The sequence below is a fragment of the Peromyscus eremicus genome, chromosome 2 (assembly GCF_949786415.1).
Source record: "Peromyscus eremicus chromosome 2, PerEre_H2_v1, whole genome shotgun sequence".
In the NCBI taxonomy this organism is placed as follows: domain Eukaryota; kingdom Metazoa; phylum Chordata; class Mammalia; order Rodentia; family Cricetidae; genus Peromyscus; species Peromyscus eremicus.
The window spans coordinates 127,109,274-127,170,221 of NC_081417.1; the positions used below are offsets into that span (position 1 = coordinate 127,109,274).

General features: G+C 37.4%; 1 protein-coding gene across 1 annotated transcript; it reads left to right on the plus strand.

The window, feature by feature from the left end:
- Positions 1–33,062: 33,062 nt before the first annotated feature.
- LOC131904866 (putative selection and upkeep of intraepithelial T-cells protein 1 homolog) lies at positions 33,063–60,704 on the plus strand. The gene is made up of 9 exons (XM_059255865.1): positions 33,063–33,156; positions 38,467–38,550; positions 46,087–46,434; positions 47,073–47,354; positions 50,543–50,626; positions 52,829–52,858; positions 55,800–55,907; positions 59,525–59,647; positions 60,664–60,704. Exons 1-9 carry the CDS (start codon positions 33,063–33,065, stop codon positions 60,702–60,704), a joined length of 1,194 nt encoding a protein of 397 aa, XP_059111848.1.
- The last annotated feature ends 244 nt before the right edge of the window (positions 60,705–60,948 follow it).

The window sequence follows — 60,948 nt, forward strand, 5'->3', positions numbered from 1 at the left end:
GTTGTGGTTTCTATTGCTGTGAAGAGACACCATGACCACTGAAACTCATATAAAGAAAAACATTTCATTAAGCTGGCAGCTTACATTTCAGAGTTTGAGTCCATTGTCATCATGGTGGGGAGCATGGCAGCTTTCAAGGATTCATGGTGTTGGTTACATTTTGATCAGAAGACAATAGGAAATGTACTAAGACTAAGACACTGGGCATGACTTGAGCATATACGAGACCTCAAAGCCCACCCCCACTTTGACACACTTCCTCTAATAAGGCCATATCTACTCCAACAAAGCCACAACTCCAAATAGTGCCACTCCCTATGAGCTTATGGGGGCCAATTACATTCAAACTACCACAGAAACCTAGAGAGAAAGAAGAATGCAAGGAAAAAGCTTGGAGTGGCAATTAGAAGCAGATGGAGAAGCAGGTGGAAGAGGCAGGGCTGAGAAGCAGCAGGGACAGGTGGAGAAGGGAGGTGGGAAGTGAGAGGGAAGCAATATATCTGCTTCCATCAGTCCCTGTGCCCATAAAATTATGAAGATTGTCATTTTGTGTAGCTAGAAGATTTCCTGTGTCCCAACCTGCTGGTGGTCAGGACAAATCTCTCTCACCCACCAGTCTAGCAGCCACTCAGATCCAGGTAAACACATAGAGGTTTATATTAAAACTGTTCAGCCATTAGCTCAGGCCTACCACTGACTAGCTCTTACACTTAAATTAGCCCATGATTCTTATTTATGTTTAGACATGTGGCTTGGTACCTTTTCCCAGTTCTGCCTGCACATACTGTTTCTCATTGCCGACTGGCAGCGTCTCCTGATCCAGTCCTCCTGTTCCCAGCATTCTCCTTTCTCTTTGTCCCACCTATACTTCCTGCCTGGCTACTGCCAATCAGCACTTTATTTATTAACCAATCAGAACAACACATTTACACCATACAGAGTGATATCCACAATAATTTTGTTTGTTTTTTTAGGGAGTATACAGTCTGTTTAATACTTAGCATCATTAATACTAAGTGTGTGTTGGAGTTTTCATTTGGGGTGGAGGGAGAAGATTAACTTTGCTAGTACTGGCTGGGAGCCAGGGTCAAAAGCCAACTGTGTTCTCTGGGCTTTCAGTGGCTAAGGAGACCTCCAAGGGAGGGATCATCTCCCAAGCTCCATCACAAAGAGGGGGACACAGTGGGTCCAAGGAGAAAATAAGAACCTGTTGATAGGACTATGATTGTTGGACCTTGGTGTTTTGGCTCAAAAGTGAGTCAGTGGCCAAATATGGGAATAGCCCTTGAGGGCTAGTTTTATGAGTATAATCTAATGGTTTTTAGCAAAGGGGAGAAAGGTAAAAGGTAAAACCTGTTGGTGCCATATTTGGTATGCTCAGGCCTTTTAGATAGCCCTTCAGGTAGTCTGGATGTTGCTGGGGCCTCCAGAAAATGTTAATCCTATCATTGGAGAAAAAGATCACTACCACAATTTTGAGGCAAATATGAACCAAGCTTTATTTAATACTGACTGGCCAGGGTGATGGATTCTGGTCAAGTCCATTCCATGGCCACAAGTCACCTTTTGCAGAAGCTTATAAAGGCAAACCCATTATTCCACATATTTCTCACCAGGTCCAATCAGGGGCAAGCATATATACTTATGTACTCCCAGCCTACATACCTCCACCTTCATGTGATCAAGTACATCCAGTGTAGTTGGGTCAAACAAACTTATTTAGGGGAGAAAAATATGTAGCTTGTTATCTTATATAAAATAATATTTCCAGAATGTCATAAATTATCTATACTTAGGCAAGAGATGTAAAAGTTAGAGGCATTTATTTTTGTTTTATGGATCTCTTAAGCACAGTAATTAAAACTTAAAACATAACTTTGGCCCCCACAGTAACACTAGAATTTAGTGCTTTTTTCTTTGGAATGCCAAAAATCCCATTTCCAGACTGTTTGGAGAACTAGCTCTTTTTTTTCCTTTTTTTAATTTTAGGAAATTTTTTATTCATTTTACATACCAACCACAGATCCCACTCTCATCCCTCCTCCCACTCCTCCCCAAACTTTCCCCCCATCCAAACCTCCATCCCCTCCTCCAAAAGGGTAGAGGTTCCCATGGAGAGTCAGCAAAGCCTGGTACATTCAACTGAGCCATGACCAAGCCCCTCCTCCATGCATCAAGGCTGAGCAAGGCATCCCACTATAGGTAATGGGCTCCAGAAAGACAGCTCATACACTAGAAACAGATCCTGATCCAATGCAAGGTGCCCCTCAAACAGACCAAGCTACACAACTGTCTCCCGAATGCAGAGGGCCTAGTCCAGTCCCATGCAAGCACCACAGCTGTCAGCCTAAAGTTCATGAGTTTGTAGAAACTTAGTTCAGTTTTCTCTGTAATTCTCATCATGATCTTGACCCCCTTGCTCATATAATCCCTCTTCCCTCTCTTCTACTGGACTCCCAGAGCTTGGCCTGGTGCTTGGCTGTGGACCTCTGCATCTGCTTCCATTACTTACTGGATAAAGGCTCTATAAGGACAGTTAGGGCACCAATCTGATTACTGGAGTAGGCCGGTTCAGGCACCCTCTCCACTATTGCTAGTAGTCTAATATGGGTTCATCCTTGTGGATTCCTCAGAATTTCTCTAGCACCAGGTTTCTCCTTAACCCCATAATGTCTCCCTCTATCAAGATATCTCTTTCATTGTCCTCCTACTCCATTCATAACCCAGCTAGACCGTCCCATTCCCTCATGACCTCATTCCCCATTCCCTCCCATCTATTGCCCCCTTTGTCCCCAGTTTATTCATGGAGATCTCCTCTGTTTCCCCTTCCCAAGACCCTCTTAGGGTCCTCCTGGTTTCCTAGCTTCTGTGGAGCCATGGGTTGTAGTCTGTGTATTTAGCATTACCCAATGGTATTTTATATTATTTGTGGATATTGTAAAGGGTGATGTTTCTTTGATTTCATTCTCAGCCCATTTATCATTTGTATATAGGAAGGCTACTAATGGTTTTTAGTTAATCTTGTATCCTGCCACATTACTGAAGTTGTTTATCACCTGTAGGAGTTGCCTGGTAGTGTTTTGGGGGTCACTTATGTATATGATCATATCATCTACAAATAGGAAAAGTTTGATTTCTTCCTTTCTAATATGTGTCCCCTTGATCACCTTTTGTTGTCTAATTGCTCTAGCTAGAACTTCAAGTACTATATTGAATAAATATGAGGAGAACAGACAGCCTTGTCTTGTTCCTGATTTTAGTGGAATCGCTTTGAGTTTCTCTCCACTTAATTTGATGTCGTTTGTCGGTTTGCTGTAAATTGCCTTTATTATGTTTAGTTATGTTCCTTGTATTCCTGATCTCTCTAAGACCTTTATCATGAAGGGGTGTTGGCTTTGTCAAATGCTTTTTTAGGATCTAATGAGAAGATCATGTGTTTTTTTTTCTTTCAGTTTGTTTATATGGTGGATTACATTGACAGATTTTCATATGTGGAACCATCCTTGCGTTTCTGGGATGAAGCCTACTTAGTCATGGTGGATAATTTTTTTTGATGTATTATTGGATTCAGTCTGCCAGTATTTTATTGAGTGTTTTTCCATCAATGTTCATGAGGGAGATTGGTCTGTAATTCTCTTTCTTTGTTGCGTCTTTGTGTGGTTTGATTATAAGGGTAACTGTAGCCTCATAAAAAGAGTTTGGTAATATTATTTCTGTTTCTATTGTGTGGAACAACTTGAAGATTATTGGTATTAGCTCTTGTTTAAAAATCTGGTAGAATTTGGCACTGATGCCATTTTGTCCTGTTTTTTTTTTGTTTGTTTGTTTGGTTGGTTTTTTGTTTTGTTTTGTTTTTTTTGGGGGGGGGACTTTTAATGACTGTTTCTATTTCCATAGGATTTATGGGTCTATTTAAATTGTTTATCTGGTCTTAATTTAACTTTGGTATGTGATATCTATCCAGAAAATTGTTCATTGCTTTTAGATTTTCCAATTTTGTGGAGTACATGTTTTTGAAATATGACCTGATGATTCTCTGATTTCCTCATTGTCGGTTGTTATGTCTCCCTTTTTGTTTCTGATTTTGTTAATTTGGATGCTCTCTCTCTGCCTTTTGTTTACTTTGGCTAAGGGCTTGCCTATTTTGTTTATTTTCTCAAAGAACCAACTCTTTGTTTTGTTGATTCTTTGTATTCTTCTCTTTGTTTCTATTTTATTAATTTCAGCTCTCAATTTGTTTACTTCCTGGCCTCTATTCCTCTTGGGTAAGTTTGCTTCTTTTTCTCCTAGGGCTTTCAGGTGTGCTGTTAAGTCACTAATGTAAGATTTATCCAACTTCTTTATGTGGGCATTTAGTGCTATGAATTTTCCTCTTAGCACTGCTTCTATAGGGTCTCATAAGTTTGGGCGTGTTGTACATTATTTTTCACTGAATTCTAGGAAATCTTTAATTTCTTTCTTTATTTCTTCCTTGAACCAGTGGTGATTTAATTGAGTATTATTCAGTTTCCATGAGATTGTAGTTTTTTGTCACTTTTGTTGTTGAAATCTAGCTGTGGTGATATTTTATTTGTGCTGAAATGTGGTGATATTTTATTTGTGCTGAAATGTGGTGATGTTTTATTTGTATGTTAATAAAGTTTGCCTGGAGATCAGAAGAAATAGCAAGCCATTAAGTAAATACAAAAGTCAGGCAGTGATCACACATGCCCTTAATCCAATCACTTGGCAGGCAGGGTCTCTTTGTATTCAAGGTCACACTGGGGAATAGAATTGAGCTGAGTTTAAATATATGGCTACGCCGGGCGGTGGTGGCGCACGCCTTTAATCCCAGCACTCGGGAGGCAGAGCCAGGCGGATCTCTGTGAGTTCGAGGCCAGCTTGGGCTACCAAGTGAGTCCCAGGAAAGGCGCAAAGCTACACAGAGAAACCCTGTCTCGAAAAACCAAAAAAAAAAACAAAAACAAAAACAAAAAATAAATAAATAAATAAATAAATAAATAAATAAATAAATATATGGCTAAACAGTTTTAATTAATATAAGCTTCTGTGTGTTTCTTTGGGGGACGCGAGTAGGAGAGATTTGTCCCAAATGCAGGCCAGCTGGGACACAGGAAATTTTCCAGCTACATCTAGCTTTAAGCCATGGTGGTCCAATAGAATACAGGAGGTTATTTCAACTTTTTTGTATCTGTTGAGACTTGCTTTGTGGCTGAGTATATAGTCAATTTTAGAGAAGATTCCATGGGGTGCTAAGAAGAATGTATATTCTTTTGTGTTAGGGTGGAATGTTCTATAGATATCTATTAAGTACATTTGAGTCATAATATCTGTTAGTTCCCTTATTTCTCTGTTAAGTTTCTGTTTGGCAGACCTGTCCGTTGGTGAGAGTGGAGTATTAAAGTCTTCCACTATTAACATATGGGGTTTGATGTGCAGTTTAAGCTTTAGTAATATTTCTTTTACAAATGTAGGTACCCTTGTATTTGGGGCATAAATGTTCAGAATTGAGATTTCATCTTCATGGATTTTTCCTGTGCTGAATATGTAATGTCCTTCCCTATCTCTTTCAATTGATTTAAGTTTGAAATCTATTTTGTTAAATATTGGGATAACCACACCAGCTTGCTTCTTAAGTCCATTTGACTGCATAAACTTTTCCAAGCCCTTTAGTCTGAGGTAGTGTCTGTCTTTGAAGTTCAGGTGTGTTTCTTGTATGCAGCAGAAGGATGGATTCTGTTTTCATATCCATTTGGTTAGCCTGTGTCTTTTTAAAGGTGAATTGAGTCCATTAATATTAAGGAATATTAATGACCAGCGATTGTTAATTACTGTTATTTTTTGGTTGTTGTATTGCGTGTTTCCCTTCTTTGGTATTTTTTTTGGTGTGGCATTATCTATTGCCTGTGTCTTCATGGGTGCATCTAGCTTCCTTAGGTTATATTTTTCCTTCTAGTGCTTTCTATATGGCTGGATTTGTGGATAGGTATTGTTTAAATCTGGTTTTACCTTGAAATATTTTGTTTACTCTGCCTATGGTGATTGAGAGTTTTGTTGGGTACAGTAGTCTGGGTTGGCATCCATGGTTTCCTGGTGTCTGCATAATGTCTGTTCAGGATCTTCTGGCTCTCAGAGTCTCCCCTGAGAAATCAGTGTTATTCTACCTTTGTATGTTATTTGGCCTTTTTTTTTTTTGCAGTTCTTATTTTTTTTCTTTATTCTGTATGTTTAGTGGTTTGATTATTATATGGCAAGGGGACTTTTTTTTAAATCGAGTCTATTTGGTGTTCTGTAAGCTTTTTGTATCTTCATAGGCATTTCCTTCAGGTTGGTAAAGTTTTCTTCTATGATTTTGTTGACTATATTTTCTATGCCTTTAATCTGGTATTCTTCTCCTTCTTCTATCCCTATTATTCTTAAGTTTGGTCTTTTCATGGTGTTCCAGATTTCCTGGACGTTTTATGTTATGATTTTGTTGGCTTTAATGCTTTCTTTGACTGATGAATCTATTTCCTCTAGTATCTTCAACACCTGAGATTCTCTCTTCCATCTCTTTTATTCTGTTGGTTATGCTTGCATCTGTAGTTCCTATTTGTTTACTCAGATTTTCCATTTCCAGCATTCCCTAAGTTTGTGTCTTCTTTATTGTCTCTATTTCAGTTTTCAAATCTTGAACTGTTTCCTTCGCCTTTTTAATTGCTTTTTCTTGGTTTTCTTGACTTTCTTTAAGGGATTTATTGATTTTTTCCAATTTTTTTGTTTGTCTTTTCCTCTCCTTCTTTAAGGGAATTTTTCATTTCCTCTTTTAAGGCCTCTATCATCTTCTTAAAGTAATTTTTAAGGTCATTTTCTTCTGCTTCTTCTGCGTTGGGATGTTGGGATGTTCAGGTCTTGCTGATGTGGAACCACTAGGTTCTAGTGGTGCCATATTGGTCATTATGTTGATGACTGTATTTTTGCACTGCCATCTACCCACCTCTTCCTGCACTCAGTGCAAGTGGTGTCTGTCAGAGGGGGCCTTTCTTTGTCCAATCAACACTCTTGGTCCAATCAGAGCCCTTGGTACTCTTAGACCAATAAGCGCTGGCCAGCCCTGTCCCAGGGAGATGCTACAGTCTCAGAGTGTGGTTGGTTTGAGGGGTGGGGTGGGGGATGGTGGTAGTCTAGCCTGCCTGCAGGAGACCTGCCTGCTGTCCTGAGACTAAGTTATCAATGGATGGTGGTGTGGGGACATAGGGTTGTGCCCCTGGACTCAAAGCCTAGAGGCTGGGGTGAGCAGGTAGAAGAACAAAGACTCACTTCTTAGTCCAATTGGTGCTGGCAGGCTCTGTCTCAGGGAGAAGCTATCTTAAAGATATCTTGACTTCATTTATGTATAAGGATACATATCTTGGGAAAAGAGGTTCTGCTTTTGTTTCCATAGAAGATGAGAACCTATAGCTTGCTTCCATGCTAATATTGTTTGATCAAGGAAGACTCCCTGAGAAGTCTCCAGATGTTCCAACATCCATAACAGCTTCAAGGTAACTGGCTCAGACAATGCAGCCTCACAGACTACTACAGTCAGGACTTGACCATAATTCTTAATTTTCTTAGGATCCCGATAAGATTGCCAGTGCCCCTAACCAGTAGCAAATAGTATGAGATACTACATCCAAATTCCCAAAATATTGTTTATGAATTTTTATTTTTTAAAGAGGGTTGATTATAAATGTAAGCTTCTTCTAAAGAAAAGGGGATATAGATATGACAGGATAGAAGGGTAGATTACTGAATCTACTTTTAAACAGCAACAACTTGTTTGAAATGTTTTATGTTGCTGTGGATTGCAGTTTGTTGATACAAATTTAAAGTTAATTTTGTTATATTGTATGTATATTTCTACTCTTGTTTAAGATATTATGTTTTTGCAGCTCATTTGAAATTGTAATGTATAATTAAGAAATAGAGATTTATAATTGGTCATCCATGATAATTAAACTTATAGTCATGTTAGTTAAGTTTTGTAGGTACATAAAGATATATTTCAATTAGGTGAGTAATCTTCAAATACTTCAAAGATCTAAGAATGTGGTATTTAAAATGTCTTAATAAGTTCGACTTTTCTGAGCAGTAAGACATGTCTGCTTCTGGCAGCATCAATTACTTCCAAGAGGATGATGGGCATTGAAGAAACTCCATATGAAGTTTGCTTTCCTTATGGCAAAAGTTAGCCATTTGGGCAAGAAACTGTTCATGCCTGGAATGCTTGACAAAATGTTGTATAGACTGGATATGCAGGACCCATGGGAAAATGACCACTAAATTTTGCCAAAACAAGGTGTCCTTCAAGTTCCTGCTTCTCAGAGAAGACTGCCAGACATTCTGCATGACACTTGTTGAAGTGATTAAGAAACTCTAGGCCTAAAGGCTAAAAGATGGATGGCCCAACATTGCAGAGGAACTTTGGATGACTGTTCAGGCAGGCAGCTGTCTCTAACGTTCCTGATTTTTGGAAGTTGCTTACAATGCTCTTCCTGTTTACTTAGGTAATATTATATCCTTCTTGGGTCTTCGATGTAGTTGAAGACCAGATAGTTATAATTATAATTTTCCTTGGTTATGATAAAAGATAAATTAGATATGAAAATTTATATTCAGAGAAATAAGATACATGATAGAATATTTTCTTTAATTTTGCCAAATACAAATAGACTAAATATTATAACTGTAATTCCTGCTTGATAATTGTTCTATTATATGTAATTTTACTATGTTAAAGTTAAAACTTTCTTTTTGATTAGACAGAAAAGGGGAAATGCTTTGGGTTAATGCTCTTGTACACTGATTTGATAAAACACCAATTGGCCAGTAGCCAGGTAGGAAGTATAAGTGGGGCAAGCAGATTAGGAGAATGATAGGAAGAGAAAGGATGGAGTAAGGAGTCACCAGCTAGACACAGAAGAAGCAAGATGACAAGGCAGAACTGAGAAAAGGTACCAAGCTATGTGGCTAAATATAGATAAGAATTAGGGGTTAATTTAAATGTAAGAGCTAGTCAATAATAAGCCTGAGCTAATGGCCAAGCAGTTATAATTAATATAAGCTTCTGAGTGATAATTTTATAAGCAGCTTTGGGGCCATGGGACTGGGAAGAACAGGAGAAAACCTTCTGGCTACATTAGTGTCCTCATAACATCTCCAGAACATTCTGACTTTCAAAGTCTCCATTGAGAAGTTGGGTATTATTCTGATGGATCTGACTTTATATATTATTTGGCCTTTTTCCTTTGCAGCTTCTAATATTTTGTATTTATTGTGTATGTTTAGGGCTTGATTATTACATGATGAGGAGACTTTTTGGGGGGTTCAGGCTATTTGGTCTTCTATAAGCTTCTTGTATCTTCATAGCCATTTCCTTCTTTAGGGTGAGAAAATCTTCATCTATGACTTTGTTGAACATGTTTTCTGTGTCTTTGAGCTGATATTCTTCTCATTTTTTTATCTGTATTATTCTTAGGTTTGGTCTTTTCATGGTGTCCCAGATCTCCTGGATGTTTTATGTTATGACTTTGTTTGTTTTAATGTTTTCTTTGACTGATGAATCTATTTCTTCTATCATATCTTCAACAACAGAGATTCTTTCTTCCATCTCTTGTATTCTGTTGGCTATGTTTGCATCTGTAGTTCCTGTTTGTTTGCTTAGATTTTTCTACTTCCAGCATTCCCTCAATTTGTGTCTTCTTTATTGACTCTATTTCAGTTTTCAAGTTTTGAACTGTTTCCTTCACCTGTTTGATTGCTTTTTCTTGGTTTTCTTGACTTTCTTTAAGGGATTTATTGATTTCTTCCAATTTTTTGTTTGTCTTTTTCTCTATTTCTTTAAGGGCATTTTTTCATTTCCTCTTTGAAGGCCCCTATCATCTTCATAAACACATTTTTAAGGTCATTTTATTATTTTTTCTACATTGGGAAGTTCAGGTCTTGCTGTTGTAGAACCAGTAGGTTCTGGTGGTGTCATATTGTTCTTTATGTTGTTGAATGTATTCTTGCACTAGCATCTACTCATCTCTTCATCCAGCTATTGTAGAATGAGTACGTTCTGGTGGTGTCACATTGCTCTTTATTTGTTGAATGTATTCTTGCACTGGCATCTACTCATCTCTTCATCCAATCAGTGCAAGTGGTGTCTGTGTCTCAGGAAGCCACTCTTGGTCAAATCAGCACTGTAGAAGTCTCTGTCTCAGGAAGTCACTGAGATCTCAGGAGAGGAGTAGGTTTGGGGGATGGAGTGGGGCTTGTAGACTACAGGGTCCAATGGAGGCAGTGGGCAGGCCTGCCTGAAGGAGTCTTGCCTGCTTACCTGAAACTGGGACTGTAATAGGTGAGGGTAGGGGATACTTGTGCCCTTGGGCCTAGGGAATAGAGGCTGGGGTGACTGGCTGGGAGAATAGCCACTCACCTCCTGGTCCAATTGGAGCTGGCAAAGTTTGTGTCTCAGGGAGGAGCTGAGGTCTCAGGGAATCAGTGGGTTTGGGGGATGACAGAGTGGGGCTTGTAGATTACAGGGTCTGATGGAGGGGTGGTCAGGCATGCCTGCAGGAGTCTTGCCTGCTGCCCTACAACTGGGGCTGCAATGGGTGGCATGGGGGACACAGGTTGAACTAACTCTTAAGATCTCCCTCACCCACTACCTTCTGGTATGCCTCTAGCTACTAGTTTTACTAGATCAAAACCAGAGTATTAGTCTCAATTTTTTTCAACCATAGCTTTAATATATCCCTGTGAGCTGACTCATTATGGATAGTCCTTATTTGTGTTCTTCTATATCCTTTAGCAGGGAATAAGCTGGCATTGCATTTTTATTGAATTTTTGTTAGATTCATGCCAGGATCAGGAATATTCCTTGTGTTCCATGTTAAGCTCAAATTTAGCCCTCTCTGCCTAAAACCAAGTGTGAAACTGTCTTAATCATATTGGTTTTATGCTTTGAGTGATGCCTCTAACACTCTAATCACAGTTTGTTTTGTTGTTGTTATTGTTGACTTACTTTAAGAAGAATTCTTACTTATTTGTATCTAACAGTAATTCTTCATTTGGTTACTGAAGTAATAATGTCCACTTCTTTCTCCCACTATAGTAATAGTTGCCTCATAAGGGAAAGATCTTCCAGTTGTTTTGCCTCTCTTACAAAGGAGATTTCTGTCCATTTCCATAGAACATTTTTTGAAGTTTTCCACCCTGTCTCTACCATTTTAATGGATTCTCAGTGTGAGTCACAATAAAATTTCTGCAAGTGAATGTAAGCTTTCTTTGTATATTCTAGGGATTTATTCAATAAGATAACCCACACTTGGTTTTATCTAGCTGAATGAGTTTAGAGAGATGGGTCAGAAGTTAAGTGCACTGACTGATCTTCCAGAGGACCTGAGTTCTATTTCTAGCACCCACATCTAGCTCACAACCATTTGTAACTCCAGAATCATGGGATTCAACACTCTCTTCTAGCATCTGAGCGAACTGTGCACATGTGGTGCCTAAATGGGTATGCAGACCAAATATCTATGTACAAAATAAAATAAAACATTTAAATTTTAGCTGAAGTCTTCATACAAGTTTGTGTGGTGACTCTTATTCTTTTTTATTTATTTATTTATTTATTTATTTTTATTTTGCAATACAATTCAGTTCTACATATCAGCCATGGATTCCCTTGTTCTCCCCCCTCCCACTCTCCTCACCTTCCCCCAGCCCACCCCCATTCCCACCTCTTCCAGAGCAAAGCCTTCCCTGCGGACTGAGATCAACCTGGTAGACTCAGTCCAGGTAGGTCCAGTCCCCTCCTCCAAGGCCGGGCCAAGCGACCCTGCATAGGCCCAAGGTTTCAAACAGCCAACTCATGCAATGAGCACAGGACCCGGTCCCACTGCCTGGATGCCTCCCAAACAGATCAAGCCAATCAACTGTCTCACCCATTCAGAGGGCCTGATCCAGTTGGTTTATAGTTCATGTGTTTCCATTCGTTTGGCTATTTGTCCCTGTGCTTTATCCAACCTTGGTCTCAACAATTCTCGCTCATATAAATCCTCCTCATTCTCGCTAATTGGACTCCCAGAGATCCACCTGGCCAAACACCCTAATTGTCATGCTAGAAACCTCATCCAACTACTGAGGGATCTGGATGCAGAGATCCATGACTCTTACTCTTTGAATGCTCTGCCCCAGAGAATGCCATGATTTTGTCTCAACTATTTAGAATTTTCAGTCTGTTTCCCTAAAAAGTCACAAAAATCAAGAAAAATTATGATTTTGTTGAATATCCAGCTTCTACTTGTTCTTAATTTTGGGATGACAGTTCAGACTTTATGAAAAAAAATCAATAATCTTTAACATTGTCTAGGGATGGATGTGTATTTAAGGTTTGTATAAGATTCTGTCTTTTAAAAATCAATTAGGATTATTCTTTAGTGACCTATAGACTTTCAAAGTGATATGATCATTTGCACTCTAATTGGAACAGAATTTTCTTATCTCTGATTCTAATTAGAATCTGACTGATTATCAGAATAATAAGAAACTCAGTCAAAGTATTCTTATTAGTCTATTCAACACATAGGGATAACAAGACATGAAGCTACCTCTTGTTTGCAACATTAAGGAAGTTTTTCACCAAACAGAAGTCTCACATACACAAATACAGAACAAGAAAAATCATGTAGCTTTAGATCTAGTAAATTTATATTTGATTCCTAACATTCAAATTAGTAAAGATATCATTATTATGCATTTTTTATTATTCTTCCTACTAAAAAATATCTCAAAATTTTCAAGACAAATTATCTATAAATGGATCACTCTCAATCTAAGTTGCACAATACAATGCCCTAGAGGTCTTTTACAAATTAAGATGGCACACCCTATGCCACTGTAGTTCTCAAGTTCTCCAGATGAATTTTAAAAGAGGAGGGCCACTAATAAAGTCAGATATATAACCATGCCAAAAGAACAAGATTAACTGGTCAGGTTAGGAAAGAAATATGAGGCATAAACATTTCATAAGAAAAGCAGTCTTAATCATTTTGAAACCTTTTTGTTATTTTCTTAGAGACAATGTCTTCTGACAGTGCCCAGCGATAGGTCCAAAGCCCCCAATCAAAATGGCAGTGCTGGTGATATTGTTGTAAACAGAAGGATTATTGAGAAGTAAACAGAAGGGTTTTTTATCATGTAAAGAAGCCTAAAGGAAGGTTTCTGTTTACCACAAAAGCACATCTCCTAAAGAAGTTTCCTTTTTGCCAGGAACAACCCTTAATCATCCAGGAACCTGTTTTTGTTTTTTACACTTTGTTTTTTACACTTTTGGGACCCACCACCCAGCTCCCAAATATATACATGGAGACTTATTCTTATTTATGAATCCCTGGCCTTAGCTTGGCTTGTTTCTAGCCAGATTTACTAAGTTAAATTATCCCATTTCTCTTTATATTTTGCCTCTGGACATTTTACTTTTATATATCAAATATATCAATTATTCTTACTCCATGGCTGACTGCATGGTTAAGTGGCTGGCCCCTGGCTTCCTCCTCTCCTTCTCCTTTTCTTGCTCTTCCTTCTTCCATAGATCTCTTTTCCTAGATTTCTTTTACTCTCTCTGCCCACCAGTTCCACCTGTTTCTCTCTCCTGCCTAGCTATTGGCCATTCAGCTTCTTATTAGACCAATCAGGTGTTTTAGAAAAGCAAAGTAACACAGATTTATAGAATTAAACAAATGTAACATTGAGGAATTTAAGACATCTTTGCATCATTAAACAAATATTCCACAGCATAAATCAATGTAACAAATCTTAAACTAATATTACACAACATTTCCTCCACTTGTCTAAATAAAATGAAAGGTTTTAACTTTAACATAGTCAAACTATATATAGCAAAAGCAGTTTCAAGTATTACATTTACAATATTCAGTCCATTTGTATTTAGCAAATTCAGAGAAAATACTGTTATCTATCTTACCTTAGTGAATTCAAACTTTTATATCTAATTTACTTTTTATCATAACTAAGGAAAACTATAACTCTAACTATTTAGTCTTTAACTCCATCAAAGACCCCAGAAGGATCTAATGTTACTTAACAACAGAGAGATATGGCTGCCTGTACTGTAACCCAAAGTTCCTCTGCAAAGTTGGGGCATCCATCTTCAGCCTACAGGCCTAGAATATCTGGTAGACTTTACAGTGAAGCAGGAAATTTGAATGACTATCCCACCTTGTATTGGCTGTCAGAAGCAGATGTGTCTCATTGTCATGAAAATCTTAGGTTATTAAAAATTTTAAATGCCATATTCTCTAGGTCCTTGAAGTGTTTGAAAATTATCTGTCTAAAATACACCTGTTTAACCTTGAAAACATACCTAATGTGACTACAAGTTCGATTACTACAAGTTAACTACTAACCTCATTTCTTAATTCTACATTGCATTTTTAAATGAGCTACATAAGTATAGTGCCCCAAACAAGAATAGAAACGTTTATGCAGTTTAATAAAAAATAACTTTAAATTTGTATCAATATACCAAAATCCATGCAATACAAAATATCTGAGATTAATAGTTGCCTTTTTATCCTATATTCCTGTATTCTCCTAAATGACAACAAACATCCATAATTCAACAAATAACCAACAACCACTCACCCACTTCTTGGAAATATGGGTGTCATTTTCTCTAGGGTGCTTCCTGCTGTCTATGGGCAAATGCATCTTAAGGGGTCCCTGAGAAATTTGAGATAATGGCCAAATCCTGTGAAGACCAGCTGTAACCTTTGTTGATATATACATATATATTACCTGTCAAGATTTAGGAGGTTCTCTCCTAATCAATCCTGATCCATATTAACCTGGATGGAATCCATAGCCCCTTGTTTCCTGTGGAAACAAAAGCAAAACCTTTTTCTAACGTTAAAGCATCCTTAAAATACCTAAGCTGGTTTATTTCAGCAGTCCCTCTTTCAATCCCATGTCTCTTAATAGCTGTCATTTGTTTATCAGCAATCAAAAAATTCAAGGTCAATAGAGCAATATATAGGATCTCTGGATCTCCCTGTGTATTTTCTATCTCTACGTGGCTTATTCTTATTTTATATTACTTTACTTCTCTCTTTAAAGACTTTATTTAACTTATTATTTCTAAACAACTTATTTTTTCTATGGCTGTCTATATCCTTTTCTTTCCTTCTTAAGCCTACACACATTGTTAAACACAGTGTAACCTACTTAGCATCTTTTTCCATCTGGACCTGTCTTTACTACTTATCTCTAGTCTTTTTTGACCACATGAGCTTTTAAACTGCTAAGCAGTGCATCTAGAACCTCAGCCACCGTTTTAGTGGCTGGCTATGCCACCCCCATCGGGTCTTTGAAATCCAAGTCTAAAGCTCACAGCCCAGTCAGAGGTGCATGACCAGGAATTGCATTCAATCCCCCAGCTCTGGAACTGAATGCCCTGCACTGTGGCAGGCATTTTTAATTAGTTTTTCTTTCTACTTCATGTGAAAAAGGATGTTCAAATGCTCTGATGTATGGCAGTTTCTTAAACAGCCTGTATTCCTCACATACACTCCCCCCCCAGCTTTCTCAGGCCCTAGATGGAAATGTGGCCCCATGTTTGGCACTGAAATGTAGTTGGTTTTTGTTTTTTTTACTCTTTACTCTTTGGGACCCACCACCCAGCTCCCAAATAAATGCACAGAGACTTATTCTTACTTATGAATGCCCAACCTTAGCTTGGCTTATTTCTTACTAGCTTTTCTTAACTTAAATTATCCCATCCAACTTTTGCCTCTGGACTTTTACCGTTCTCTATTCTATATTCCTTTCTTGACTTCTTACTCCATGGCTGGCTGGGTGGCTGGCCCCTGGTGTCCTCCTCTCCTTTTCCTTTTCTTGATCCCTGCTCTTCTCCTTCTATTTATTCTCTCTGTCTTGCAGCCCCACTCATCCCTCTCATGCCTGGCTATTGGCTGTTCAGCTCTTTATTAGATCAATCAGGTGTTATAGGCAGGCAAATTAACACAGCTTTACAGAGTTAAACAAGGGCAACATAAAAGAATGCAACACATCTTTGCATCATTAAACAAATATTCCACAGCATAAATGAATGTAGCACATCTTAAATTAATGTTACACAACAGGAACCTCCCTTTACCTTCCCACAAAGGTCAACTACTTTGGTTAAGGAATCCTAATTTCTGGTCAGTCGGACAGCCTGTATCAGCTCAGATACTCACCTTGCTGACTGTCATATAAAATCTGCTTGCTTCTGGACTGGAGAGATGACTCAGTTGTTAAGATCACTAGCAGCTCTCTCAGAGATCCTGATTTCAATTTCCAACAACCCACATAATGGCTCACAGCCATCTACAATGGGATCTGATTCCCTCTTGTGACATGCAGGTGTACCTGCAGAGAATATATATATATATATATATATATATATATATATATATATATATATTAAATTTAAGAAAAATCTGCTTGCTTCTCCATCATTTTGTCTTCTCTCTGCCCCATCTCATGATGGTCTTAGGAGTTTGATTTCCCAATAACCTTTCTTTCTATTCATGAAGTGGTCTTATTTGAAACAAACTGGTGCCTGTGCTTCATAGTCTCTCCAGATCTTTTTGGTACTTGCTTATGCACCAATTCTGCTTGGCTCTATAGCTAGGAAAATAGTTTTAAGACATTTCAGACTCCTGGGTCAACAGAACTTTGCTAGAAGCCCCTGATGAAGAGAATGACACTGACTTCAGGATGAGGAAACACTATCAGATTTAGATGTTTTTTGTTCCATTTTGGCAGCAGCTGATCATATTATATTCAGGGTCATTAAGTGGAGAGATGGAAAATGATGATTGATACATTTTCACTTTTACTCAATCCAGGAGTACAGACAATGGAAAGGTTCTGCCCACATTCTGGGTAAGTCCACTTAGTTATGTCCTTTTGGAAATTCCTGAAGGGAAAACCAAGAGGTTTGTCTACTATTCTAAATTCTGTAAAGTTGATAACCAAGGTTAACTATTATATGTACACCCCTTGTCAACTTGAAACCCAAAAACATTACTTTAACTCATTTCCTACCTGGTTCTCAGAGGTTCAAGTCATTCTCATAATGCAAAATGCATTTAATGTAATAGTCTCTCAAATCTTAATAATTCTAACACTGTTCAAATGCCTAAAGTGAAAAGACCCATCTGAGACTCAAAGCAAACTTTTAACTCTGAGACCCTATACAAATATGTTGCATACATCGACTACACAATGGCAAAAAAAGGAATGTTATCATTCAAAATGTGAGAAATTGAACCATAGTAAGTAAAGATTATGCCAAAGTGAGACTGGAGCCCGGAAAGGAAAACCCAAAATCCTGTAGCTCCATGTCATCATCCACACCTCATGAAAGAATCATTGTTCTACAAGCCTTAGAAGCCTTTCCCTGCCAATGCTTCTACATGAAGCATGTGAACCTCTCCCTTGGACTGATGCCTTTCCATGTGCACAGCTTTTATAGGTGGATGTTTCAAAATCCTGGCATCTCCAACATCCAAAGATCTCTTTTGCATCTTGTATTTCACATTCACAGTCTCATAAAATGGCTTCTTAGTGTTTCCTTGTAGAGATGTTGAATCTGATATACCTTGCCCAACCTCAGCAGCTACCTGAGACCTGAGTACCATTCTCCAAAACCCCACATTTCTTGTTACTACATCTTCTACCAATCCATTGTATGGAGTGAATGACATTGCCAAATTATACTGTCAGCTCAAGATTTGGTGACCTTCTACCACAGTTGCAGTTGCCTCGGTGGACGCTGGTGTCAAAAACCTATGAAAACATTCCACAGGTGATTGCTTCAGAATGCAGCATCCTTTATAAACACTATCATTTTATTATGTCTCCTTTCAAATTAATTTGCATTTCACAAGCTGTAGTTTTTGATGAATGATGTCTTATCCTCAAGACACCTTTCCTGTCCTAGAACAAAGTATGTGGTTCTCCCCAAATCTAGTTGTAATAATTTCTTTTAACAATTAGAGTAAAATGTTAGGAATTCATAAATACTATTCAATAATGACTCACAGTGTTAATTGTCTCAATGTCTCAAATTAAAAAGAAAAGAGTAACAGATTGATTAGAAAACAGAATTTATCATTCTGCTACTTCCAAGAAACATACCTTACCATCAAGAAAAACTGTGACCTTAGGGTAAAAGAATGAAAAAAGTTATACCAGGAAAAAGGGACAAAGAAAACAATTGGGCATAGCTACTCTAATATCTGACAAACTAGAAATTCAAATCCAAAATAGTCAAACGAGATAGGGAAGGACACAGAATACTCATTAATGGAAAAAATCCACCAAGAGGATATTTCAATTCTGGACATTTATGCACCAATCTTGGGGTTATCCAATTTCATAAATACACTATTAGATCTAAAATTGCTTTTTGACCATAACACAGTGATTATGAATGACTTCAATATCTCATTCTTATGAATAGACAGGTCATATAAACTAAACTGAATATAGAAACCCTGGAGTTAAATAATATCATAAATCGAGTGAATGGAACAGACATCTACTGAACATTCTACTCAAACACTAAAGAATACACTTTCTTCTCCACAGTTCATTAATTTCCCCACAAATTAGTACACAAAGCAAGTCTCAAAAATATATGAAAATTGCAATAACATTCTTAATTCTGTTTGATCACAAAGGGATAACTAGAGCTGGACATCAGCAACCATAGAAATAGAAATGGCAGACAGCATACAAACTCATGCAAGCTAAACAATACATTACTGAATGAAAAATGAGTAAAGCCAGAAATAAAGAAGGGGAAAAAAGCTCTCTAGAATTGAATGAAATTGAAAACACAACATTTATCCTCTAGTAGCATGAAGAGTACCTTCTAGCACTTTGAACACTAGTCAGAAGGGATGAAGCATCTAGCTAAGTACAAGCTTGATGTGTCCATGTTCAGTTACATAAGTAAATAGTGTCTTCTGCCATAAAGACTTACCTTCATGTGAAAGGCAACCAAATACCTTCGGCAATAACCTATAATGTCTGGTAGTTCCATGAGACCCTTTGGATAATGGATAAAACTAGAAAAATTCAACCAAATGAGTTAACACAGACCCAAAATAACAACTATCTTATGTTCCCTCCTATACATGGATGTTAGCTTTTAAGCTTTTAATATGTGTACTACAATCTGAATAACCACAGAGATTAGGTCCTGGTAAGACACCAAGGAAGGAGAGTGTAGCTATAGTTTTCCTGCCTTGCCCACAGTCAGGACAAATCTTTGTCACCCTCCAGTCCCACAGCTGCTCAGACCCAACCAAGTAAGCATAGAGACTTATATTGGTTACAAACTGTATGGCCGTGGCAGGCTTCTTGCTAACTGTTCTTACAGCTTAAATAAATCCATTTCCTTAAATCTATACCTTGGCACATGGCTCGTGGCTTACCGGGATCTTCACATGCAGCTTGTCATGGTGGCGGCTGGCAGTGTCTCTCTGACTCAGCCTTCCACTTCCCAGCTTTATCTCCTCCTTGTCCCGCCTATACTTTTTGCCTAGCCAATGGCCAATCAGTGTTTTATTTATTGACCAATCAGCAACACATTTGCCATACAGAACATCCCACAGCAGGAGAGGATATCTAATGAAGTGGAAATAGAATTAGTGTTGTTGAAAGACAAAGGAGAAACTAGAATAGGAGGACTAGATGGATAAGGGGTTTGGAGAGAAGGATAATGGAGGAGATAAAGGGAAGGAACACTAAAGTCCTTTTGAAAAACATATAGAAACCTACTACTGTGGAAGCTTCCTAAGATATGTACATATATGAAAGTAATTGAAATGAAGTTACCATATAATGGGGGAAGAGAATGCCCCAACTAGACAGCTTATACCACCAAATAAAGCTTCCAAATCCAGAAATAGCTTATGTCTTCTATTTATTGGTCAATAAGGTCCCATAGACTTCCCAACATTATAGACTGTAGCCAATGCTACTGGTTATCCTCTAGAGCTTGACAGTAATTCCTATTGCTGAATACATCATATATTTATGGCATAGAATATGGAGAAATCTAACTGATACTCAACTAGAAGTTCTGTCCCTACCAGCTAGTATTCATAGGGTTGGAAGGTCCTTTGCATGCTACCAGAAGAGAAGAGTAGTCTTCAATCTCATCCAGCTATGAACTCTGTGAACTATAATGACTGTGGTGGTTTGAATAAGAATGGCCCTTATAGGCTCACATATTTGAATGCTTAGTCACCAGGAAGTGGAACTGTTTGAAATAATTAGAGATTAGGAGAGATGGCCTTGTTGGAGGAGGTGTATCATGGGGTTAGGCTTTGAGTTTTCAAAAGCCCATGCCAAGCCCAGTGTCTCTTCTCAGCCTGCAGATCAGGATGGAGCTCTTCACCTACTTCTCCAGCAACATGCTTACCGTGCCTTCTGCCATGTTCCCCACCATGATGACAATGTAGTAAACCTCTGGAAATGTAAGCAAGCCCCTATTTAAATGCTTTCTTTTATGAGAGTTGCCTTGGGCATGGTGTCTCTTTACAGCTGTAGAACAGTGACTAAGGCAATGAACTTCCTGCAAGTTATGCATGTTGAATGTAATGGGAAAAACCAACTACTTTTAATGGATTTAAAGCCAATTTGATGAGATGGAACCCATACATGAATTGTCAGTGAGGAGAAAAACTTAAAGATACATAGGTCATGAGCCTTAGAGTAAAGCCTACTATTATTACTCTGCTAAATGAAAATAGCAACAAAATGACTCCTCTTGGCATATAGATCAGAGAAAAGCTTAACCTTTGTCAGAGTAAATTCTTCTTGCATTAGATAGTAATTAACACAGAAAACCCAAACTGGTCAACATGCAGAGAATAAGCAATTTTGTAATACTCAGCCCTAAAAGAGATATCTATCACAACTCCCTCATCTTCACTCCAGAATCTATGCAGAAAAGGAGAAAAGAAGACTGTAAGAGACAGAAAGGATAGATGACTTCAAGGAAACAGAGTTTTCTAGGCAAAGCAGGGGAGAAGTACATATGAAGTCACAGAGACTCTTATAGTATGTGTAAATCCTGCACAAACTCAAACCAGACAAAATTCCAGCATGAAAGAGTAAGCATGAAGTTCCACCCAAACCCAAGGAGATATTAGCAATTGACAGCTTCAGGGAGAGGGGAAGTCAGTTTTCTTCAGTGAAATGACACTAAGCACATCAACCACAGTCCAGGGCAGGCCTTGAACCAAGGCTTAGACAGTCAACACAAACTGGACTCTGTTTTTGTCTTGTTTTCCTTTTTTGAACAACAGAACATGAAGTTGGGTGGGGGAGAGGGAAATATGAAGTGATCTAGGAGGGGTTGAGGGAGAGGAATGAATATGATCAAAATATATTGTATGCAGTTCTCAAAGACTAAATAAAAAAGTAATTTTAAAAAGATTTTTTAAAATATTAAAGAGGCCGGGCGGTGGTGGCGCACGCCTTTAATCCCAGCACTCGGGAGGCAGAGCCAGGCGGATCTCTGTGAGTTCGAGGCCAGCCTGGGCTACCAAGTGAGTTCCAGGAAAGGCGCAAAGCTACACAGAGAAACCCTGTCTCGAAAAACCAAAAAAAAAAAAAATATATTAAAGAGGAGAAAAAATATTGAGTACCAACATTCACTGAACTTTGCTTGATGTCTTTGACCACAATGTGACCAGCAGGATGCCTCCGCACCACGATGCACTTTCTTTGGAGCTGTGAGCCAAAATAAATCACTCCTTCCAGGTAGTTTTTGTTGGGTATTTGGTCACATCAACCTGAATAATAACTAATACATGCATGTAATGTAAAGATACTACATTGTTTACACAAAAGTATATACATATGCATGTATCATCACTAACATATACATTAAGTTTATAGTTATAATTATATATGTATATATAAAGACACATTCATTTTCTTATACTTACATATATGTGAATATATGTGATTATTTTTATAAATATATTCAAATGTGTACATAATTATTTTTAAAAGTGCATTTATAAAATTACAGGCAATAAATCCTCACTCTCTTAAGTTTCTTCTTATCAGATATTTGTCAGAGCAATGAGAAAAGTAACTAATACAGTATGTTTAATATATATATGTATACATATGCTTTTAAAAGTGTTCTTTTCATAAGCTTATCCTTTTACTTTCAGCAGTTCATCTCTTATTATGCCTCCCCAACCTCTCCCCTATACCAGCCATCTTAAACTACCAGATGTGTTCTGGATCCTTCACATTTTATTCTGTTTTCAAGGTCAGATTTTTCTATTACCCTGGAAAACTTGCTGGGATAACTGGTTATTTTGTTTCAAGGATCTTGCTAGCCATTGTGTGCTCTCTGAAAGTTGAATTGAGAGTCTTTTGCTTGTGCTTTCATAGATTGAGTCTTCTGCCATGCCAAATAAATTAATCATATCTTTTTGGACAGTACTCAGTGTATGACAGGTATGAGTCAGATTTTGTTTTGCTCCTTCACTGGGTGACGGAAGCTTTGCTAGTACTTAAGCAATATGAAGTGAAAGCTGCACAAAGGTTTCACTTGTCTGTTGATGAAACCAGCCTACTAGGAATTTCCCTGCAAAAGAGAACAAATTTTCAGGTGGGCAGGATCATACAGCCAGAATTTGAGAACAGAAGTAGCTTGATGGTCAGCTTTACCTGGTATCTGACTCTGGATCGTCTTTCCCTGGAATCAGAAAATTACCTGACCATTATCAGAAATCCAGGTGACCCAACTGAGTTTGTCTATCGGAACAATAGTGACAATCAGGCTCAAGTAAGTATCAGAATGTAGAAAGACTATGTACCTAGCAGTCTATTCAAGAAAGGTCTCTTCTATCATTTTCTGTTGATTGTGCCTCTGGAAAAAAATCTTATCTTTGCATTTCTGGGGAGGCTAAAGACCTGTGCTTGAAGGCTACTGAGACCTGCAAGTCTAGAAGGATGAGGTTTTAGTAACCACTGGGGAAAGTTTTTCTCATGTTTTCCTTATGCATTTCTTCTGCTGTAAAGCCTCAGCAAATGTTGACTCAATTTGTGGAACGTAAGGTTAGATAACAAGAAAAATATATTTATTCTTCAGCTAATTTCTCAGTCACAAAGTTGTAAGACTGCCTTCATCCCTGTAATTTTCTTTGCAACCAGTACATCTTCTTTATTGTAGACACTTGTGACTAAGAAAAGCAGAGAGTGAAGGAGAAATGCATTGTTGTGAGATGTTTGTGATAGCTTTTTAAAAATATGACTGATTTTTTTTTTACTTTCTTAAATAGGACATCAAAGCAAAAAAAAAGGTCTGCATATTCTTACTCATCTATAAAAGTTTTAAAGTTGTTTTTATAGGAGAAAGTAGAATAGTTGTCACTAAAAGCTGAAAAAAGTGACATGGGAGGTTAGAAGGAGGATTAATTATGAGTATCAAAAGATGATTATTGAGGAAGAATAAGCTATATTAGTGTGAGTATTTGTTACAATAACTGAAGTAAATAAAAGACCAAAGTTTGAAAATATTCAACAATATTTAAGGAAATGTAATTGCTACTACCCTGATTTGAGCATTGCACATTAAATGATCATGCTGGAGAGTTGGAGAGATGGCTCAACAGTTAAGAGTGCTTACTGGCGTTACAGAGGACAGAAATTTGCTTCCCCACACCCAAACCTAATTGTTCACAATCCTTTGTAACTCTAGTTTCTAGGGCTCTGACAATTTTCTAGCCTCCATGGATACACACATCCACACATATATAATAACACATGAACACGTACATAAAAAATAAAAAATAAGTATTATTAAAATAAAATAAGGTATCTCCTGGAAGCCACAAAATGTTTATTGCACTTATTTTACTAAAGAAAATGTGAAATGTTAAAAAAATTATAAAATTTAGAGATAATAAAAACTACTATAACTCATAATAAGCCATTCAAAACAGTAAAGCTTGTTTATATATGTTCACAGGAGGTACCTCTCTTTAAACCCAGCAGCACCCTAGCTGCTGATAATAACAGAAACAGTGCTGATTCATCCTTTCTTCTGTTATAACTTTATTTCAAGCACAACCAAACCGTTCATGGCATATTCTTGAATTTTTTAATGATTATCTAAATTATTATATTGTTAACAAAAACTTGGGAGTCGGATATGGAGTTAAAACTAAACTTGACTGATTAGAAAAGTGGCAGAGAAGTAACCAGTGATCTCCTCTCTCTCTCTCATTCCTCAATCCAAAATGCCCATGAATCTTTCTAACCCCTCCCTACTACTTCCTGTGTTTCTCTATATGTCCTAGGTCCTCCGAAGCCTCTGTAGCTGATTCTGGTCAGCTAGTAGCTAGCTGAGCCCTCTGATTCAAGGTAAACTTTATTGTCAGTATCAAGAGTGTCAGAGTGTGAGTGAAATATCCCACAACATTCTCCCTTTTGTCTAAATAAAAAGTGAAGGCATTACTCTAGCACAGTAAAACTATATACAATAAAAATAGTTATCAGGTAATAATTACATTCACAAAGTCCAGTCCAAGTAGATTTGGCAAATTCAGAGAATATATTCCATTACCTATCCTATCTTGGTGAGTCAAAAGTTTTGTAGCTAATTTACTTTCTGTCCTAACTTGTATTACCAACCCAAGACTATCTTTTTAGACTTCAAAACATTTTCTTAAACAACTTAAGCTTTCATGCATCTCAACCATATACATTTTATACCTCTTCTGTGATTTTATTTTTTGAATTTGGTAACAAGGAAAACTATAACTATCTAGTCTTCAACCCCATCAGAGACCTGAGAAGGATATAATATTACTTGAGTAAACAAGAAATGTAGAACAAATAACTTTCAAAACTATAGAAACAGCAAACATCTAGCTGTCTGGACAATCATCCAAGTTTTCTCTGCAACTTTGGGACATCTATTTTCAACCTAAAGGCCTAGAATATTTGACAGACTTTTTTGTGAAGCAGGAAATTTTGAAGGACTGTCCTACTTTGTCTTGGAAAAGTTTAGCAGTCACCTTCTTTTAAGGTGACCATCCAGTTTGGACAGCATGCTGTCAGCAGTCAAGGCTGGGCAGTTTCTTGCCCAGTGGCTAACTTTACCACAATGAAAGCAAATTCCATGTGAAGGTTCTTTGATGTCCATCATCTTTTTCTTAGTAAACTGCTGCTGCCAGGAACAAATGTATCTCACCATCATGAAAAGCCTTATGTTATTAAAACATTTTAAATGTCCTATTTTGTAGGTCTCTGAAATGTTTAAGACCATCTACCTATTTAAAATATATCTCGGTTTGACCTTGAAAACATACTTAACATGTCTACAACTTTGATTGTTATAGATGACTACTAACCTGCATTTCTTCATTATCCTAAATAGTTTGTAAAAGCTTTCAAGGACTAGAACTTTACCACACATATTTAAATGAGCTGCATAGGTAGAATACCTTAAACAAGAATAGAAATATATACAAGAATAGAAATATATATATAAACAAGAATAGAAATATATATATATATATATAGTATGTTATAACAATCTATAAATTTGATTGTTAAGGATGACTAACTATTAACCTGTGTTTCTTTATTATCCTTAATAGCTTTCAAGGACTAGAACTTTACATTTCATTTTTTAATGAGCTACATATGTATAAAACCTTAAACAAGAAATAGAAATGTATAATACAGTATAACAAAAACCCTTAAATTTGTATTATTATACAAAAATTCATACCAATGTAAAATATTAGAGACTAGCAGTTGCTTTTTCAGTTTGAAAGTAGATTCAATAATCTACCCTTTTATCCTATCATTTCTATATTCCCCATTTTTCTTTTCAGAATGAGACCCCTGAATCTAATTTCTTTTGCTTAGTTTCTTCCCTGACCATGACCAACAACAACTTGTAACTAACCCCCCAAAGGATGACAAATATCAACTGAATGACCAAAAATCACAAATCCCACTTCTTGGTAATGTGGGCATCATGTTCCTAAAATTACTTCCTGTTGTCTGGGGGAGATGGCATCTTTAAGAATGGCAACTTGAAGAAGTTGAGATAAAGATCAATTTCTAAGAGAGCTAACTGTTGTTCAGTCTTTGTGTGATGGTAAAGTGCAGGGCTTATCTAAAGTTCTGGCTAGAGTAGTCTATGATGTTGGATCATCTTAGATAACCAAATTGGGATTGTTCTGAGCAGTTTGTAGTCCAAAGCTGATCTTTGAGTGGTGTTTACCAGATGAATGGCATTACCACAATCCAGGTGAATTTGTGAGGTCTCATCATCCTTTTGGAGACTTCAAAGGTAGCTGTTAGGAATGGTCATGGTTCACTATAGAAAACTTTAACGTTTTAAATGTCATATGCAGCATATCTCAGAGAGGTTAAAGACCACAACCTATTACATACACCCAGGATACACAAGCTTAATTCCTAATTACCTGCTTTGTACTCAATCCTGAAATCATGTTCAGGAAGCTGGATGAAGCTTATTTCTAGAATTAATACTCTATATGACCATTAATATCATGGCAGAAAGTTGACTATATGTATGATATATGTACATATATATATATAATTTTTAGATAATATTTATACATTAAGAAAATAAAGAGTCAAAATAAAGCCAAAGGATTATGAGATTAGTGGCAATAGACTAGTCCCTTAATTTTGTTTTTTAACTGTTCCACACCAAATTGCTCTCTGATCCACTGGCTTTTCTTTGACTCTGCCTTCTCCCTGTATCTCTGCTTGGATTTCCTTCTTGGCTACATCCTGCCTTGCTGTAGGCCAAAGCAGCTTCTTTATTAACCAATGGTAATAAAACCTATTCACAGTATACAGAAAGATATTCCACAGCACAGACTTATTTAATTTAGCAAGTTTTTCTATTATCCAATGTCTCTCCACAGCTCTCATTCCTTTCTCATTAGCATTAAAAAACTTTAAAGTTAATAAAGCATTGTGAAATGTATCTCTGGAGGTGTTTATTGCCCCTTTCTGTTTATTAAGCATATATTTTTAAAGTGCAATTAGAACTTTCTATAACTACTTGTCCTGTAGGATTCTGTGATATACCTATAAATGTTTTATATTGTAATATGCAAGAAATTGTTTCATTTTACTAGAGACTTATGCTGGAGCACTGTCAGTCTTAATTTGTGCAGGTACCCCCATGACGGCCATAACTTCTAATAAATATATGATTACAGAATTAGTCTTTTCTGAACTCAAAGTAGTTGCCAATTAAAATCCTGAATGAGTATCTATGGTATGGTGCACATACTTTAATTTTCCAAACTCTGCAAAATGAAACACATCTATTTGTCAAATTCATTTCTTTGAGTACCCTTTGGGTTGCTTCCTTCAGGTAGTGGAGTTTGGTTATAGGAAGGACAAGTAGGATATTTGCTTATAATTTCCTTGGATTGTTGCCAGGTGATAGAAAAATCTTTTTTTCAAACCCTTGATATTAACATGTTGTTTCTTATAAAATTCTGATGCTTCTAGCACATTTCCTACCAAATAGCTGATCAATTTCATCATTATCTTGTGCTAGAGGTCTTGGTAGCCCCATATGGGATCTGATATATGTTACATATGAGGGAAGATTTCTATTCCTGATTATATCTTATAATTAAATAAACAAAAAAGTTAATGATGAATCATCTGAAATAATTTCAGTGGTTTCAAAATGTAAAACAACTCTTTCTGCATATTAAGAGTTTTTAACTATACTAAGAGGTTCTAAAATTCTAATGATACAATGAGAATAGCATGTAATTCTGATTTTTGAACTGAATTATAAATGCTTTGAGCCACTTTATTTTTCCTGACTTATAGCCTGCCTTTCCTGATTTATTTGCATTAGTATAGAATGTAGGGACTCCAGAAATTAGTGTTCTCTGTAGCTAGAGTTTTCCTGCCTGGCCCACAGTCAGGACAAATCTCTCTCACCTGCCAGACCCACAGCTGCTCAGACCCGACCAAATAAACACAGAGACTTATATTGGTTACAAACTGTATGGCCATACCAGGCTTATTGCTAACTGTTCTTACAGCTTAAATTAATCCATTTCTATAAATCTATACCTTGACACATGGCTCGTGGCTTACCGGCATCTTCACATGCTGTTTGTCATCGCAGTGGCTGGCAGTGTCTCTCTGACTCAGCCTTCCACTTCCCAGAATTCTCTTCTCTGCTTGTCCCACCTATTCTTCCTACCTGGCTGCTGGCCAATCAGTGTTTTATTTACTAGCCAATCAGAGCACATACAGAACATCCCACAGCAGTTCTCTGTACGATGTGAAGAAGGATCTAGTTAGTTCTCTTTATAAACTGAAGTCTCTTGCTTTGGGGATATTTTTGCTAATCTTCCATACACACACACACACACACACACACACACACACACACACACACACCAAAAAAAACCACTGCAAGCTCTTTGCAATGTTCATTTTCTGTCCATAATGAGGCAATTTCAGCTTTAGTAAAAAGTACCACAATTTCTGCTGGGTCTATTTCTGCTAATTGATAAAGTCACAATTTTCTTTAAGAATCAATCCAGAGACATTTTCTACATAGGTCTTTAATTTTTTACTCTCTTTGTATGATAAAAATATCCATTCTAAGATATTATATTTTCTCTCCATAAGAATTCCTGTGAGAGAATTTATAGAATGTAAAATAATTAGAATGCAATCAACCTCTGGATCTAAATGATCTACATGTACATCTTGCAATGTATTTTCTACCAAAGCCAATTCTCTCCCAGCCACAACTGATAATTTTCATGGTCTATTTAAGTCCTTATCACCTTGAAAGGTTTGAAATAAATTACTTAGTTCTTGAGTTGTTAATCCAATTGTGGGACATAGTCATCTAGTATTTCTCAGCAGTTTTGAAAATCCTTGAGTTCATAATTAATCTCTCCAGATTTGTACATTCTGTGGTTGAATTTTTGTGAAACTATCTTATATCCCAGGCAATTAATAGAATTTCTTCTTTGTATTTTTACCAAAGCAATTTGTAATCCCCAAAAAGGCAAAATTTTCTTTACCTCTTCAAACATTTTTTTTCTAAGATATCTGAGTCTGAATAAGCTAGTAAGATATCATCCATATAATGGTAAATTATGTATTGAGGAAACTGATTATGAATTATTAACAATGGCTGCTGTACAAAATATTGATAGAAGGGGGGCTGTTTAAGATCCCATGTGGAAGAACTTTTCACTGATACCTTTTAACAGACTCGGAATTATTTTAAGTAGGCACTATAATGGCAATATTTTATCTATCCTGTTCTTGCAAAGGTGTAGTTTAAAAAACAGTCTTTTAAATTAATCACTATAATAAACCATTGTTTAGGTAATAAAGAAGGCAATAGAATTCCAGGCTCTAAAGAGAATATTGACTGAATCGCCTTATTTATCGTTCTTAAATCTGTTAACATTTTCCACTTTCCAAATATCTTTTAAATAACAAATATAGGAGAATTTCAAAGACTAGTCAATTCTTCAATATGTTAAATATCTAACTGCTCCTGTACCAGCTGTTCTAGTGCCTGTAATTTTTTTTTATGTAAACGGCCATTTTCCCACCAACAAAGGTTTTTCTATTAACCACATTATAAAGGTAGGGTTGTTGATACCCTTGAAAGAACACCAGCTGTGGTGCCCTGCTTATGTACAATCTGAATGGTCTGTCACTGTTCTTGATAATACTTTTTAATACTTTCTCAGAATCATTATTTATCTTGTGGTTTGTTTCTGAGATTGGAGGAATGTTAATATGTGGTTTCCATTGCTGCAACAAATCACATTCCCATAAATTCATTGCTCTGTTAGCCACATGTGTTTTTAATTTTCCTATCTGTCCCTCTGTCCCTATACGGTCCATCAGTCTTGCACTTTGTTTTACCTGAGATAAAGTTCCAATCCCAAGAAGCTGAAACATTTGCCTCCTGAAGAGGCCAATCTGGATGCCAAGATTTTGGTGAAAGTATTATTACATCTTTACCTTACCAAATCCTTAATTTCAATGCCATTTGTTTCTATTTTTAGCTTTGGTCACTGATCATTTATAGAAGTTTGCCAAAATACCTGTTTTCTGGTCTCTCCTGAACTTTTTGTTGTAGCTATAAAAGTTTTTATGTCTTTCGTCACATCCAGAGCTGTGTGGTTTTTAACAACATGTATTAAGTCTTTTAATTGATCTGTGGATGAGTTTCTCCAATGCTGACTGAGAATGATTGAGCCAAATTTGATATTACAGCCTGTGTGAGGCCCCTCAGGATGTTTCCTGATGGCAAAGAGTTACTTGCCTGTCCCTTATTGATCTGCTTTCATTAGTCCAATGCCAACCTTTGCCATGCTTTCTGTATACTAGAGAAGGCTGGGTCTTTCTGTTCAAATTATCTCTAGAAAAAAAGTTGTTTCTAAGGACATCTTGCCTATACTCCCTTTTCAAATGACCTTATTTACCATTAAAACATCTGACGTTTTCTTTTTCTTAAATTTCTAGAAATTACTTCTACCCAAGCAGCATCATAAGTGTGAGATACAACATCAGGCATATTTCTAATCCATTCATCTATTGGTGCCAATCATGCCTTTAAAGAACTAATCACCCTTTTGCATTCTGAATTAACATTTTCAAAAGCCAAAGATTCAATTAATATTTGTCTAACTTCTGGATATTATATCCTTCTATTTACAGCTGAAATCAATCTTTGTAAAAATTAATCAGTGAAGCCAGGTAGTGGTGGTGCACGCCTTTAATCCCAGCACTCGGAAGGCAGAGCCAGGTGGATGTCTGTGAGTTTAAGGCCAGCCTGGTGTACAGAGTGAGATCCAGGACAGGCACCAAAACTACACAAAGAAACCCTGTCTCAAAAAACCAATACATAGATAGATGATAGATAGATAGATAGATAGATAGATAGATAGATAGATAGATAGATAGACAGATAAATAAATAAAATAAATAAATAAATAATAAATAAATAAATAAATAAATATCGGTGAAGACTTCTTTTGGGCCTTGTACAGTTTTAGTAAAGGATTTAAACCTCTATCCTGATTCTTTAACCTGTCCCAAGCATTCAAAGCTGCTAAACAACATAGCACCACAGTATGGTCATAAAATCTATACTGTCTTTTCAAATCAGCATACTGACCTTCATTGAGTAGCTAATCTTGGGAAATTTCCATACCTTGAGCCCTACCTCATTGTTCTATGACCCTAGGTTCCTTTTTCCAACATATTCTCCATTGTAACTGAGAGCCAGGTTCCAACATAGTTGTAGTTTAATCTTTCTAGTCTTAAGAGTATAATTCTATTGAGTTTCCCGTGAATTTAACATCTGCTTCACATAGGATGAATGCATATCATATGAAACAACTACCTCTTTAAATCTCTTCAAATCAAAAACTTCTACAGGATTCCAGACAACTTCTGCATAGCCTTGGCGGTGCATATCATCTGTTGAATGTTCTTGAATGGTAACTAGATAAACTGAGGTTGGTTATCTAATAATCTTTGGCTGCTCCTCTTCAATTTCATAATTCAGTGGTTCAGCACATTGTGCTCTAAATTCCTCTGTCTGAATATTTTTCTTATTTTCATTAGTAGGTCTTTCTAAGGCTTGTATCTTATCTGTCAAATTTTTATTATATTCATTAGCAAGTCTTTCTAAGGCTTGTATCTTATCAGTCAAATTTTTATTATTTTCATTGATAAACCTTAATAAGGCTTGTATCTTACCAGTAATAAGTCTTTCTAAAGCTTATATCTTATCAATATCATATTTGACAGCTATTAAACCACTTTGTTAAGAATAAAATAGCAATTACCAAACTAATAGTAATTACAATCAGTATTATGTCAATCCCAGCTAAGTGGTTTGTTGTAGGATATTTGTACACTGTGTGAATATGAATTGCTGTGATTGGTGTAATAAAAAGCTGAACAGCCAATAACTAGGCAGGAGGTATAGTCGAGACTTTAGGGTGGAGAGAAAGAGAGAACTCTGGAAAGAAGGCAAAGTCACCAACCAGACACAAAGGAAGCAGCATGGACAGTATGGAGAGATGAGGTAATGAGCCATGAGACAAAATATAGATTAAAATAAATGTGCTGTGGGATGGTCTGTATGTCAAGTGTGTTGCTGATTGGTCAATAAATAAATCACTGATTGGCCAGTGGCCAGGCAGGAAGTATAGGTGGGACAAGGAGGAGAATAAAGCTGGGAAGTGGAAGGCTGAGTCAGAGAGACACTGCCAGCTGCCATGATGACAAGCAGCATGTGAAGATGCCGGTAAGCCACGAGCCATGTGGCAAGGTATAGATTAATGGAAATGGATTAATTTAAGCTGTAAGAACAGTTAGCAAGAAGCCTGCCACAGCCATACAGTTTGTAACCAATGTAAGTCTCTGTGTTTACTTGGTCGGGTCTGAGCGGCTGTGGGACTGGCAGGTGAGAGAGATTTGTCCTGACTGTGGGCCAGGCAGGAAAACTCCAGTTACATAAATGGGTTTATTTAAGTTATAAGAGCTGGGGGGACAAGTCTAAGCTAAGACGAATCTTTCATAATTAATAGTAAGTCCCTGTGTCATTATTTGTGAGCTGGTGGCCCAAAGGAAAGTCCAATTGTAGTCATTTATCACCTCGTTTATTTTTTTTCCATTTACAAGCCATACATAGTAGCACTAAAGAGGGTCCTAACTCCCTGCACTGGGATATTTCTGATTCTTAATGTGGGAAAGATTTTTCTCTTTTATTTTTAACCCTAATTGTCCCTTTAAGAATTCCCAGGTATCTCACCAGATCTGCTAAAGATGACAGCAAAGGGGGAACTGTGTGCGGGTAACCAGCTGTGTCACTGGTGTTTATCTGGGGGGAGGGAGAGGTTAGCAGCTAGCTGTTGCTGCCCAACATGACTGGGCAGAGCATGCAGGAGGTGCATAGTTGGTCCCCTTGGCACCTTGCAAAAGTGGCAGCAGCAGTGAAAGCCCAGGCCCCAAACAGATGTGAGCAGGTGTGAAAGCAGTGCAAGTGTTACAGCTCTGGAGAGAAAGATATCCTGACCAGTCAGGAAGTCAGGCTATACCTACAGCTGTGAAGGGAGGTTTCCTGGATGCCTACAGTTCTGGAGGGAAAGGTATCTTGACTTGTTCGGAAGTCAGGCTAAACCTGCAAGTGTGAAAGGAAGGTATCCTGGATACCTATAGCTGTAACGAGAAGTGTCCTGACTTACCAGGATGTCAGGCTATACCTGGAGCTGGGGTCTGATGGAGGATGTTCTCCCCACAGGATGTGGCAATCCTGATGCTCTCTGAGAGATAGAGAGCTGCTACAGCTGAGCTCTGCTCTGCTCTCAAGGGAGTTTCCCAGCAGAGATATCCATTTCTTCTCTGCTCCAGCCCAAGTTGTTACTTCTGCCTTACTCTGCTAAGCAGAACTCCCTGCAGAAATGTAGCAACCCGTTCCAGCTCCGGAGAAGTTGTTACTTCGGCTCTGCTCTCTTAAGGGAACTTCCCAGCAGACGTTCTGCTCCATGCCAGCAAGTGAAGATCTTCATCCAAAACTCTTTCAAAGAGATTTATTTGGGAAGGAGGAATCCAGGAGAGTGGCTGCTTCTGCCAGAGTGGAGAGGGACAGTTGCCAAGTGAACAAGCAGAGGGGATTATACAGGGCTTCTTACGGGTAGACTTTTTCCAGGGAGAAGATCTTCAGGGAGAGAATTGATCAGATTTCTATCTCCTTGAGCTTGGACAAGCTCAGAATGGAATGGCTATATTTCATGCTCAGGGACTGGTTGTTTTCTGCTCAGGGATTGGTTGGTTTTCATGCTCAAGGATTGGTTGGTTTTATGTTCAGTTGGTCAGGGGCAGATTTGGCTCTGGTTTCAGGGCCAAAGTGTGTTTCTTTCACTGGCCCTTTTTAGCCTTTTGGGTCTAGTTTCAGGGCCAGGGTATATTTCTTTCACTGGCTCTGATTCCAGTACCAAAGTTTGGTTTCTGGGTCAGGGTGTATTTCTTTGGTTATGGTTTCAGGGCCAGAGTACGTTTCTTTCACAGGCTCTTGTTTCAGGGCCACGGTGGGTTTTTTGGCTGGCCCTTTTACCCTACAGGTGGCCAAGCTGGTCTGTTAGCTCTAGCCTCTGACTTAAGGTAAACTTTATTGTCAGTCTCAGGTGTGTCAGAGTGTGATCAAAATATCCCACAACAAATCAAATTTTGATTAGAACTCCATATAAAGGATTTTTTAAAAAAAAAAAAAAACTAAATCATAATCACATAGTTTCCTCTCTCCCTGTTCCACCTTCTAGTCCCTGCTTTGTCCCACCTCTTACTCCTTCTCAAATTCATGACGTGTGTGTGTGTGTGTGAGTGTGTGTGAATAGATATAAAAATATGATCCGTTGAGTTCATTTGTTGTTGATTGGATGTATATAATTTGAAGGCTGACCACTTGGCATTGGGTAACCAATTAGAGAGCTCATTCCCAAGGAAGATTAATTCTTCTTTTCTCGGTGGTCATTAGTTACCTGTAGTTCTCTGTCTAGAGGTGGGGCCTTGTGAGATTTCCCCTTCCGGGACAGCACTTCTATTGGTGTTGTCATTGCTCTGGTCTTGCTTAGACAGCCATTTTGTTGTAGGTTCAACGGTAGAGCTTCTCTATCATTTCTAGGAGACACAATTTTACAACAACAAATCCTCTGGCTCTTTCCCACCCTGTGTTCTACAATGCGCATTGATCCTTGCGTATAGAAATTGTGTTGTAGATGTATCCCATGATCAGTTGTTCTATGTATTTTGACCAGTTGTGGTTCACTGTATTGGTTTACCTAGGCAATAAAGAAAAGATTCTCTGATGAATGGTGAGTGCTACACTTATTTCTACAGTTAGGAATTATGCTGGTCTAGTAAACTTGCAGTGGTAATTTCTCCTCTAAGATCTATAACCTCACTAGCCCTGGGCAGTTGGTTCTATTTTCAGTACCAGGTATGATATTCCTCTTGGTGTGTGGGTCTTAAATCCAATTAGAGAACTGTTGATTGCTGCTAAGATATGAGTACCACTATTGCACGTTTTGAAATATTTTTCCATGCTGGTCATGATTATAATTCACTGATATCATGGCTGGATGGGAATATTGGTAGTTTTCTCCTTTGGCACCTTGCATGGCATCTTCTGCCACTCTCAAAGTTAGTCCTCAGGGAGGAGGCTTTCAAGTTGGACCCAGATCAAATCTTCTGAATCACACGTTCATAAGTACACAATATCTTCAGCAATAGGGACTTTCCTTCACTTCTGGGAGACAACCGTGGGAAACAGCAGTAGCCTATATTGTTTTGGGAGTTCCCCCTGACTAACAACTCAAAATGAGGTTTCTCATGCCTGGTGCTGGGGTTTTTATTAGCTGCCCATGGCTCTCTGGGAAAGCATTGTCAATTCATGTGGCATATCTTCATTAAAATATAGATATACATACATAAATATATTGTTTATAATTTTTAGGTAAATATAAAGTAGTATGATTCCTCAAGGCTTTTTCAAATATCTTTATTGTTATTTATCCGTTCTCCCCATTCTTCTTTATTGAACACTCTCTATTTTCCCTATTTAAAATGCCCATCCCCATTTTCCCCTTCATATCACTTGTGTACTTCTATTCCCCTTCCATGCTCACTTTTTCCTGGTTTCTGAAGTTACTCTAGGATATATACTTCCGTCTAAAGACTTGCAGCTAGGAACCACACATGATAGAGAACATGTGGTATTTGTCTTTCTGTGTCTGTATAACCTCCTTCGGTATAATACTTTCTAGTTCCATCCATCTACTTGAAAGTCATGGTTTAATTTTTCTTTACATCTGAATAACATTCTGTACTGTATATATACCACATTTTCATTATCCATTAATAGGTTGAAGGACATTAAGATTGTTTCCATTTCCTAGATATTGTAAATAAGGTGGAAATGAATATTGCCTGTGCTATATATTGTCAAGTTCTTTGAGCACATGCCAAGGACTGGTAAAGCTTGGTCATATGTTAGATTTATTTTTAGTTTTTTAAGAATTCTCCACACTGATTTCCAGAGTCATTTCCAGACTGCACCAGTTTTCAGTTCCACCAAGAGTGAATGAGGGTTCCAGTTTCCTCACCAGCATTTGTTATGGCTTATTTTCTTGACCTTAGCCATTCTGACTGGTGTGAGATGAAATCTCAAAGCTGTTTCAATTTGCATTTCCCTTATTTCTAAAGATGAACACTCTTTGAGGTACATCTTACCCGTTTTGATTTCTTCTTTTGAAAACTCTCTCTTCAGATATAGAGCCTGCTTTTCAGGTGGGTTGTTTCTTGACTCTTTGTTTTTTCAGTTCTTTAAACATTCAGAGTATTAGCCCTCTGAAAGATATATAGTTAGCAAAGATTATCTCCTACTATGTAAGTTTCCCCTTCACTTGAGTGATTGTTCCCTTAGCTGTACAGAAGAGTTTTAGTTTTCTGAGTTCCCACTTATTAATTGTTGGCCTTAATTACTTGGCAAACAGAGTCCTATTTAGAAAGCCCTTTCCTACACCTACATCTTATAGGATGCTGACCATGTTGTCTCTGGACAGTTTCAGCATTCCAGGTTTCAAATTGAGGTCACTGATCTTCTGGATTTAATTTTGATGGAAAGTGATAGATATGAATATTCATTCTTTCACATGAGGACATCCAGTTTTCTCAGCACCATTTATTAAAGATGCTATCTTTCCTCAAGTATATAATTTTGGCAACTTTGTCAATTATCAAATGGCTACAGTTAGGTGTATTTATGTTTGCGTCTTCTTTTGGGTTTCTATAAGTTGTTTTTTGTGCCAGTATCCTACTGTTTTTATTGCAATACCTCTATAATCTATATAGAAATTTCAAGTGATAATCTCTCCAGTATTGTTGTTGGTTGTTTCCAAGATTGCTTTGGCTATCCTTAGTATTTTGTGGTTCTATACAAATTCTAGGATATTTCTGTGAAGAAACTCATGAGAATTTTGATTGGGATTGTGTTAAATCTACCAACTGCTTTTAGTATAATGGTCATTTTCATAATATTAAATCTACCAATCTATGAGTGTGGGAGGTCTTTTCATTTTCTGATGTCTTCCTTAATCTCTTTCCTCAGAAACTTTGAAATCTTCAAATACTTCTGTATTTCCTTGGTTAGATTTATTCCAGGATATTGTTTTGAGGTGATTGTACATGAGTGTGCTCATGATCTCTTTCCCAGCATGCTTGTTATTTGTATATAGGAAGGCTAATTTTTGTAAGTTGATTTTTGTATCCTGCCACTTTGTTGAATTTTGAGAGGTTTTCTGTTTGGGTACCTCTTACATATAATATCATATAATCTGCAAATAGGGATAATTTGACTTCTCCTTTACTATTTATATCTCCTCAATTTCCTGCTCTTGCCTTATTGCTTCAAGCACCATATTGGAAAGGAGTGGGGATAGTGAGCAGCCCTGTCTCATTTTTGCTTTCAATGGGATTGCTTTGAGTTTTATCCATTTAGATTTATGTTGGTTGTGTATGGTGATATTTTGTTTAACAATTAAATCTTGCCTAGATATCAGAGTGCAGAACTGAGTCACTAGTTAGTAATAGCATAGTAATTAATAATGGACTAAACCTCTGAAACTGTAAGCCAGGCCTAATTAAATGTTTTCCTTTATAAGAGTTGCTGTGGTCATGGTGTCTCTTCACAGCAATTGAAACCCTAACTAAGTTAGGCAATGTCTCAATTAACAAAAAATTCAGTGGGGTTCTTAAAATGTCATAGAAGAAAGTTATTTCCTCTATATAAAATGATTATTTAATTTCTACCATAAATGAAGATAAATATGACTTTAATTTCTTTCTGTATAGTAATTAATAAATATATCTAATGATTCCACTAATGGAGGCTTTGGAAATCTGCACATGTTCCCCATTTCCATCAACTTTGGGGAAGAAAGCAGGCCCATAGAGTTTTCAACAACAACAACAACAACAATAATAATAATAATAATAATATCCAATCAAGCCTTGGAGAAGACAATCCTGTAAAAATAAATAAATCTCTGGGAAAATATAGTCATTTTATTGAGCCTTCTTAGCATAAACGTCATATTTGCTAATAAAACTTCAGAATGCTAAATAACACAAAATAAATGATTCTCCTGACATGCATTTGTTGTTTACCTGGGATTAAAAGATGATGACAGCCACAACTTGAAGACAGTGCTTTAGGCAGTTGCTGATTTATCTGACTTCTACACTGGTTATGAATCTGCTTTCTTTTCACAGGTGTGATGGATGATGGAAAACTACTTGTTTACAGACTCAGTGTTTTTGTCGTGTGCCTCCTTCATATGATAGCATTGAGGGCAGGTATGAATTTCTCACTTCCCCTCATGAACTTTATTGATAACAAGTTTGCAAAGAAAGAAAATGTCAAAGGCTCTGCTGCCAACTTCATGAAATTTAGAATTATCTGGGAGAGAAGCCTCTGGGCAAACCCATAGGAGACCATATTAAATAGGTAAACTGAGGTAGGAAGACCTATCCACTGTGGATGGCTCACTTCCCCAGGATGAAATCCTAGACTGTATGAAAAGGAGAAAGTGGTCTGAGTACAAGCAATCACTCCTCTCTACTTGCTGGTTGTGAACACAATGCAAAAGCGAGCATGTGGATCAATGGAATAGACTATAAAGATAAATTGTCACAACTAAAGACAAGTGACTTTTTACAAGATGGAGAAAAAAATGGCCTTTCAACAAATGGTGCTGAGAAAACCAATATACATGTGTAGAATGTTAAAACTATAGCCCATCCTGGTCATGTATAAAACCAGTTCAACATATAGAAAAGATTTTAATTTAAGATTTTTAAGTTCTGAAACAGAGGGAAAATGTGGGAAAACATTTAAAGATATAAACATAGGCAAGGACTTTCTGAGTAGAACTCAAAACATTCGGGAAATAATGCCAAAAACAGACAAATGGGATTGCATGATATTAAAATATCTCTGTACAGGAAAAAAAGCAGTTAACTGAATGAATGACATACAGTATAAGAGAAAAATATTTTCTAGCATTACATCTGACAGAGGACTAATATGTAGAATATATAAAGAACTCACAAAACTAAATACCAAGAAATCCAACAATCTGATCAATAAACAGTCTAGTTAAATACAGAGTTCTTAAAGATGAAGTACAAACAACCAATAAACATATGAAAAAAGTTCGACATGATTAATTATCAGATAAAAGAAAATTAAATTACATTATGATTTCATCTACCGTTGTTAGAATGACAATCATTAAGAAAATAAATGAATGCTGGCAAGTGTGCTGAAAGAAGTGTGTTACACACTACAGGTCACAATCTAGATTAGTGATATCACCACTGATATCAATATGTAGGATCCAAAACAAGCAAAACAAAACAAAAAAACTAAAGTTCATCAACCATATTATCCAGCTATACCACCTTTGGTTATTTATTGAAGGATTCTAAGCCAACATACCACACTGTTACTTGTACATGCATGTTTATTGCACCATACCCCACAGTAGCTGTGGAGTTAACCTTTGTGTCCACCAATAGAGAAATACATGAATAAAATAATATTCAACTATATAGTAGAACAAAAATTCACTTGAAATAAAGTGGATTCAATACATTAATGCACATTAATACATTAAGCAAAATACTGCATGTCTTCTTTAATTTGTGAGTCCTGTATTTTAGATAAATGCATAGAGGTGTGTTTGTATGTATAGCATGAAAGTAGAAGTCAAACTAAGGGATTAAAGATGACAGCAGGAAGTGGAGAAGAGAAAGAAAAGTATTAATGGCTTGTTGGGGGCATGGGGCTTAGTGAAAGTACATTATACACTTAAAAGAAAATGTCCCTAAGATACCACCACCTATATATAATGGGTATATACCAATAAAAAAAAAACAGAAATAAAACTACTATACAGTGATTTTAAACTGAGCTGCTGATGCCTTTTGCAACTCTATGGCCCTGTCACTCCCTGTTTTGCTATAGAGTGGTTCCACTTAGATCTATAAGAGTGCTGCCAATCTTGAGAGTTCCTTGTCTACCACCATCCTTTTCTAAATGATGGTCCTCTGTATCTCTGCAATGGTGGTCCTCTGTGTCTCTGCAGTCTTCCTCTGTGGCTTCCTACTTTGCAACCCTGAGATGGTTACTCAAATAGAAGGCTGTTGTGTGCTACTGCCACCTGGTGGTTTTAGGTTGTTCCAGCTATCAGATTCTGAAATTTTTTTTTAATATTTTTATTTTATAGTTAACTTAATTTCACATATCAGCTACAGAATCCCCCATCCTCCCTCCTCCCACCCCCCAACCTTTCCCCCAATCCACCCCCCCATTCCCTTTTCCTCCAAGGCAAGGTCTCCCATAGGGAGTCAGCCCAGCCTGGTAGACTCAGCCAAGGCAGGTCCAGTCCCTTCCTCCCTGCACCAAGGCTGAGCAAAGTGTCCCTGCATAGGCCCCAGGCTCCAAAAAGCCAGCCCATGCACCAAGGACAGGTCCTGGCTCCACTGCCTGGGGGCCTCCCAAACAATTCAAGCTAATCAACTGTCTCACTTATCCAGAGGGCCTGATCCATTTGGAGGCTCCTCAGCTATTGGTTCATAGTTCATGTGTTTCCACTAGTTTGGCTATTTGTCCCTGTGCTTTTTCCAATCATGGTCTTAATATTTCTCGCTCATACAATCCCTCCTCTCTCTGGCCAATTGGACTCCCAGAGCTCCACCTGGGGCTCAGCCGTGGATCTCTACATCCGCTTCCATCAGACACTGGATGAGAGTTCTGTCATGACAGCCAGGGTGTCTGGCCATCTGATCACCAGAGCATGTCAGCTCAGGCACTCTCTTGACCATTGCCAGTAGTCTACAGTGGAGGTATTTTTGTGGATTTCTGGGGACCTCTCTAGCACTTTGCTTCTTCCTATTCCCCTGGGGTCTTCGTTCATCATACTATCTCCCTCCCCATTCTTCCACTCTGTTCCTGATCCAGCTGGCACCTCCCACTCCCCTAAGCTCTCTTTCCCTTGACCCTTGCCCTCTATTACCTCCCACTCCCAGTTTGCTCATGTAGATCTCATCCATTTTTCTGTCATTGGGAAATCCCTGTACAAAAACACAACCTCTAGAGGCATCACAATCCCTGACTTCAAGCTCTACTATAGAGCTAGAGTAATAAAAACAGCTTGGTACTGGTATGAAAACTGACATGTGGACCAATGGAACCGAACTGAAGACCCCGACATTAATCCGCACACCTATGAACATAAGATTTTCAACAAAGAAGCCAAAACTATACAATGGAAAAAAGAATGCATCTTCAACAAATGGTGCTGGCATAACTGGATGTCAACATGTAAAAGCTGCAAATAGATCCATATCTGTTACCGTGCACAAAACTTAAGTCCAAGTGGATCAAAGACCTCAACATAAATCCAGTTACTCTGAACCTGATAGAAAAGAAAGTAGGAAGTAGTCTTGAACACATTGGCACCAGAGATCACTTCCTAAATATAACACCAGTAGCACAGACACTGAGAAAAACAATTAATAAATGAGACCTCTTGAAACTGAGAAGCTTTTGTAGGGCAAAGGACATGGTCAACAAGACAAAATGACAGCCTACAGAATGGGAAAAGATCTTCACCAACCCCACATCTAACAGAGGGCTGATATCCAGAATACATAAAGAACTCAAGAAATTAGACATCAACATGCCCAACAGTCCAATTTAAAAAATGGACTATAGAGCTAAACAGAGAATTTTAAACAGAAGCTCAAATGGCTGAAAGACATTTAAGGAATTGCTCAACATCCTTAGTCATCAGGGAAATGCAAATAAAAATGACTCTGAGATACCATCTTACACCCATCAGAATGGCTAAGATCAAAAACACTGAAGACAGCTTATGCTGGAGAGGATGTGGAGCAAGGGGAGCTCTCCTCCACTATTGGTGGGAATGCAAACTTGTACAGCCACTTTGGAAATCAATATGGTGCTTTCTTAGAAAATTGGGAATCAACCTCCCTCAAGACCCAGCTATACCACTCTTGGGCATATACCCAAGGAATGCTCAATCATACCACAAGGACACATGCTCAACTATGTTCATAGCAGCATTATTTGTAATAGCCAGAACCTAGAAACAACCTAGATGCCCTTCAACTGAAGAATGAATAAATAAAATGTGGTACATATACACAATGGAGTGCTACTCAGCAGAGAAAAGCAATGACATCATGAGGTTTGGAGGCAAATGGATGGAACTAGAAAAAATCATCCTGAGTGAGGTAACCCAGACTCAGAAAGACAAACATGGTATGTACTCACTCATAAGTGGATACTAGATGTAAAGCAAAGGACAACCAGACTGCAACTCTCAATTCCAGGAAGGCTTCCTAGTAAAGAGGACCCTAAGAAAGATCCTGAAATTCTTAAACTCAGAAATCCTCATGGATGCACCTGGTGTCAAAAGACTTTTACCACTCTTGAAATGTCATATGATCCACCTACTCTTCTTTTTTTCTCTCCCCTTATGAACCCCATCAACCATCGTTTGTACTCTATAGCTTTGCTTTTCTAGAAGGCCATACACTTGAAACCATACAAGCTTTAATAATAGACAGTAGTCCATTGTATAAATGTGCCACATTTGGTTTGTTCAGTTATCTGTTGAAAAATATTCAATTTCATCCAAATTTGAACAAGTATGAGTAGTGATGCTATAAACATTTGGGTGCAGGCTTTTGCATGGACCTATTTTTCAAATCCTTTATGTCATATCTAGGCATATGAAATATGTAGGCTCAATACTATGGTAAGTCTAGGGTTAATTTGGTTAAAAAAGAGAGAAAGAGCGAGAGAGAAATAGAGAGGGAGGGGGAAGGGGAAGAAAGGAAGGAGTGAAGATGTGTCTCTGCCCTTCCTCAACTGCCTAAGACACCTTCTGATTGGTTTAATAAAAAGCTGAACAGACAATAGCCAGGCAGGAGAGAACAGGTGGGACTTCCAGGCAGAGATAGGAACTCTGGGAAAAAAATCTGAGATGTGGGAGATTCGCCAGCTAGACAGGGAGGAAGTCAGAGGTAAGGTACTGAGGAGGGGTAACAAGCCATGTGGCAGAACATAGATTAATATAAATAGGTTAATTTAAGTTTTAAGAGCTATTTGGGAGCAAGCCTAAGCTAAGGCCAAGCTTTCATGATTAATTAAAAGTCCCCATACCATTATTCAACAGCTAGTGATATAAAGAAAGAGCCTCTATACAGGTGTGTTAACAGCCATTAGAGCATGGGTAGACTTTGAGGGGCTGCATACATGAGGGAATCTTACTCTCCCTCCTGTACCAGCCATCAGATGCCAATAGCTTCTCAGCTAGGTGTGAGACTTCATCAGCCCCTCCTCCATTCATCTTGGGATTTGGGTGAGCTTAAACTTGTGCATGCAGTCACAGATGCTGTGAATGTATGTGTGTGAAAGTTTAAGCCAGACAGAATTGTCTTTTCTCCACAGACCCCAGAAGTCATCCTTGTCACAAGCAAAATTTCCCTATGTATTTGCATCTCTAAACTGTCCCATTGAGATCTCTTCTTATGGACTAATTTGAGATTGTAAGAACATTCACTGAATATATACAATGAATTTTAAGATATTGTAGAGATATTCTAAACTCAGCAGGGTAGGGGACTAAAGAAGTTTCTCTAAGAAGTTCATTGATATGCCGTGTGTGTGTGTGTGTGTGTGTGTGTGTGTGTGTGTGTGTGTGTGTGTGTTTTCAATTTTAGGGCAGAGGATCACTTCACATTCATGCATTGATTTGTGTTTTTGCCATATGGTTTAAAATTTCCAGTGCACCTTTGAGAAGGTTTCTTTCTTTCCTTTAAGATTTTTATAAACTCAAACATGTGTTAATCCAAGTACTGATCAACTGTAGGAAAATCTGGAATTGCATTTGAAAGTTTTGACTCTAGACTCCATATGATCATCTGCAGTGGTCTAGTTATATTCAAAGGAAAAACAAAACAAATAACTTGTCCTAGCATGAGGACATTTGGAAGAGTAGGTTTTAGCACTTTATTCTGTCTTTCTGGTAAAACTAAAAAGAAATAAAATAGAGTTCCATAATAAAAAAATATAGAATAAAGGAAACAAAAATTTTTACTTAAATTTTCACATATACATACTATATTTACATCATTTCCACCACTTCCTCTCCCTGTCCAGCTCCTCCTATACACACAATCCTTCTCAAACCCACAGCCTATTCTATATTACACACACACATACACACACACACACACACACACACACACACACACACACACACACCCTACTGAAGCCATTTAGTGTTGCTCATATGTATGAGTATTTAAGACTGACCACTCGTGAATGAATAACTTATGAGGGGGCTGATTCATGGAGAAGACTGATTCTCCTCTTTCTTGGCCACCATTAATTGCTGTACATCTTCATCTAAGGGTGATTGAAACCTAGTGAGATTTCCCCCTCCCACATCAGCATGTCAACCTGTGTTGACAGGGCCTGTTAAAATGACCACATTGTTGAAGCTTCATGGGTGCAGCTGCCTTCTCATATGGAAAATACTATCTCACACAGGTGAAATCCTGGTTCTCTGGTTCCTACAGTTATACCACCCATTTTCTGGGATGTTCCTTAAACTGTGGATGCTATTTTGTAGATGTATTAGTTGGGGCTGTGCACCCCACAGTTAACTGTTCTCTGCATTTTGACAAATTGAGAATTTCTGTAGTCATTTCCACATGTTTCAAAAAAAGTTTTTTTTCATAAAATATATTTTGATCATATTATTTTCCCTCTCCCTACTCCTCCCAAATCCCAATACATCCTTTACCTACCTACATCATTCTCTTGTTCCCCCGCCCCTTCTTCTCTCTCTCTAAAAAGTCAAGCCGAGATGACTCAGTCAGTAAAATTCTTGCCACAAAAAGAAGTTTTTGGTAATAGGGGAAAGCTACATTTATATGTAGATATGAAAATATATCTTAGAATGCAGTTAGAAATTACATTAGTTTAGGAGAATGGCAGTAACAGGTTCTTGAAGACAAATTTAAACATGCAAGGAATAAGAGTGTTTCAAAATCAAAGAAAGTTAAGAGTAATCCAAGAAGATCTGTGAAGCTTAAGCATAAAAGCAAACATATACAACAGCTCATTACAATTAACTAGATCAAGCCCTCTGCATAAGTAAGACAGTAGATTAGCTTGAACTGTTTGGGAGGCCCCCAGGCAATGGTACCGGGACCTGTCCTTATTGCATGAGCTGGGTTTTTGGAGCCTGGGGCCTATGCTGGGACACTTTGCTCAGCCTGGGTGAAGGGAGGAGGGGACTGGACCTGCCTCAACTGAATCTACCAGGCTGAGCTGAATCCCCAGGGGAGTCCTTGCCCTGGAGGAAATGGGAATAGGGAGTGTGTTGGGGGGGACAGGAGGAGGAAGGACAGGCGAATCCGTGGCTAATATGTAAAATTAAATTAAATTGTAAAATTAAAAATAATAATAATAATAAAATAATAGATAAAAATAATAAATAGAATCGTTCAGAGAAAGAATGAAATAGAATGAAAAAAGAGACTACTACTGGGCTGATAGCAATTATCTTAGGAAGCCATTTAGCAACAATGGAAATTATACACATTTCATAAGGGGAATAGTTTGGTGAGCCACCATTGAACTCATGTAAAATTAAGATTCTTTTTTACAGTGTGCTGGGAAAAAAATGACCCACAATAAAACTGTGTTTGTGTGTTTTGAGGAAGGGGTGACTTAGTGGGTTTCCTTGATTAAGGCATTCACATTTTGGTTCTTGTTTCTCTTCCCAGAACGATTTACAGTGACTGGATTAGAGAAGCCAGTCTTGGCTCCATTTGGTGCAGTACTTGAGCTCAGTTGTCAGCTGTCTCCACCACAAAATGCCCAGCACATGGAGATCCGCTGGTTCAGGACCCACTATACACAACCTATTAACCTATACGAGGATGGCAAAGACCTGTTTGGAAAAATTATCCCCAAGTATGTAGAGAGAACAGAGCTCCTGAAAGATGCCATTGGAGAAGGGAAAGTGACCCTCAGGATCTTTAATGTCAATCCTGATGATGACGGGCACTACCACTGCATCTTCAAAGATGGCAAGTTCTATGAAGAGCACATCACAGAAGTCAAGGTCATTGGTAAGCATGGATTCCTCTGAAACTAATTCAGTGATTCACATATAAGAAAAATGTCCACTTATAAATTCTACAAGGAATTGAATCTTGAATGGTTTTGTTGCTTTTTATAATCTGAAATTTAACTCAGTTGTTTTGATTTATTAAATAGTAATTTTTTTTTTTTTTTTTTTTTTTTTTTTGGTTTTTCGAGACAGGGTTTCTCCGTGTAGCTTTGCGCCTTTCCTGGAACTCACTTGGTATCCCAGGCTGGCCTCGAACTCACAGAAATCCGCCTGGCTCTGCCTCCCTAGTGCTGGGATTAAAGGCGTGTGCCACCACCGCCTGGCCAAATAGTAAATATTTTACTGAAAGAAAAACTAAATGAAACAAAGAAGCCTTTCATCACCAGACTTATTTAGAACAGTAAGTCTGCCTATTAGTATAATAGTTGCTAATTAGTATTATGTCTTCTCCAACTTTCCATCTGGTGCCATCTCTTTTAATTGATTTATTATGTCAATTCGATCCCCCTTAGAGTTTTGACTATCCTTATATGTACAGACAGTGGAGTTAACATAGAGGAGGAGTGGTTTTCTTTTTGTGTTCTTTTCTTCTTTCCATCTACTATACACTACTAATTCCCCCTTGTTTATAACCAGCTGGGAGCTCCCGGGTTCAGATTCTTGTTCATCCTCCTACTACCAAAGGTGTCATAGTGGAATGTTACTCCAGAGGTTGGTTCCCACAACCTCACTTGGAATGGAGAGACAGCAGAGGAGAGGTCATTCCAGCTTCATCAAAATCCTACTCACGGGATGAAGACAAATTGTTTGATATGAAGATGACACTTCTCCTTAGAGACAGCTCCCTCAGGAATGTCACTTGTTGCATTTGGAACCATCTAACAGGCCAAGAAGAAAGCACAAGCATTGTTCTACCAGGTGAAATTCGTGTATTCACTCTTGAAATAAGTTTTATATAATTTATACTTGACACAAAACTCATGTGCCTTTTTCACTTGGTTTCGGACCATTACTTTCCCTTCATTTTATTCATTATCTCATCTGTTTTCTGATTGATTCCGTTTGCTAGATTCATTTCTTTCATCATTTTCCTAATACTGGAAATTTTTGTACATGAATTCCTGTTTTGTTTTGTTTTTCCTAGAGTAAAGTGTTGTTTGATGTTTAGCTAAATTGCTACTCATTTCTTAAGATGTTTTATCAACATTATTCATTGTAAAGAATATAAAAAGCTGAGAAATCCTTAAGAAAATACTCAACATCCTTAGCCACCAGGTAGATGTAGACTATAACTTTGAGATCTCATCCCAGTCAGAATGCTGAGGTTAAAAAAAAGAATGACAAATGCTAGCATGGATATGGGAAAAGGGGTTGCTTAATTACTGGTGGTAGGAATGCACCTGATAAAGTGACCATGGAAATCAGTGGAGAGATTCCTCAAAACTTAAAACTAGATCTACCCTATGATCCACTCATGGGCATATACCCTAAATACTGTACATCTTATTATAGAGATACTTCACTGCCCATATTCATTGCTGTTATCTACAATAATAGCTAGGAATGGAAACAACCAAGATTTCTATCAAGTGATGAATGGATATTGAAAATATAGTGCATTTACACAATGAAACATTCAGCTATTAATAAAAATGAAACAAAGCTGCTTTTGTTACTAAGATTCTATAGTAAAATTTGAGGTCAGATACTGTAATACATTGAGCATATACAACCAACCACAAATCCTGATGTGAAGAAAAAGCCACACTTAATGGTGCTGGTGGGAATGTAAACTATTCTAACCACTATGGAAATAGTGGTTGAGGTTTTAAAAAACCTGCAATAGGTTGCTATAGAGATGGATCAGTGGTTAAAAGCACTTGTTGCTCCAGCAGAGGACCCATGTTCACTTCTCAACATCCACATTGTGCCTCACAACTATCTTTAACTCCTTTTCCAGGGATTCTGGTGTTCTCTTCTTACCTTCAGGAGCACCAGGCATGCACATTGTTCATACACATACATGCAAGCAAAGCACTCATAAAATGAAATAAATAAATCTTTTTAAAAGTCATTTAAAAACTCTGCAAATAGAACTATCATATATGAGTTATAATCCAGATGTACCATTTATACATATACCACAAAGGACTCTAGAAGTACTCACACATCTATGTTTATTCTATCACTTATCATAATAGCCAAGCTGTAAACACATAAATCTGTAAGCAAATGTGGCATGTAATTTTATTCAGCCATAAAGAAGAATGAAGTTGCATCATTTGCTGGAAAATGTGTGCAGTTAGTGATAACATAAAGTGGAATAAGGCCAATTCAGAAGGACAAATATCATGTTTGCTGTCATTTGTGGACACACACACATATATACACACACACACACACAAAAGCAGAAAGGAGAATAGGGAAAGGACTAAGACTATTGAGAGGAATGGTGAGAGAAGAGGAAGAGAAGGGAAATATAAAGCATGTGATTATGAAATTGTCAAATTATGAAACCTGAATCTATGAATGCCGAGAACATATACCAATTTAAAAAAGAAATTAACTACATAAATATATTGTGCACATACATCTGTTACTGATGGAAGTATTATGGCAACTCCACATAGTTAAAAGGGAGGTTTATTTGGGGGTTTTACTTCCAACTAGTAAAGGAATAGGTTACAGAGTCTGGGAGAGGTGAAGTACAGTCCAGTAGTGTTCTCTGGGAGAACTCTGCTTAGTCTACCACAGAAACCAATATAGCTAGCACATCCAGATCTTGGGTCTTAAGGGCTCCAGTCTCGGCCCGCCTCAGGGGCAGGCCATAGGTAATCGTGACAGTTACCAGAAACCTCACTGGGGGTAGTACTTCCAGGTCAAAGCTGGAACAGCTACTCACTACAATCTGTAACAGTTATATCTTCTTGATTCACAGTTCCCTTTATCAATATATAATATAATATATTTTAATAGCGATAAAGAGGTGTTCTTAATGCTCATAAGTTTTGCTTGAATCTCCCTGGTCAAATATAAGCATCCCTGCTGTCTTAGCTTTCTATGACTGTGATAAACACCATGGGCAAAAGCAACTTGGGATGAAAGTTTGATTTGGCTTACACTTCCAGTTCACAGTCCATCGATAAGGGAAGTCAGGACAAGTAGAAATAGAGGCAGGAACCATATAGGAAACCTGATCACTGGATTGATCTTCATGGCTTGATCGGTTTGCTTTCTTTTTTTCTTTCTTCCTTCCTTTCTTCCTTCCTTTTCTTCCTTCCTTTCTTTCTTTCTTTCTTTCTTTCTTTCTTTCTTTCTTCATTTCTTTTTTGAGACAGGGTTTCTCTGTGTAGCCCTATCTGTCCTGGAACTCACTCCGTAGACCAGACTGTCCTCTACTCACAGAGATCCACCTGCCTCTGCCTCTGCTTCCTGAGTGCTGGGCAGATATTTTTTTCTTTTTTCAAACCAGGACTAGCTGCCCAGAGTTGGCACTGCCTAAAAATGGGAGGGGTCCTCCCACATCAACCATTTTCTCTCTCCAGCATCAATCATTAATCAAGAAAAGGTCCCAGAGATAGGCCCATGGGCCGATCTGATGAAGGCAATTCCTCAAACAATATTCTTCCTTCCAAGATCAGTGTAGTTTGTGTCAAATTGACACAAAACTAACAAGCACACTTGCCTTTTTATTGCTTCTACTCTCTGGGTCCATAGTTTTACCATCATTCAGTAAGAATATTGCCATTGCGTGTGACCTAAGAGTTTAGACAGAACTGAAGCACTGATTTGGAACTGGCAGAAACCTATGTTTCTTGACAGGGGAGAGGACAAATTGGCTTTTCATCTTCTGTTACAGTCAGGGAGTTCATGAGACAGAAATGGTGGAAAGAAATGGAAAGAGTGGCCTTTATTGTTTGCACCAACCACATACTAATTTACACCTACGCTACTTTTCACACAGTTCATATCTGCCTCTCTAAAACTGGCCTAAAGTTACCATCAAGGGTGGTAGGAATGGAGAAGAATTGGATATGCCACGCCACTCCTAATTGGGTTGGTCCAAACACTTCTAGGTGGTAAAAATTTGTGGCTTTCTATTTCAGTCGAAATGTTTTCTTGGAATTTTATTTGGAAGATGATTGTGGGTGTGATTCTGACTATGATGACACTCTTCATAATAATACCCAGTATTAAACTACATATTCTAGAAGGTAAGTACATTTTCAGGATGGAAGAAGCAAAGTGGGAGAGGGAGAGGGACCTAATACTGCCTTACACTTCATTTGGAAGCCTGTCTGCAAGGATATTATTATGGGTCATACATTAGACATGCAACTTTATCCACAAAAGTCTCTCTCTTGCTGATGGAGCTGCTGGAATTGTTCTTTTTAAAAGCCTTGCTTCGTTTGCATTAGTCAAAAATGAAAGTTCATTTTCCTGTGGTAATAGATTAAAAAAAAATTGGAAAGCTTCTTAACATCTAACATATGTACACCCCTCTCTCAGCTTCAAGGGTCCAATCGGCTCAATGTGGCCAGAAAGTAAAGTTCTAAACTGCACATTGCAGTAATGGCTGCATAGTATCCATTCAGTGTAACACCAGGAAAACTGAGCCTACTGGGAGAGGTATACCAGTTGGACTATCAGAAGGTTTAATTTCCTAGGAGGAAAAAGGCATTCCTTTTTTTTTTTTTTTTTTTTTTGGTTTTTCGAGACAGGGTTTCTCTGTGTAGCTTTGCACCTTTTCTGGAACTCACTTGGTAGCCCAGGCTAGCCTCGAACTCACAGAGATCCGCCTGGCTCTGCCTCCCGAGTGCTGGGATTAAAGGCGTGTGCCACCACCACCCGGCAAAGGCATTCCTTTTTAACAGTGCTATATTGGGAGGAAGTGAACTTGAAGGGTCACAAGAAAAATTAAAAGACAAATATACATCAGTTCAGGTTTTAAGGGTGCGCTAATTTTAATAACCTTGAACTAACAAATTCCATCATATGAAACTCTATCTTTCCAGTGTGTATTCAAGGCCATTGAAAATTCTTCCATGTGCAGCTTAGTTGTTAGGTAAGGATTTGGGTATCAGAACTTATGTGTTTCTCTCTTATTCTTGACTTCCCCTTTCACTCCCAGCTGAGCTCCTTGCCTGAGTTCTATTATCTGAATTAAAACAGGTGCCGTTCTCAAAAACTGCATCTAAACCACACAGCAGAAAGCCACAGACTCACTACATTTATTCTTGTTTATTGCTGTTTTGCAAAAGTAAACTCATACTTACCTTGTTCACTTCTTGTTACAACCTAGTTTGTTTTGTTTGTTTGTTTTATAAGAAGTGGGTCTTTGTTGCTGTTTCTTTTTATCGCTGAATCATTGAATGCATTTCCTTCTTCAGAATCTCAGATCCCTCCTGAGAGACTTGTAGTTAGAGACTTTTCTAAGTAGAACTTTGTCACCCAAATCCCCTCCAATTATTAAGTCTTTATCTCTGGTGAACCTTGAGCTGGTAACATTTTACTCATCTTGTCTTCAAAGTACTTCTAGATCATTCTAAAAGAAGCAGAGTTGATCTTATAGTAGGAATTATCATATCATCTTAAGATGCTAGCACTTACTGAGGCTTTGCTACTGGCAAACCTTATTCGAAAAGTCTTATACTTAGTAAGGCTCATAACCTGTGTTGTATATATTTAATTAAATAATATAACTAAGCCGGGCAGTGGTGGCGCACGCCTTTAATCCCAGCACTCAGGAGGCAGAGCCAGACAGATCTCTGTGAGTTCGAGGCCAGCCTGGGCTACCAAGTGAGTTCCAGGAAAGGCGCTAAGCTACACAGAGAAACCCTGTCTCGAAAAACCAAATATATATAACTAAATACTTATCTGTTAAAATTATGTAAAAATTTTATATTTGCTCATATTAAATATTAAAATAGCAAGATTAAATATTGAACCTAAATCACATAGACACTAGCGGTAGGACAAAAGACAATACAAGTCACACAAATACTCATATCTTACACTATACCTATTAAGTTTGACTGTGCCTATGATTCCCTGGAAGAGGAATGAATAATACTTAAGGAAGAAAGTACATTATGGAGCACTTTCATGGAGAGAAGACACAGCCAAATTCTTCCACTATGTTATGCACTAAAAAGTATTTTAAAGGTCCTTTCATCAATAAAAATTCTTCTTTATTTAAATTTGCCTTTGATAAGATACTAGATTATATATTGTAATTTTTGGACATTTTCACTCTCTGATTAACTCTTTTAATATCCCTCACAATCCCACAGAATATCTTCTTCACAGGAAATACCCCAGCTACTTTTATGTTACTTGTTTGTTTTGTTTTTTGGGGGTTTTGTAATCCATTAACTTTAACTGTATGAGAGGTTATTTACTGAAGCATGGGAAACTTAACAGTTGCTACATCACTGAAGAAAATAATTTACCCTTCTCTGGCAACTACCAACTGACAGTAGCTCCTGGGGGGAGGGGGGAGGTCTCATAAATCCCTCATACATCAGTGATAGAATAAATACAAGTCCCACCTTGCACAGGAAAACACAGCTGCAATGAGTTCATGAAGATAACAGCCATACTATGTCTAAAACTCATAATCTGGTCTTTATATTTTTTCCATCACCACAAACCTGCTTCTGCCATGCTTCTTGAAACCTGGATGGGATTGTATGTATGTATTCTATTTAGGGCTGAGCATCCAACAGTCCCTTATTATCCACACTTTGACAAGTTATGAGTCTCTACATTAACCATCACCCACTGCAAACAGAATTCTCTTTCTCTAACCAAGGATGAGATCAACACTACCCTATGAGTTTAAATACAAATATTTGGAAGTTACTTTGACAACATCCACATTTACAAAAACTACAATAGTATGTTCCCAACTTGGGTCTGTGAATTCCCAAATCTTGGGCTTTTGGTCAGGTTTACATTACCAAGCCTGAGTTCCTTCCTGTGGAACAGGCCAAAATCCAATCAGAAAGTAGTTGGTTGCCACCATAACAGTCATGCCACTATTTCACTGGTGGCCACAACCTACCTGGAAGGTTGGTATTGTAGCCCATAGGATTCTCAGGTAAGTAAGACCACCAATGGCTTTTCCCTCCCAGCAGCCTGAAAAGCAATTTCCAACACTAGGAAAGCTATCCAATGTTTAAGAAGCTTCCAGATCAATTTCAGCTTGCTTTCTCAGCGTCTTGCAATGAAAATGTGTGTCATCTTCAGTAATGGTGTCTTATTGTTATTGGTGAAGAACCAAGAGCAATGGCTATAAACGTGTATAATTTTGAGGAGTTCTGGGACCTCCCTAACCAGCAACACTTAGGGAGATATCCCATATGGGCATAAGGATTTTAATTTAATAACCTATGGACTATAGGAACAGCATTATTCATCCATGAAGAATACCTTCATTCAAACTATATAAATATATTTACCAGTCATTTATATACTTCTTTTGAGAACTGTCTATTCAATCCCACAATTTGCTTTTTAAAAATTTAAGACATTTTATTTATATTATATGCATGAGTATTTTGCCTGCATGGATGTATGTGCACCATGTACATACTTGGTGGCCATGGAGGTCAGGAGAGGATATCAGATCCCCTTTGGAACTAGAGTGACAGATAGTTGTGGTTGACTACATAGGTGCTAGGAACCAACCCTGGCTCCTCTGCAGGAGTCACAAATGTTCTTAACAACTGAGTCATTTCTCCGTAACCCATTTTTATTAGATTGTTAGTTTTCTTGGCATTTGTGGGTTTTTTATTTATGTATTCCAAATACTAGTTTTCTGTCAGGTTTATAGATGGTGGAGACTTTCTCCCATTCTCTAGGCTGCCTCTTCATATGATTGAAAGGTTTCTTTGCTATACAGAAGCTTTTTAATTTCCTACGTCCATTTGTTGATTGATTATATCCTGAGTGGCTAATGTAATTAAGAGACAGAGTTAAAATATGCTGTCAGACCACATAAAACAACCTTATCTTTCAAGAAGATGAGACACCGAGACAATGCAAACCACACCATATTGTGTTTTTAGGAGAAGAAAAAAACAAACAAAAGTAATAAAGTACTAAAAATGGGAAAGAGAAAAAATTAATATTGACAAGAGCAGAGCAGAAAATGGCTGAGATGTCCTGCTCAAAGGACCTGATGTATTAAACAAAAACAAGCAGAACCTGAAAAGTGATTGAGCTGATGCTGGCTTTCATCCAGACTTGCTCATGGTCTTTCCCCACTGCTGGGAATCCCTCTGCTATAGGCAGTCCTATTCTCATTGCTGCCTCCTTATTTGGTTGATTGGATTACTGACACTTTCCTAGGACTATGTTCAGAATGCTTCACAGGTAGAATTTCAGATCTGGTCACACCTGTGCAAATTTCTTCTGAATTCAATTGTGAACATTAGCCTCATCTTTATGCTATGGTTCTTGCCAATGTCCTTAACTTTGCATGGAATCTGTGTAAAGATTTCCTGTCATCAGGTTTTCAGCTTAATGAATACTATTCAGGCCTGATTCATGGTTTGTTTGTTTGTTTGTTTGTTTTTTATAATTTCATGGTGTTCTGTTTATGGGTTTCAGTGTATAGTTCTTTATCAATTAGACTGGTTCACCTAGGGTCATGAGCTACTGAGCTACCATGAAAAACAAAAGTCTTTTTGAAGTGGCTTCTTACTTCTGCTTTATTGATTGCCAGTGGCAAGCATCCTGTGCCAAGTGGAGAACATTTTCTCACTTCTCTGTTGCTGTTGTCTCCATGGGTGTGGCCTTATTGTCCAAATGTATCCAGCACCGTTCAGATCGCAGTTTTTCTGTTTTCCCCAGATTATCTCCTGGAAAGCCTGGCTGACTGTGCCTGAATGACATCAGTCATCTAAAGTCCTCCTGATGAAATTCTTATATCCAAAGAGCATAGAGTCTCAAGCAGTTCAGAGGTCATCAGAATTAATCTGCTCCCAGCATCTTTCAGGCACAGATAAAATGACAATGACAATCATGTGCATTATATCCTGCTCTCTAATTACCCCACTGATTGATGGGTGAGAGAAAGACCAACATCTGTCTTTTCTAAATATATTTGTCCTCAACCTGAGACCATTCCCATCCTAAAATCAGCTGTTTTTTTTTCCGCTTTGTTTTTGTTTTTGTTTCTTTTGTTTGTTTGTTTGTTTTTGTTCTTGTGTCCAACAGTTCTCTGATCTTTTACTTTTTGGCCTTAGCACTGTTTGAAATGCAGAGAGATGACATTAAAATGTAGACCTTACCCTTTTCTGTTAATTCAATGTTTCTACCAGCAAATAACCAGTGATTTTAACACCTTTTCTTTAGGTTGCCCCTGCATATGCAGATCTCCTTTGCTTGTGGCCATGGTAATAACCATTATTTCTGTTGTTACACTCATATTACTCATCTTCTGTTTGTACAGAAAAAATAGAGGTATGTGATGTAAAGAAGATGCTATATTTCTATAAAATTTCTATAAATCTCTCTTTTTCCAAATACTCAGTCACAGCTTAGCCAATGGAGAGTGTTAACAGTTTGCATTTCAGGAACAATAAGCTTTGGAACATATGGTGTTTGGATTCCAGCCTCTGGGGTTTTATGGGTTTAAAGATATAAATTGATGATATATCTGCTCCTAAACAGTTTTCTTCAGTTTGATAATGTTATTATTTACATCATCACTTAATCAGTTAATTCATTCATCCCATATCTTTAGGCTAGAGGAGATAATAATCAGATAGACCTTAAATATCTTAAGTGAGAGATTTCTTGCAATTGATGTCCAAAAGATGACCTGCTTCTCAAAATTATCCACACTACAGAATTTTTTCTCAATTTTATGATGGATATAAACATCCGCAATGCATTCTTCTTCTCTTTGAGAAGAAAATTGAAATGGTAATTATGAAAGTTCAGGATTAGCTGAATGTAACATATTTAAAAATGTGTCCTCTACTTTACCTTTAATCAACAAGATAATTAATTAAAATAAGTACAACTATGCATTAAAAGTCCCAATGCAGAAGTCTTAAATTAGAAGACTTTTTATATTGAGTAGTTGGATGGAAGACACAAATGGCCTTAAGTTGAAAGAAAGGATTTTGAAATTATCCTACACTATGGTCTGCTATGTCCACACATAGGCAAACATTTAAGACATCATGATAAACCAGTTAGTCATAAAAAGACAAACGCTCTCCCATTCCATTTATATCAGGCACTTCTAGTAGTGAACACCATGCAGGCCTAAAATAGAGTTGTGACTTCTGGAGTTGCAAGTCGGGAAATTGTTTGATGAATTAAAATTTCAGCTTGTGAGATAAAAAATCATTCTGGAAATCGATGGTACTAGTGGTTACACAAAAGGGTAAACACATTCACTATTCAAATGGGGAAATTAAAAATAACTATCATAATAAAAATTATGCATATCCATTTTACCATAATAGCAAAAAAAATTAATGCTAGTTAATATCATTTAAAAACATTAAAAGAAGTTATTGAGCCGGGCGGTGGTGGCGTACGCCTTTAATCCCAGCACTCGGGAGGCAGAGGCAGGCGGATCTCTGTGAGTTCGAGGCCAGCCTGGGCTACCAAGTGAGTTCCAGGAAAGGCGCAAAGCTACACAGAGAAACCCTGTCTCGAAAAACCAAAAAAAAAAAAAAAAAAAAAAAAAAAAAAAAAAAAAAAAAAAAAAAAAGAAGTTATTGACTGCTAGAAAAGATTTTTAGAAAAATATTAACAAATAATTTAAATGTGAGATATTTCTTTCATTTTTCACAAGAAAGCTAATATTAAACATCTGTTATCTTTTCTACTATTTTTGTGAAAGAATTGTGTATTTATATTAATGGAACACGGCCCTGAGGGGTTGTAATGCGTGTTGCATACTAACATTATGCATAATGCTACTGTGACCATGAGAATACAAGTATTTCTTCCAGACTCTGATTTTAATTCTTCAAAAGTGTACACTAAAAAGAGGAACTTCAGCATCCTATAATACCTCTATTTGCACATGTTTAATGGTTTTTAACCTATTTATGTATCAGACGTCCAAATGAACAATAGCTCATTATAGGGTTTTTTCCTGATGATATTGGGCATTTTTGTGTGCATATTGTCCATTCATATATCTTTTTTGAAGAAATGTTTATTCAAGTCATTTGCTCATAATTAGTTAGTGTTGATTGGTTTGACTGTTGAGTTTCAGAAATTTTGTTTTATCAATAGCTATTAATCCTTGTTACCCATTCCATAGGTTGCCTTTTTATTTTATCAGTTATGCCTTTGGATACACAATTTAAAAGAATACAGTCCAGTTTTTCTCCTGTTTCTTTTGTTGTCTGTGTCCTTGATGTTACATCCAAGAAATCAATGCCAAAATAAATGCAAAACTTTCCCCCTATGTTTGCCTCCAAGTGTTATAATAATCAAACCATTTGGGCACTGTGTTATGTATGGACAAATAAGGGTATCCAATTTTCCTGCACTGTTTCTTGAAAATATTTTTCATCACTTGTTGAAAAATATTAGTACCCTTAACAAAACTTATTTTTGTTCTGTGATATATAGGTTCTCAGAGCCATTCATCTGGCCCCTATGTCTATCTTCATGTCAGTATCACATACTTTTGTGTGATGAAGAGAGACAAAAGGATAGCAGCTTCAATCCATAGTGATCATTTCAATGGGGAGGTGGTAAGAGTTTTTTTAACAGAAGGTCATGAGTCTGTCTGTTTGCACCTCTGTGATAAGAAGTGATCAGAGCACACATTCTTATATTTGTAGGGCAGAATCAAATCATATGTCAACATACATTTTATAAATAATTTTCCATTCTATGGAAGCTATTGAATTTTCATAACAATTAGTCTTGAAGAGAAAAAACCTATTTTATTCAAATTAAATATACATAACATAAAATTAATAATTTTAGCATTATCTTTCCATGACATTTAGTATGTTTTCATTTCTGCACAAACATCATCATCATCTATTTCCAAAGTACTTTGGTCTTCCCAAACCTTTAGTAACTCCCTGACAGTGACTATGCCTACCTCCAGTCCCTGGAAACTACCATCCTATTTTCTGCCTGTATACTCTTAATTAGACTAAGTGCTTTATATAGGTGGACTCTTTTAATAGTTGTATTTTTGGAACTGATTTTTTTAATTCAGTATAATGATTTCAAAAGTTTATTCATGAGAATTTCTTTTCTACACAAGTTTGAAAAAAAAACATTGTATTGATATTAGACATTTTGCTTATCCATGCATCCAGTGACGGGCACTTGTGATATCTATATTTTTTAGGTGCTACATATAATGCTACTATGAACATAGACATACAAATATCTCTTCTAGATCCCACTTTCAACTCTTTGGTGGATTTATTAATTATTAATTATTAAAAATGTAAAATTTGAATCTTCTGAATACTTTTATTTTGAGTAACTATCATGCCATTAGATATCTTAATAACTACAGTTAATTTAGGGAAGTGGTTTCTAATCAACATAATTATGTAGTACTGAAACAAGTAACCCTATTATGTTCACAATGAAGATCTGAAAATGTTTTCTACTTCACCCAGGAAATACACTTTTAATGGCTGTTTATGCTATACATTAGCATACTACTTTTGAAACATGTAAGATATCAACTTCAGAGAGTCTATTTATTCTAAAAGCACTCTATTTCACCACACCCCTTAGAAAGAAACCCTGAATCCTTGAGGCCTCTCATCACTTCATAAAGGAGATAAAGGTGTAATATATATACATGAGTCCTTCAGACTCTGGCTATCCAGAGCATGTATCATGCTCCTTTGAATAAGACAATGTATATCTGTTTTTTCACAGCTTCTTCCAGGCTTATGCCAAACATACTCATTTTTAGATTCATCCATATGACCCAAACTATTTCTTCCCCAACCTCATATATCCAGAAATATGGAACAATTGGAAGCAGACAGGTGAATCTATCAGAAATCTTAATAAAGCCTTCCTTTCTATGCTTTGAATACCCTAATTCTTGTATCTCTGCCCAATCTTTGTTTCAGATGCACAATTTGACTTGGATGGTATGTGGCTGGATGACATGACTATGATCCTGAGCATGCTGATGGTGTTCGTGGTCATGCTCATTACTTTTATTTACTTCATACTGAGAGGTAAACCGTGTGGGGAAGGTGGAAACTCAAATGATGGATGTGCAGACATCCAGAAAGTTGACTTTCTGTTCCTTGTGTTTTAATACCTGTGTTAAGAAAGAAAACAGAGTTATCTAAAGACTTCTAACACATAACCTTCTTGGGATTCCTAGAACCTCTATTAGCACCTGTGTTAATACTTTCAGTGCCAATGACAGCCTCAGATCTGACTTCACTTTCTGACAACTGTCCTAGTAAACATGGAAAGCCCACTATGTTTCATCTAGAAATTCTCTAAAGCTTCTAAACACTGGCCTATTTGCCATATTTAAAAATCTCTCCACATTTGATTTCAAAGTTTGAGCTACTCTACCAGAAGCACATATGTATTCACAGGAGTTTCAACTAGAAATACTTCTGAATCTTTATTCACTGGAATATCACTGAAGCATCTGCTAACATTGTACCCAAGGTTAAAAGTTCTTGTTTTGTTGTACAAGTATAAATTCCATGTGAAAAAAAATGAAGAGACTATAGAGCAGTAACCCAGGAAAGAAAATTTAATGCTTGATTATTGTACTTGACCAATATTCTATAATCTGACAAACCTTAAGACCTATCTAAAACTGTGTTTATGATTAACCCAATATGTACCTTTTATTAACAGTACATTTTCTCCCTAATATACAAATTCCTGGTGAGTTATTATGGACAATAAATCTATTTTATTTTACTTTATGTGTATGGGCACTTTGCATATATGTATGTCTATACATCATGTATATATAGTGTCCACAGGGACTAGAAGAGGGCACTGTATTCCCTAAGATTATAGTTACAGCTGGCTGCATGCTGTCATGAAGGTGCTAGGAATCTAACTCAGATCCTCTAGAAAAGCAATCAGTGCTCCTAACCATTGAGCAATCTCTCCAGCCTGGTGATTTTTTTCCTTAAGCAAAACAGTGTATAACCTAGACTCAGAAAAGAACAGTGTACATTGTGCCTTCATCATTATACTTTCTGTTGGCTTTCCCTAGACCTTCTGTTGAAAATTGCCAAGTATCGAGTCATTCTGTAAGACAAACCCATATGCAAGCACCTATCAAGCTTTTATTCATTTATTGCAGTAGTTAACAAGAGCCAAGAGGAAAATTGTGTCTAGCTTCACACTGTTCCAATTTTGTTATGGAACCATACTTGAGAAATAATCAGATGAAATGTGGCTCAAGTTAAGGAAATCATCTCATCACCAAGGGTTCTGTCAGTTTATGGAGTAAAAAGGAAAGAGGCCACAGGGAAGACATAGGGTTAGAAATGCACTG

Excerpts from the sequence above, each read along its gene's own strand:
- LOC131904866 (XM_059255865.1), top strand. The coding sequence starts at position 33,063 with ATGACTGGGCAGAGCATGCAGGAGGTGCATAGTTGGTCCCCTTGGCAC. Across the intron at positions 46,435-47,072 it reads CACAGAAGTCAAGGTCATTG|CTGGGAGCTCCCGGGTTCAG; the intron begins GTAAGCATGGAT and ends GTTTATAACCAG. Across the intron at positions 52,859-55,799 it reads GAAGCATGGGAAACTTAACA|GTTGCCCCTGCATATGCAGA; the intron begins GTTGCTACATCA and ends CCTTTTCTTTAG.